General features: G+C 34.0%; 1 protein-coding gene across 1 annotated transcript; it reads right to left on the bottom strand.

Moving 5' to 3' along the window:
* Nucleotides 1-24,059: 24,059 nt before the first annotated feature.
* On the bottom strand, nucleotides 24,060-32,814 carry LOC143589302 (F-box/LRR-repeat protein 15-like). Its single transcript, XM_077070111.1, has 16 exons — nucleotides 32,101-32,814; nucleotides 31,742-31,934; nucleotides 31,530-31,662; nucleotides 27,795-27,894; nucleotides 27,519-27,716; nucleotides 27,161-27,431; nucleotides 26,968-27,066; nucleotides 26,792-26,880; nucleotides 26,595-26,694; nucleotides 26,334-26,504; nucleotides 26,091-26,243; nucleotides 25,757-25,917; nucleotides 25,046-25,666; nucleotides 24,884-24,947; nucleotides 24,436-24,522; nucleotides 24,060-24,345 (listed from the first exon to the last, which is right to left on the bottom strand). Exons 1-16 carry the CDS (start codon nucleotides 32,424-32,426, stop codon nucleotides 24,280-24,282), a joined length of 2,832 nt encoding a protein of 943 aa, XP_076926226.1. The 5' UTR covers nucleotides 32,427-32,814; the 3' UTR covers nucleotides 24,060-24,279.
* Nucleotides 32,815-72,089: the final 39,275 nt, after the last annotated feature.

Below are 72,089 nucleotides of genomic sequence, written 5' to 3'. Positions count from 1 at the left end.
CGAGAACTACGTTGTTTGAAGCTCCAGGATGGAATTGGTGGTTTTAACATAATTGATCACTATGTTCAAAACTACCAAAACCTCAGGGAGAATCCACACAAGTGGGACTCAACGCTCCTGACTTGCGAGGAGGTTACAGACCTACCCGCATCATACCCAAAGATCAAGCAGGAAACTCGGGAATTTCTGCAAGTGACAAGGACTTCCGCGGGAAGAATCCCAATGGAAAACCTTAAAAAAACCCTTTTCAAAACCCTTTGCTTAAGTCCAAAAGTTCACCTCACTTTATTAAACACTCATGAGAAGAACATTGGACTGGGGGGACTTGAAGAGGTAGGTCCCAGCAGAGCCCAGTTGGACCCGCAAGACTCACCTTGAAGAGGGACGTCTGCGCAGAAACCAACTGGATCCGCAGGACCCACCATGCTCAGAGACGTGACGTCCTTAAGCGCAGTACGCAAGCTGTTCCCGCAGGAAATGCCTCCCAATGGTGAAGGACTCCGCCTGTTCCCGCAGCTTCGGATACAAGCCATCAGGGAAGGCCACCCGCGCAGCAAGGCTACACGCACAAGGCACTTAGCTCTCAATCACTCAGTGTCACCTGAAGGAATGAGCAAAGCCGGGGACAATCCCGCACAAAGGCGGGATGGGGAATACTCCCGCCCATAAGCCAGTCCGTACGATACGGGAAGATCTGTACTGTACCTGACGATGTATGGGCAAAAGATCTGACTAAAGATACGACAGCTTATTGACAACAGTATGGCGAGCAGCATGCTCCTGTATTGTATGTCACTATTAGCCGCTGCCTACTCACCAACTCCTGTCATACCACGTGCATAGCCGGCAGTTGGTGGAAAAGGAATAGTACACAGCAGGCCTGGTCACTATCAGCCGCTGCCTACCCACCAACTTCCAGCAGGGCACGTGCGTAGGCCACTGTTGGTGGAACAGGAATACTATTCAGCAGGCCACACCTCCTTGGAAACCTACATTCGGCTATAAATACCACAAATGGTATGACCATCTCATCTTATCATATCCTATCACATTATCATCATATTATACCTGATATCTGCTCTAGCAATCTCTTAATATACATTTATATTTAAAGAGCAATCTAGTCTGATTCTCACGCCGGAGGGTGGTCACAAGGAGGAACCCCCCCCCTTCTCAGTGACAAGCTCACGGTGTCTGTTTTGCAGGTTATCAGAAGAACCATCTTTGCCGGGTCTAACCCCTCGTGGGAAACATCTATCTAACCCCCAGGTTACCCGTAATCTGCCCGGGGTCCGGTTAGTGTTTCTTCAGTTATGAATACGTTTTTTTAATATCGAAGTACACTTTTTTTTGGAACAACCATTTAAAATGGTAGACATGGTAATAGTATAACTCCAAGATCAGTTAAAGCATTCTTAGTCCATTCTATATAAATATGTGAGGAGATTTTGTAAATTGTATGGCATGGTTATAAGTGGTTGTGAGTAGACGAGAGAATAAATGTTACGTGAGAAAGTTACCGTATAATTTTTTAACATTTTCTGAAAGTCTGGATGTGAGTGGAGGAGATGGAAAAAAAGAAAAAGTTGGAATGTTATTTAATTAAATAAAAGAGAGAGAGAGAGAAAATAATGATTTTTAATGTAACAATATGACTGAGAATGCTCTAACGTCGTAGGTTGTTGTCAAAAAAAAAATATAAATTTTATATTTTAATAAAAATGTTATATAATAAAAAAAAGGATATTTTCCATTTATATATGAAGGGGAGAGAAAGAAGGATGGAGTGACATACATTTAAGTCCTATCTTTAGTCGCTATCAAGTTTTGGTTTTTATGAGATGTTTGTAGAGAGAGGCCTCTGTCTTTTATTCAGACTCATCACTCACTTAGGTGTTGTTTGTTTTTTCAGAGGTAAAACATCTGTAGTCTGCGGACCATATCTGCAGCAGAAGAGGTGGACCAAACATCTGCAGACTGTAAGAAGAAGACTGTTTGTTTTTTAACTAAATGAGCAATTTTTTGTTCATTTGTTAAATAAACGAATATCCTAACAAAAGTTTCATCAAATATTCGGTTCATATACAGGCCTACTTAAGTTGATTCTGGGATTAAATTGCCTGGTCTGTTTTCTACTACTACTACTAGAAGCTTGTGTTCATGAACCAAATATGTGTCTGCAATGAACATATTTAAAATCAATGATATATAAAAAGTGAGAGATTGATTGATACCATCAGCAACAGCCATCTCGATATCTTCCATGGTTATAAGCCCCTTTTCCATAGCTTCCTTCTGGTCCTGTTCAGTAGATTATTCAGTTCAACAAGCTAATTTAAACATGGTAATAATGAATTAATAATACATAAATAGTGAATGAAAGAATAATACCCGGCGCCATTTCTTCATGAGCTTACGCTTACGCTTGCCGGAAATAGTGGTGTTTTGGGGCTTATGTTTCAGCTTTCCGGTAAGAGGGTCACCGTGCGTGCGCCGCTCGCTTACGGTCGGCGATGGCGGCTCTCCGCCGCTTCTGTACCACGTTGAAGACGGCCATCCTGATATCTGCTTCTCGGTGACTAGGGTTTCAATTGGGCGTCCATGGTTCCTTATTTGTATTGTCGATGGAATAAGTTACATAATTTCCCCCTCATGTATTACGAGTGAAGTGTCTGATGATGAAGGAACAGAGAAGAAGAAGTGGAGAAGAGGTGAGAAGTCACATGTACAAGACTTCTGGGAGAAGAGGGCGCGCAGACGTTTTTTGATGAAACGTCTTCGGAAAAACAAACGCACTGCAGAGCCCAACGTCTGTGCGCCCTCTTCTCAGTGCAGACAAAAGTGGTCAGGAAGAGCTTTTGAGGAAAAACAAACAACACCTTGTTTGTGGGTTTGGGGTAGGGGTCTGTCTGTCTGTCTCTGGTGGGTAAAGTTTTGAATAATAATCTTTGTTTGGGTTTGATAATGACAATGCTTGTGAGAGAAGATGGATGTGAGTAATTGAGTGATGATATAAAAGAGTAGTAGAGCAGGCAAGGGACACTTTATTCGGAATTGAAGAAATCATCCATTTAACCTACAAACATTTTATACATCTCCATTGTCATCTTCACTCTAAATTTTATTCAAAAACATCACGCCTTAGTGGAGCTTTAACTAGTTCGCCTATTAATTAGGACGTTGCCGGTTAACTAGCTTCAAATAGTTAGTTATGATGGTGGGATAAATAAAGAAAAAGTTAAAAGTTTGATTGGTTGTTAGTGGTTGGACCCACCGTATATCTGTTACCATGTTGTTGCCTCCTCCACAACGTTGCCCCCTTAACGCCGTAGCACCGTGTAGCCAATGCTAAGGTGTGACCACATTACTCTTAACGTTGTCATAACGACTCCACAACGAAAAGGCTAATTGATTATGATGTAGAAGTATGTCCTTTAATAGCATTTATCTTCAAAGTATTTATTTTCATCTTTATAATTTAATTAAAAACATATTTCTTTTTAATTTTGTGTATTTTCAAAAACCTCACATAATAACATTATATTTTACTTACTTATTTTATTATTTTCTATATTTATAGACCCACAACAAAAATAGACAACATGAGGCTAGGGATGAGCAAAATGGTACCGATTTGGTACCGTCGGTACCGAATCGGTACCAAAGTTTTAAGTTTCGGGATCGGTACGGTAGCGGTATTTCTCGATTTTTTACCTTCGGTACCGGTATAATCCCTATTCGATTAGAAAATATGCTTACAACTTATAAAATCACTAGTACATATTTTTCATGATTATGAAGAAATTGCGTGAAAATACACCATGTATTCGTATGAATATTCCGTTAGAAAATATAATTTGAACTTATAAAACCATTTAATTTGATAAAATATATATTTTTTTATTTTAATCACTTATTTATATAGTTTAATTGTATTTCTTTTAATCATCTCGTGCATCGTAGTATCTAAAGCTAGTAGCTTTATAAAGTAATACATGTACCCATTAAATGGGTTTTATATAAACATAGAAAGATAACAATTGTTTTAATATAATATATTAAAAGGAGAAGAAAATATATAGCATGGCATATAATGTTGTTTGTATGAGCTAACTAATATGAAAAGAAATGTGAAATAGGAGGACCCGGGATCACGTGTGTGGCGTGTCGATGATCTTCTAGTTCTACGGTCCCAACGGCCATATCTCCCTGCCAACTTGTCGTATGTAACCTTTACAAACTAAACAACTCTCTTTTTTAACTAGAATGGTTCAATTAAGAAATAACCCGTATTATCATTTTTTTTCACGCATACTTAAAATACTGATGACCTGTTTAATGTATTTATTTAAATGGGTCGGTGTTAAACGATTAACATATAGTAATCAAGATGTAGTAGACTTGTTATATAGGTGGGGGGTTGTAAAAATCGCATTAACGGATCGACCTATTTAATTAAATATGTTAACCAAGTTAAGTTGGACACAACCCATTTAATAAACAAGTCAAGGTGAAGACTACCTATTTATTAAGCAGGCTTGATAAGATGGCCTGAAACTTGTTTTTTTTTGTATCGTGTTGGTATTAATGATGCAGGTTTCGTATTTCCGAATGTATACGAATGGCTTAATAAATCGTGTATTGGCTCATTATTGGATTAAGGCAAAAATTTGGAACGGGGAGAATGCATTTTCTTTGTAAACAATTGTATGTTTTTTTTTGTTTAAGTAGACGGTAGACCAAATATTTCCCCTTTATAGGTAGAGAACCATAAGAACCATTAGGTTCGAATGTAAAAACTCTTCAACAATTATTTACATGCAGTGTTTCATTACTCATGCAAATCCGAGTCAAAATTCCATTAATTATCAAACCAAGTATACGAAGCAACTTCCAATGGTTCTCTCCTCGAACCTCCATCAAATAGGCACTACGTCGTTGAATACCCGGAGTTCGTTAGTCTAAATATACAATAGTTTGTACTCTTCGTCTCCTCTAAACTGTATTGATGCATGTAAGATTAAACATATAATTATATATATTTATATATGGCCATTGTAATCATTTATATTATAATAGATCAAAATATCAAATATACCTTATTATATATTAGTTTGGTAATTGTTGATGGGCCATATTATCTATAATTAACTAATAAAGGGTTTCCCCTTGGGTGTATATAGAGAGAGATAAATATTAACATCATAACCTAATCACACACACATAACAATTTTGTGTGCCTCCTCTCTCATAAAACCGGGTTCCTCTCAAGAACCATAACACCATCCTTAACTATACATCCTAAAGGGGAACTCGACCAAGATGACAAACATGTCGACTATCTCATACTCTGTTGCGGTTACTACTCTCCCTTCTGTAACAGGTTCAAAGGTTTAATATTTTTCTTGTTTTATATTACTTACATGAAGAACTAATCAACATGTGGCATCAGAGTGATGTTGATTAATCAGTTCTTCATGTTTTCCCTAAATCTGGAATTGAATCAGAAGATATAGACTAAAACTTGATAAACCCTAATTTTTTCGGTTTCTTTTTCATGTTCTATTACGAAAACAATATATGAAACTGTTTAAAATCGCTAAAATTCATATTTAATAAACCCTAATATTTTCGAAATCTGGTAAAATCATGTTTAAAGATTTCGATTCCAGTTTTGTATATGTTTAATAATTAAACTTTTCAACGATGTTCTTCGTGTTCATTATAATTTTTTGAAAATTATAACATATTTTGGTTCAAATCTGGATTAAAATCTGTTAAAGTTAATGTAGGGATATAATTCTTTCAAATCTTGAATTAATTAAAAGTTTTGGTATTTTCTTAAAAGATTTGAATCCCATTAAAATAGGGAATAGATATAATTTTTAATCCTTAAAAGATTTGAACCAAATCTTATTATTATCCTTTTAGTTTTCGAAATCTGTTTAGGGATCAACTAGTTTACGGAATTATTTGTATGGGTATTTTTTTTGTGATTTCAGTTTAATTAGGATAATATTAATTTTTGGATTTTAGAGTTCTCGGATTTTAAATTATATTGCCTTATACGGGTTTTTTAATGGTTTTCCAATCTTCTTCCCGCAAACACGCTAATTTTCCAAAAACTCATTACTTTACCCAAAAACCCATAATACTCGAAAACATATTAACCAAGAACCCATGTCATCCGAAAACTATAATTTACTCGAAAACGTTATTTCTCGAAATCCTTAATTTTACCCAGAAAGTTTTTATATTAACTCATTAAAATGTTTTGTAGATACTTAAATATTATAAAATTTTACAAAACATAAAGGCTTAACTTGAATGAACTTTTGATGTATCACTTCTGCCCAAAGGTGATGAGTTACATTTACCATATCATTCAAGTCTTACTGAAAGCGTTTGTTAGTTTTTGCCTAACATAATATAAGTGTCTCACTTCTGCCCAAAGGTGATGTGTTACATTTTTATTCAGCAAAACTAGCATGTGCATAATTAAAATAATTGTCTCACTTCTGCCCAAAGGTGATGTGTTATAATTATTTTTCACACACACTTAAGTAAAATTTAATTCTGCTCAAAGGTGATTAATTTTTTGTTTAAGTAGAACTTTTAATTATAGTCTATTAGTTTGATGTTAATAATAGACATATCACATCTTCAATAAAATATAATGATCCTCACATTAACGATCATTCATTAATCTAATGATCATAAATTTTAATATGTATTATTTTAATATCACATAACATTACTCACTATAATTTTCTTCTATAAATAGCTATCTCATCCAAATCATCCACTTTAATTTCAAAACACAATTGAATTTTGTCTCATAAAGAGTTTTAATAACATTTAGCTCTTCTTAATTTTAATTATCCATTAAGACATGATATGACTATCCTACTGCTCTTTCTAATAACAATTATTCCATTAAAAACTAGAGCCTAACAAATGGAATGAGTCAATCATAATGTCTATTAAGATAATGATAATCAAGAACTTATATAAATAAACGCTATCACTAGAGTTATTATAGATTTAGTTTTTTCTAAGACTAATCAAAATAACTCACAAGATTCATGCACTCCTTAAAAATTCTAACTATAAGTTTAGATGGTATTATTGAATATATCATAATGTACAATCATGACCCATAAAATTAAGGGCTCACACATGATATTAAGTACAATATTCTAGTACATTGCATACTCAAATTTTCAATAGTACAATTTGGTGCCTTAAAAATCAACTATAATACTCAAAAGTACCAAAGGAAAATGAGTGTGTTGATCAGCAACATATGTACAATAAAAGAAGCATCCAGTACTGGAAAATAAGATGTTATTCAACTCACTACCACTAAAACCTAAAAGAGGATTATTCTAAGGTTCATAGACAAAATACAAGTATTACTTCCAGCTTTAAGTTCTCTAAGGAGAAGTCTCATTGCAAAAATATGCCATTAGATTAGGCATATGCATTACAAGATTATCCATAATTCAAAAGAACAACTAGCTAAAATTGATAGTTATATATTAATGATAATTAAGTCTGCCTAACCTAATATTCTCATTAACACATGATTGGTTGAGTCTAGTTCTATATATTTACCCAAAAATCAACAAATAACTAACATGAGGGTTAGTGACAAATTTAAATGTTAAGGTTATCAGTACCATGATAAACTGTCTTCAAATTACGCTTTATGATACCTTAGATATTCTGGAGATTAATCAGAATTTAGTATCAATACTTAAGCTACATTAAGACAGTTATAAGGTTTGCATAGCCAACATAAAGTCACTATTACCTTAAACTCTCATATGATTTGTTATCAATATTTGGATTGAAACATTTATAAGATACAACTAGATGATACTATATATTTTCACAACTTTTGTTATCATGCAATTAAAAATGTAACAAAAGACAAATGTGACATGTAAAATTCATCCATTAAAACCAAATTTCATGAGAAATCATGACATGGTTAACGAGGGTGATTTTTCATATAATCTCATTCTCAGTGATTTTAAATCATGTGTTAGATGTCCTAAATATTGTTTGGCTTAAGAAATAAGTATGGGTCCACCGGAAGTTATATTTCACTTACGTTAGTGGAACTTATTCATACAGAAGATTCAGCCATAATTATTTTATCATTTAAAATGCTATTTACTTTTATCTAGTCTGTCTTCTATCATTCATGGTCTTAAAGAGACCCATTCATATATAGTTAATATGATTTCTTCTAAATATGTCCCTAAGTTTCTTATGACACATAAAGGAAATCAAATTAAGTCTAATGTATGTATGACAAATTCCCACATCATTTACATCATTGAAACTTCTCATGTAGTTTTTCCTGAGATATCGAATATTAGTGGGAGCCTTAAGTGTCTCAATCATAACTTACAAGATTTGCAAGAGGTGGGGGAGTGAAAACTTGATATATCTCAATTGCACCTCTTGTACAAGACACTGCTCCATCACAACACTATTTTATCAAAACTTATCTCTTTATAATTTACTACTACTACTACTCTTACAAAAGTTTCATTGTTGCTTAACGTGGGCATATTCAGATTTTTTAATAAACTAATCCTCACCAAGAGAAACTACAATTTATATTATTAACTTGTTTCTCTATTTGAATATATTGGTCTTTAAATATTGGCCATAAGCATGTAAATTTCCTGAAGGTTTCTAAGGTCAGTGGGAGCAGTAAAAGTCTTTACAATGATTTGTTAGAAGTACAAGAGGCGAGGGGGAAGAGAGTTATTAAATTTTACTCCAAATTTAACTCCAATTACACCTCTTGTACACCATACTGCACCAACTCTTACACACTTAGAATCCTGAAAATGATAGCAACCTAACCAAGAGATAATCCATAAAACCGAGACTTTTAAAATCACCCAATAATCAACTCAGGAGGCCATCTAGGTTTAAAACCTACTAACATTGATGATTATGTAACCTCCCTAACTAAAGTTGAAATGGATTGGAAAGTTTAATGATTCTACCCCTTCTAATTAAACCATTAAATCAATCAATCTTCTGAATGAAAGCTATTATTAGCAAAATTGACTCCATAAGTCAGAATAATATTTGAGATTTGGTTGAATCACCTAAGAGTGTTCATAACTAAACTAAATCCTAACACAAACATTAAGACACTAAGAAGCATGATTGATTATTAAAGGTTATATTCAAGAGGAAATAAATAATTAAAGAATCTTCTTTCCAATTTTACAAAAGATTTTTTTAAGGATCATTATTGTTCTAGTAGCTTACAATAGTTAAGAGCTACATTAGATGAACATTAAAACAACTTTCCCTAACAATCGGCTTACATATTTATATGTTCATAAAACAACCTAAAAGTTATAAACTGAAGGTCAAAGAACATTTAGTTTATAAGTCATTAAAATCCATATATGGGTTAATGCAAACATCAAAATATGATGAAATATTTATACAATTATTTTCATCAAAAACAAGTGGATTAATGTACCTACCTCAAGATGAGTGGGAGCAACTAAAAACAAACTTGTCCGTATATAGATGACATTCTTCTGACAAGTATATGTTATATGAGTCAAAGCATTTTCACACATACTTTGATATTATAGATCTCATAGATATTCCTTACAATGTAACAAACAGTATTACTCTACTTTAGAGGATAATAGGAACACATAGATTATTTCCTTATGCTTCATTAAGTATAAGCCTTATATAAGTTCAAGTCTATACTCGTTTAGATATTACTCAAAATTGCAACACACTAGATATGTCTAGATTAATGTGAAGCATCTAAAAGAGTACTAAGATATCTTTAAAAGAAACGAAAGACTTAATTTAAAAGAAGAAGTGAGAATTCAAACCGGTATATTACTCTAAACTTTGTCATATTCAAAGATAAGAAAATGTAATTTTCGGGATATATTCTTATGTCAGTAGACAAATCTATCTCATGGAGGAGTCATAATGAACTGATAACAACAATCTAAGTCATAACAACATAATATGTTGATTAATTACAACGTTGTTGTCAATAAATGTTGTTGAACATTTATTAGTGGACTCATAAGTTTTTATTAAACTCCATATAAATTATATATTGAAGACTTATTGTGATAAAGTCAACTACCATGTTTTCTCAAACAGTAACAGTTTGAGAGGTGCTGCATTAAATTTTGATATGAAATTAATTATTCGTTTATGAACGAATTGAGGAATCTAAATTTTCATATCGAATACATTCATGATATGCTTAAGGATCCGATAAATAAAAATCTCACCCATAAATATTATGAAAGCGCTTATAATAATGATGGGTTATTGATGACTATGCGCAACTGCATATCATACTATGAATGATTAATTATTAAATTTCCTCATCAGTTTTGATTTGTATGTCTCTTAATATGTTCTGCATGCATAATGACATATAGACAAATTATTATACAAATCAAACGTTTGAAGGGCTTACTTGAAAATTTTGATCATAACTACTTAGGTTTTAAATAAGGACTGCAGTATGATTAATGGGGGTCTTGAGCTGATGTTCAATTCAATGACTGTATTTCTCTGCTCCAGTTCAAGTTTAAAGCTAAAATGAGTGTTAACTCCTGATCAGGCTTATCTAATACTCATAATAAATGATTACTCGGCCAAGTGGGAGAATGTAAGATTAAATATATAATTATATATATTTATATATGGCCATTATAATCATTTATATTATAATAGATCAAAATATTAAATATACCTTATTATATATTAGTTTGGTAATTGTTGATGGGTCATATCACCTATAATTAACTAATAAAGGGTTTCCCCTTGGGTGTATATATAGAGAGATAAATATTAACATCATAACAAAATCACACACACATAACAATTTTGTGTGCCTTCTCTCTCATAAAACTGGGTTCCTCTCAAGAACCCTAACACCATCCTTAACTATACATCCTTAAGGGGAACTCGACCAAGATGACAAACATGTCGACTATCCCATACTCTGCTGCGGTTACTACTCTCACTGCTGTAACAAGTTCATAGGTTTAATATTTTTCATGTTTTATATTACTTACATGAAGAACTGATCAACAATGCATGCTATAATTTTACTTCGATTTTAAGTAAACCAAATTACAGTAACATAACATTGATGATGCAAAATACAAATATCCCCAAGAAATTAACAAGTGTTAGTTGTATTTACTAAGAACGATATAATGGCACATGCTAGCATTTAAAGGAAAGTACATGCTTTATATAGACGTATTGAACTCTTTAAAATATATACAGTTGCAAACGAAAGTATGTGAGGTTAGTGTCGTTGGCTAAAACTCTTTTTTGTTAGTGTAGTGTTATCATGTTTTGATTTCTAATTATCAACTTCAGAAAAATTACAAGTCAGGTCAGGTCAGATTTTGGGCCATTAGATTATTGAAATTCTAATAATAATGTATACTTTAGTATTAAGAAAATACACATAATAAAAATCTATATATATATTAAAGCAATAGGCTTTATCTCAACTTCCCCTCTCCCTATTGGTTGTTGCCTAGACTTTCCATGTATATCTACCATCTCTCTAATTTTCATGTTAATAAAATAAATTAAAAATAAACTAAAATAAGATACAATTAATTCTATTTAATGATTCTCTTTAAATCTTTAAATTATTCTCTTTAAATTTAATTATGTTTAATAATCGTTTTTGTTATAATTGTTATTATTTATCAATTCACGATATAATTGTTATTATTTATCAATCAACGAGTTTTATTACTTATGTTATTTTTATTATTCTGTATACTATAATATAATTTAACCTAACCCCTCAAATCAATTTTCCTCTTTAACTCCTCCATTTTCATGGATGGTTCCTTCCTGTTCCACATATGACTACCTTCAGTTCATTTATATGTGAAATTTACGTTCCACCATCGATGAAGATGTTCACAATCAACGTTACCTCCGGTCAGTTTAATCATCACGCTTCCTACCAGGTTTAATTTAATTTAAATAATTAATTGATATTTCATCCTTAATCAAAATTCAACCATATGGAGTAAAAATTCAGATCCGTAATCAATAATTGTAAATATCTGCAAATTAGGGATAGATGAATAAAATTTATTAACGAAAATTTTAATTACGGAATTTCTATATTTTAATATGTTATTATATATTATATATCATTTGATTAAGGTTTTGATTAAGCATCCATAAGGGTTACTATAAATACGGATTTTGACCCATTTACTAATTCGTAATTAGTCAATCAAGGATTTTAATATATGAGGGTCATTCTAATTTTAAGTATATGTTAATTTATAATTATAATTATAATTTATAATATTACCACTTACCATATGTTATATCAATTAATGAGTTGTTACATTGTTGTTTAATGTTGTTTAATTATATTATAGATACCGATTTTGAACCCATTGGGTAATTCAAAATTAGTCAATCGGATTTTGACCGATTCACTAATTATTTCGGGAGATATTTTAATATGTTACTATTATATATATATATATATATATATATATATATATATATATATATATATATATATATATATATATTATTTGATTAAAGTTTTGATTAAGCATCCTTAAGGGTTACTATAAATACGGATTTTGACACATTTACTAATTTATAATTAGTCAATCAAGGATTTTAATATATGAGGGTCATTCTAATTTTAAGTATATGTTAATTTATAATTTATAATATTATCACTTACCATATGTTATATCAATTAGTGAGTTGTTAAATTGTTGTTTAATGCTGTTTTGTTATATAGATACCGATTTTGAACCCATTGGGTAAATTAAAATTAGTCAATCAAGGATTCAAAATTAGTCAATTGGATTTTTACCGATTCACTAATTATTTTGGAAAGATTTGATAATCAATTCAAGATATACGGTAATTATTTAAGGGATTAAATTGATGATTAATTATATTAATGTAAATAAATAAATTAGTAACTTATTTTCTTAATAAATTTATTCCTTATGTTTAAATATAGTCTAGATTTAAATTTTTAAATATTTAAACATATGAATTGAATTATTTTGTATTTATTTGTATTTATAATATACTTTAATAACATTACATTTTATTAATTCAAAATTTTAAAATCCGTTAATGCTCATCCCATATTTTTAGCCCATGATTTGAAAGCTAATTCAAATTCCCTAAATTTATGTTTTTAATTAATTCCGTATATACATTCCTTTTTTATTTAATTTTTTCAAAATTTAATCCTTTACACTATCACACTCCATGACTTATATAAATATCTCACTTTCACACCCCATGACTTACACTATCACACCAAATATAGCTTAAAGACTTATTTTTTATCTCAAAGGTTTATATTTCTGTTGTTTATATCACTCATTTTGTTTTTTAGTTTTTTTGTTAAAAGTATTATTGTTCATCAACAAATGTTTTATTTATTTTTATATTTTTACCACCAGAAAGATGGAGCCAACAAACATCACCATATTAAACCAATTTGATGTTCTTAACAATGATACTTCAAAGCCCGGAGAAGATTGGTATTCTCAAGCTTCATATTCTGAAACTTTGGCGTCTCAAGGATACTTCAAAGCCCGGAGAAGATTGGTCCATTGAATGATCGTGCAAGATGAAATGGTAGTGTTACACATTCATTAATTTTACTATATTTTTCATACAATTTTCTATTAATGTTAATAATAATGTTTCAGGGTAATAGAATGCAAGCATATGTAAGGAAGCCATGCATCTCGAAACATGATGCATGGCTTCGTAAGAATTGATATTTGATTGTGAAGAAGGCTTCTCTTGGAGCCAATATGTCGACTTACAAATACATTGACATTAACAACTCGGCTTTCAAGTTAATATTTTATATTAAATACCTAATCCGTTTCGACATTCGGGTTAATTCTTAACGCGTTTATCAATAATATTTTTCATTATTTAATATTATATAAACTTTCAAATAGTGGCAAAAATACCCCAAACTAAAACTTTTACCTCTATATGCTTCCACCTTATTATTACAAGGACTAAATTTCAAATTTGATATTAATATGGTTATAACCCGTTTACCCGCAAACCCAAACCCAAACCTATAATCAATACCAAACCCGTATCCAAATCATCACCCTTAACCCGATAATTAACTTGGACCTCAATCTTTGTGATTTTATTTCGAAATTTGATCATAATACTTATTAACCTTACCTTTTTTCGGCCTAACCGACACCCTAAATATGTTAACTCAATCATTATCTAGCTGTCATTCCTTATTATCATGACCGACACCCTATTGAACTTGTGGAACACGAAAACGATCGTTATATTTCAATTAAACGCGTCTGCACCTACACACCACCGTCGCCAACAATAACCCAAACATTAATTGAATTATAATGCTCGTTTATACTCTGTTTGTTATCCACTTTTGGCCGACCTTTGACGAATCTGTTTAACCCCCTACGCGTCATCCTTAAAGGTAATCAATTATATGGTTTAAATCTTCGTTTATCCCTCTTCATTAACCCTATCATTAATCGGCCAATCCGTGAACGATTTGGCCGATTGATTCCTAGGGTTCTTGTTATGAACCTGGATCTTATGGTCTGTCTGTTTAATTATCTTCGCGATCAGGTTTAGATCAACAAATCAACCTAGCCCAGATGGCTAGGGTTAAGCGTTTAAGACTCGGGGAGGCTGAGGGGCGCAGGTTCGTGCCACCCCCAGCCCGTTTTGCTATTTATTTTTCTTCTTTTTCAGCCTTATGCTATATAATATGTATAAAATAAACATAATAATTAACTAGTATTTTATAAAAACCGACATATTAGCCGACTACTTTTTTCGAACCTTGTTGAAATTTATATGAACGGATATATATATAACAAGTAAAGGTTTTAATAAATGTTAGAGATTAAAAAAAGGGGTTTTATTTATTTAAAATACATAATTAAAATATATATTAAACCTTATAATTTTACATAACTATTAAATTTTTTTTATGAAAGATCATGTTTTATGTAAATATCACTAGTTATTAATTGTTATCTATTATTTACAATATTAGTATAAAGGAAAGATTTATTATTAATAAAGAAAACGTGTTATTAGTTCAAAATAAACATTTAGAACGAATCTCTTTGTATAAACTATGAAAGCTTTATAAATACGTAATTAAGTATCTTTATGTGTTTTATATAATCAACACCATATTATAAGCTTGGAAAATAAAAGTTGTATTTCAAAATAATAAAATTAATAATAAATAGCTTTTGTATGATTATACTCGATCATTAAATTTCCGAATCCTTATCTAGTCACCCATTTATATTCGTTTCCACAATTATTCGTTACTAGGACATCTCGTCGGTATTTCTCGAAGAACTTGATCCATCCTCCACCATATTTTATTTATCCCGTTTGCTCGTCTGTTATGGTGAGTACCACATTCCCCTATTTTACTCGTTTTCTCACGTTTTGGGGACATATGCGTAAATATACTTTTCATATATACTTATACTCAAAACTGCAACTATTGTCTTATGTGTTAACAACTTATACCTTACTTGTTTATGTGCTTATTTGCTTTGTATGCTTTCGCATTCGGAGATGTCCAACATAATCTCAGTCTAGTATGATCATACGCCAGTCGTTAGCCTTTGTGCTTCTCGACATCTCAGTTACACTTGCTCATTTGGTTAATTTGTTATTCTCATATGACTTGTTGCAACTACATATTTTTTTTGTTATATACTATATGTACATTTAAACTGGTGTGTTGTGTCACACCCCGAAAATCTTAACTTAACACAGCGAAAGTCTTAAATTAAACCGTTTGGGTTATGCCAGATGCCGATAGCCAACAATAACAGACAATTAATAATAAAATCATCATCTTTTATTATAGGAAAATATTTTACAAAATCAGAGTTTATTACATGTGCTAATGCACGGTTTACAATACTTAACTTTTGTTCAAACACCTCACACTCTCATTTCAATGCCACCTCGAAATCTTCACTTACCTGAAAAGCATATTAAAATATCGATCAACACACTGTATTGATGAGTTTCCCTTTATATCAAAAATAGTCCATATATATATATATATATATATATATATATATGAATCGAAAACATAATCCAAATAATTAACAAATCCGATATCAATTCGTGTGTAATCGTTACTACACCCCGAATTATATCCAAAATATCCGTGTATAATGGCTTACTACCATTATAACACCAAAGCGTGTGTAATGATCTACCGTCATTACATCACAAAACAATAGGCATTTCATTTCTTAAACAAATTGAGCTGTTGTAGACTAGCTAAGAATACAACATTACGTATGACATCTCAGTTGATAACTCGAAACATACCATACTCAAAATATACCCACTTTTAACCCAACGCGAATGGAAGTGGGGGGCGTCACCCCGATAGATCTATCCATATACCTGTGCCCTTACTAATTCGGTTAACAGTTGTTATTTAGCCAACTAAACTCATCCCGCATTATACACCAATTCCTGAAATAAAATGCCTTTATAAAACAACAACGAAATCAATATGTAATAAAGAATATGCTTTTCCCCAAAACACAATTAAATATCGTTTTGAAAACATTTCCAGTTAAAAATCGAGGGGGGGTTCGATAGAGAAACTCACTGTCTTGTAGCTTTTCCGAAAATCCCGTGTCCTATATTACAACAAGTTTTGTTAATAAAAACTTGATTTTAGTTTTTATATAAAACTCCATTTTATTTTATAAGTCTTATTCTAGTATTCACATAATCACATAAACACATAAGCGAATACACATAGTTCGGTTTTTCGTTAGTTATTATTTAATTGCTTAAATTAATTAATTAATTAATTAATAAGATATTTTTAAGTTTTAGTTGCTGAAATTTTTAAGAAAATATTAATCCTTTTATTTTTCACAAAACTTGTCGGTTTTGGCCGGTTTTGTCGGTCTTATGTTTAAAATGCGTTAATTCGGTTTTTCGTTTAAAATGTAAATTATAAATTATGAAAATACTTGTTACATAAATATTAATCAAGTTTTACAAGTTTACTTGTGAAAATATATTATTTTTTATTTTAGTTAATATTTTTTTAAAATAGCAACTTTTTAACGTTTTCGTGTCGGTTTTCGGGACACGAACCGTTTAGGACTAAGTTTTGTCATCTTGTCCTTTTCTCATGTATTAACTTATGTTATACATGGGTATTTTAACACTTTAGGGTCTGTTCTAAAACAGTCCCTAATAGTTGTGTCGGTTTTGCTTAAAAAGCCGATTTTTCGACCGTTTAAGTTACCGACGAGTCAAATAAATTACACAAGTCTATATTAATCATCCTATGAACTAAACACACATATACTAACATATAATTTATCATAAATCTCCGTTTTGACCATGCATGTTCATAAGACACGTTAATCGAGTTTTTCAGTTCCTAGTTCGTCTTTTAATTTACCTTAACAATGTTCTAGTTAAACTTGTTATTTATGTATATATGATTATGTTTAAATATTATAAAAGTTCAGATTTTAATTTATTTTATAAGTTTCTAATAATCCAAAATGTCACTTTTAAATTGAAGGTTTTTATTCTCTTTTTAAAAGAATCTAATCTTCATATTTTTGAACATTATCTTTTTCAACAAAATCAAGTATGATTCTTTTAGATGATTCCATTCCTTTACAACTAATCACTTTTAGATTATTCTCATCTTTATCAAACTTTAATCAATCTTTCAAATCAAATAATCATGGATTTTATAAGTTTCCTAAGTGTTGTTCTTAACAAAGTTTCCTATTTTAGTAACTTTATTACTCGATAATTATAATAAATCTCATTATTCCACTTTGATTAATTACAATTTTATGTTTAATTTATTCATTTAAGTTGTTAGGTTTCATACATCCTTGATAATCTATTACATTTTATTCTTTTAAATTCGCTATTCAACAAAGTTTCTATTATAAGCTAGTCATTGTTTATTTTAACAATGTTTTTAACTAATCCAAGTTTCAAACTACACATTCTATCTTGTTTAGGTTGTTATTTGTTCTTTCCATCTATTACAAGTATTTATATCAAAATCACATCTTCATCTTTTCTTAAATTAAAGTTTCTTTATTTAGTAATTTCAACAATTTTCAAGCTTCAACTATTAAATCTAACATGCAACCTATCTTATCTATGTTTAAGTTATCCTACAACATCTTTTAATTCAAAAATCCATTCAAAACCTCCTAATTTAACTTTATATTAAAATCCCCAATTTTCACCATTATGAACATATTCATGTTTTACTCATTTCTAGCAACAATCTTTAACAATCTAGACCCATACTAACAAGTTAAAGATCAATAATCCATTCCAATCTTTAATCTAATATAAACCCTAGAATCAACTCTTTCAAATTTACCAAAAGCTCAAGAGATTATTAACTCATTCATCAAATTTACCAATCAATATAGAGTCTTTAGGGTGTATGCATGTATGTATTATTGATTTTTGATCCTCTCATACATATATACATACACTCACGGCACACATACATACACATATACCACACATATTAACAATCTTTCAATCTTCCAATCAACTCAAGAACATACAAATCAATACTCAATTAATAATAATATGTTACTTACTTGGTTATGGAGATTTTGAAAGATGAAAAATAATGAATAATAGTGTGTGTTCCCTAGCTTTACTTCTTCCTAATGACTCCTTGGTAGCTTAATCCTTCCTATTATCTTGATCTAGACCTCCATGTTGTTGATTATGTGCATGTGTGTGTTGATTATTGATTTGAATTTGGTTTGGGGTGTTCAAGGGGTGTTTGGGTCGTGAGTTTTAAAGGGAGAAGAAGAGAGAGAGGTGTAGGGTGGTGTGTTGGCAAATTAGAGTGGTGAGTTGGTTATTAGGGTGGGAGGTGGAGTGCCTAGGGAAGATACATGTGTATTGTTTCTAGAAACTAATCATTAGGGGTTATTTGGGAGAGTTTCATTGGGACATGTGTGGGTTGATGTGTCCAAGAAGAAAGGTGGGGGCGGCCTAGGGGTGGGGGGTGGGGGTATTTTATGGGTTTTAATCAATAATTAGGTGAATTTCGGTTATTCGTTTAACGTATTTCGTGTTTTAAATATTCAAACGAACTCCGTTTTCAATAATTTTTGTCAGACTTTGAACGAAATCAAATTCCTGACAGTATGGACCATGAAACTTATTTTTTTGAAAATAATTTATGTGGGGCCCTTTTCGGGTCTTGTACTGGCTCGGGTTTACTTATTTTTCCAAATTTTGTGATTTGAGACTTCCTAAATTATATTTTTTAAGTTGTCTCAATGTTTTCATATATATTTGAATTTTTGAGATTGTTTAATCAATCTAATGATTTATTTACTTTCTGGCTCGTTACCAGAGGTATTTACACGTTTTTCTTGTTTCATGCCGAAATTTGGACTTTTTGTTGATTTTACAAGACAATGAATCTTAGTAAAGAGAGATTTTATTAATAAAACGATATTAGGATGGATAATCATGATTACATTAGTGAAAATTTTTGCCAGGTGTTACATGTTGCTCACTCAACCTTGTGTTGACAAACTATATTATTTTCAACGCATATGTAGGTTATCGTGTGAAGTGATTATCAAGATTGTTTGAAGCAACTTAGGATGCATGTTAGAGAAAAGATACAAGAACTTAATTTTGGATGTTTAATGTATTGTTTATTTATAAAATTGTTGTACATGAATATTTGTTTTATTTGAATTTATTAATTAGATATTGAAACTTATATTTTGCATGATAGTTAACTTGAGAGCTGTGACAATCAGTTCGCGCCCCGACATTTCCGCCGTAGGTTGGGGTGTGACATTGACTGTCCACACAAGCTTTGTTTCACAGCCGAAACCCATCTGTCAAATTCCTACGAATTTGAAGGTCACTTGTATGGATTGAAGTTTGTTAGTTTTGATGACATAAAATCCAAAAACATTTCCCATAATGGAACTATTGGTTAGTTGTGGCTTGAGTCAATATGTGGAGTTTGTGACTGAGTTACTATCGCATTATTATTTATAGTTTTGTAATTAGGTCTTATAGAATTTATTATATTTTAGTTTTTTTTTGAATGGCTAACAATTATATTGTAGCTTTTAAACTTTCAATCAATTATTCAAAGTATTACCATAATTATATAGTTATTTATCGATATATAGATGTATAATTAATATAACTATGACAAACATTTAATAGTTGATTTGACTAACAATAATGATTTCCTTAATTACATATCAATATCAATATTTGAATAATTGTATTTTAATACGTTTATAAACTTCTTATATAATATTATTGTTACGAGATTTTAATACTTTCAGACAAATTAAACTTAATCAAATTACTAAGTCATTTTAAGATTTCTCAAATTTTGACACATATATATTTTTTATTTCTAATTTTATTTTTTACTTTGTGATTGATTTTTTCTTTTTATGGTAATGGTGTCAACAAGTGGATTCATAAACATTCAATTGAGTATCTTTATATTATTTTATGCGATTGTATTTAAATGTGAAAGGCTAAAACAAGAAGAGTTTAAGGATCATAACAATACTTGCATTCTTATTTGATCATTCTCAAAGAAAGTTTAGTGAGTAGTTAAGTAAATGAAATAGTTTCATAAGATTATAATTATCAGGTATGGCTTTTACACATTCCATTTTTGGATACATTTCAAAAACATAACATTTATATAAAATTATGCGTTCATATAAATTCAAAATTTACAATATATTAACATATATTTATAATTGATGTTTTTTTATATAATTTTCTCTTGTTTAGTACACGGGTCACTAACCTATAACCTATTAAAGCATATATTTTCAAACGTTTTTCTTAATTTTACAAGGTTTTTGGGCATGTAACATATGAATTAAATAGATTTTGCATCTTTTTTTCTTAATGTATTATTTTGGTTCATGGTTTAAATTAAAAAGATGATTGAACTTGTAATTTTACTCTTATAAATACCTTATAATTCATATAGAGTTATATTTTTTCTTAGAAATACAACTTTTTACAATTCATTATAGTGTATAACATATGCATATATATGACATATTATATATTTTCCACCTGTGTGGTAAACGGTTTTTTGATTTACTAATCTGTGTTGAACATTTCTATTTTTATTTTAAGATAATTTATTTTTTACAACAAAATCTTAGTCTTTGTAAATTTATATATTAAATCCGTGACAATGTTTATTTTCCTAAATATCTTTTTTATACACACAAAATGTAATATAATAATATTGGTATGAATGTTTTATTTTTAAAATAAATCACACCAAATTTTGGTTAGCCACTTTGAATTAATAGTGCATAAATATATAAAACCTTATTAAAAAAGTCACAAATAAACATTATTATATGAAATAACTGGATTTGCATATTATATATCATAATTGTCATGACTCAAGGGGGATCATTAAAACATCATTGATTATTTCTAATATTTTTTTATGAACAATCTAAATTATGAGTAATTTAATTAAATTATATTTAACACATAACCATTTTCTTACGCAACGACACAAAAATAAGTTCGGAAATGTTTGATAAAGAAATAATGAATTACTTGAAGACAATGTTGGATTCTTAAAATCCTTTGGTTCAAGGATACTGGATGGTAAGTGATTGTTTTAAAAATGATCCCGATATGGATTTAAAGTTGTGCATTATTGGAACAAGGCAAAAAGAGGCAAGGACTTACAACCTGCCAAAAACTTCTAAGTTGTAGCGTTAATCGTTGATGATATTGGTGACACAATAAATAAGCGCGATATAATTGTAACAACTCAAAGCAGATCTCTAGCAAAAGTTGGAATATATATGAGAGACCCGTTTTACTTATGGTCAACTATATGTTGCTTTTTCAAGAGTGAAGAGTAGAGATTGTATTAAAATGCATATTTTGGATAAGCAGTGTAAAGTTACAAACAAGACAATAAATACGGTTTATAAGAAAATATTTAGCAGCTTATGAATTTGTAATTTTTAAAGTTTTAAATTATGTTTTCAAACAATGTACTATAAATCTTTTGTTTTAGTAAGTTTATGTTTTTAAGTACTTTGTTTACATAGAAATATGAATTGCAAATATATCAAATAATTCTCCACATAAACATATGAAACAAACTTTTATCATCTTAAATATGTCTTTTGTTGACGATTTCTATATTTCCACCTGTGTACGTCCACCCGTGTCGTACACAGGTCAATAACCTAGTCGGATATAAATTTCATGATCAAGGTAAAAAAAAAAACTAAAATCAGCTTCAGAATCCACTTAGCTTCTTATTTATGTTTATTGTGTCATCTTCCTAAGAATACAAAATTATTTTATGAAAATACGTTTACTTATTCTGGTAATAAAAACTAAATCCAACTCCGTTGGCTGTTTCTAGATGAAGACAATTAGGCCTACTGTACCCCTGTACGGTCCTTTTTTGTTTGTTGATCACTTGATTGTATATTTGTATATAATATCTTGATGATGAAATATAATAATAACATACTTTTCCAATTCTTTTATATAATTTAAAAATGAATGTTTTGTTTTATACAACATAGTTGTAAAAGCAAATGTACCTTTACCACCTTCGTTGCTGTTGACATCACTTGACGCCATAAAGCAAAATAAATTAAGTAAACCCATTTTAGACACCTTTTATCTTTTTAAAACACATTAGTTTTCACGATAAAAACTTTGCTCAAAACTCGTTTTGATCTAAACCAAGTTTATATAATATGCGCAAAGCTTGCCCTTTTTACCCATCTTATTGATAGTTTATAAAAATGACATAGTTAAGAGAGAAACCAAAGATTGAGTCGATTTCAAGAACACGAAATAAACAAACGAGCACACACAATAAGATAAAACTCAGTTTAATTATACCAGAGAAATATAACTAAACACACTACTACAACAACTCTAATAGATAAAACCATACTTGGTTGTAATCTATACGTGGAGAAACCCAAACTTAATAAGCAAGAAAACTATTAAACTCTAATAATCACTTAACAGGCTAAACCACCTCTCCTTAGATAATTAGGCCCGCCCCACATCAGGCTTATGCAGAAATCACGGTCCTTCATATATACAAAACAACATTAAGTCTTATACAAACCTTGAACCTATTTAGGTGGCGATTGCTCGCCACTTGCTAAACTAGTTTCTCTTACTTGTGAACGAAAATTACAAGATGTAAATGCACTACTTCTTGGGTTGTTTGCGCACTTGCAAGACACATGCACAAGGATGTGCATGAAATGGCAGTGGGAAAGTGTGACTGGCCAATAACGATGGGTATTGCTAAGTTTGTACTTGAATGCTCAGATTTACTAGCTAGTCTGGTCTTCATTAGGACGGCCTTAGTGATTAGAAGCGTGAACATGCCTAAATGTATTTGCACATTAAACCATTATTGGTCAAGGGCTGTTGCGACTCCCTTGACGAGTCAAAAGACAAAACGAAACCAATTACCCTCATCATCAATGGGATAAATTGGTTAGCTCTCAAGCAACCGAGGGTGCCACACAGAGCCTACACTTAACTCTAATCAAAATTTTCTACTTAATTGTGCAGTTTAAAATAAATAAATAACAATATGTAAAATGGTTATAGATATTCCCATATAATATAAATAATGATTTTATTATTGTGCATTTAAGAGTGAAAAAACGTATGCAATATATTATTAGCTGGTCCCCTTAAAAATAATAATTCTAGTCCCATGCAACACAATGATGGTGTATGCATTTATTCATAGTTACCTTGTCCAAGCAAGCAAACCGCCGAGTATGACCCTCATTAATATTTTTCCAATCATTGTATTCTATTCTATAATCCATACACAATTTTTATTTCATAAATTTACATTCACATGTAACAAATTATGCAAGTAAAACTAGTAAAAATTGTCATAAAAACTGCAAAATGTTTTATTAAACAGAACATATAGAACAAGAAGATGATGTTCATCACCAGGGTAGTTTACTAGTTTTACATAACAGCAACTCAACACAGACTGTTTATTAAATCCTAAAAAGTATCAATTGAAACAGAAACAGACAACACAAGAAAATAAGGGACATCGATATTAGGGAAATTTCCTTAGCTGAATATGCGTTTCAAGCTCGGGCATGCGGTCCGTAATCTTCCCATGCTCGTCGGGGTTACCTATTTCGATCCCGTATAAAAAAGGTATGAATATATATATAAGCATTTCTATAATATAGTAATATGTTTAAAAAAAACAAACTTAACTACCTTTTGACAAAAGCGGACGTCTAGTGTCTCCAGCATGTTACATTGTGATATGGCGGATTCAACTGCTTCTTCATTAATATTGCACGACTGGAGTGGTGGAGACACGGAAATATGAATAAATATCAGAACAGAAACTGAATCACACATTGTAAGGCTTACTGGTTTGGCCCACAGGTTAAGAGGTTTGGTGTTTTGAGCCAATCATTACTTTTTTAAAGTGTTTTAGTTTATATTAAAATTGTTAGAAAGATAAAGATACTTATATAGTTCATAAATATTATCGATATACATAATTGCATATCCTAAAAAAACTTAATAATAAATGTTAGGCCGGTTAACCGTCAGCCAGATCCTAAAACCGTCAAACCGAACTAAACTGTAAATATTTCAAGCCCGCCAGGTGGTTCGGTCGGTTTCAACAACTTATGAGAACTAACATGATGCATACCTGCAGAAAGAGGCTAGTTAATCTTGGACAGTCGAGCTTCAAGATTTCCAACGAGCTGCAGTTGCTGAGGTGGCAAGAATGTATATATTAGCTTCTTAAGTTATTTGAATTCTGAGCATTACAACAATAAAATATAATACCAGATGAAGAAGATAGTCAAACCTTAGATTGAGAAAGCATAAATTAGAACAAGCCACATCAACCTCTTTCAAATATGCAGATAGTGACATATTTAAGGATGACAAGTTTGAAAACCGAGCAACTGACGAGATGATTACTTTCTTGATATTTGGACAACCGACACAATTGAGATTTTGTAAGTATCCTTCAGGCTGCTCAGAGGCCATAGAGGATGCATACACCCGATCAACACTGAAACTCCAGTTTAAGTCATGCATATTCACACACCCGTTCAAACTGACATGAGTTAAATGAGTACAGCGAGCAAGAAGCTCCTCTATGGAAGCCTGACACAAGCTCCCGTATGACAAGTCTAGTTCCCGAAGAGTCGGGAGAGCCCCGTCTTTGTAAAGTGGTTCAAGTGATGTGTCAGTGAGATACTTGCAAGCTTGCAATTTCAAAACCTTTAACCGCAAACAGGAGTCAAATACAGGTTGCAAGTTGGTTAAAAAAGTGTAGGAAAGATCAAGTGATGTCAAATTTGGAAGCCGACTTAATGATAAGAGTCCTTCAGAACCGACAGATGGGCATGACATTAGAATAAGTGATTCAATGAGGGGGCATGAAGCAGTAGTTGCAGATAAGCAGTTGTCCTTCAGTTGGCTGTATTATGTGGATCATATAATATTAGAATCTTATTATCAGCTGGTTTCAGTAAATGGGTACAGAAAAAAGATGAATGAATTTAATGACCTGCAAAAAGAAGCATCTAGAGATGTTAAGAGTGGGCAATTTATAAATGCTTCTGATATGACACCGCATCCTTTCAGTTCAAGTAATACCATATATGGTGCTTCAATCTTGAGCGCATTTAGTTTGGGACATATACCCAAATTAAGAGATCGAAGACCAACCTGCAAAAAAGCCAAGAAAATTATCAAATATGCAATAGTGATTAAACCATTATAAAAACGATCATGAAAACCCTTCTTTTGACTAGATATTTTAACAATATGATAAAAGTCATAAAACCACTTAATGAGATGCATAACGTTGAAATTGTAATACATATGATTGGTTCACTTACTGGACTCAAGATTGCTTTTTCAAGGTGATCACATCCATCCAAAGACACTTGCTCAAGATAAGGGCAGGTTAGTTCAATAGAAGTAATAGCACGACAACCAGCAAGGGAAAGACTAGTCAATGATTTGCTAGAGAATTCGACAGCCGTCAAGCTCTGAACCAATGAGAAACCAATCAGTATATAAAACTATTTTTTTATAGAAAGTCAGCAAGCGCATCAAAAGAAAGTTAAAATGTTAAATACCTCGCAGTTGTCAAGAATCAATGATTTGAGCATGGGACATCCACTTCCATCACTAAAGACTTCACAGATCGAATTTGTTAAAGATTCACAGTCTGTAAGGTCTACTTCTTGTAAACCCTGACATTGCAGCTCTAATGAAGTTAAGCTTTCCTGTTTTTGCAAAACTAGTTTCTGCAAACATATAACAAAAATTCAACATTGAATATTACATCAGAAACTAAGAATCCAAAAGAACAAGTATAATAACTAACTACACCATACTTGCAGTGACTTTGATACAATGTTGATTCGCTGGAGTGAAGGACAATTAGAGACTTTAATGGATGATAATACCGCACTTCTTAAACTCAAGTCCACAAATCTGCAACCACATTAGCAATAAAAATTAACAATACATTAATACTGACAGGATATGTTCTCTTATAAAGGATTTGTAGTTTGGTTTAGAGTTTTTATACTTGCGACAATGTACAAGTCTGATAGTCTGCAAGCGAGGAAGATCCAAGAAGACTGATGTCAATAAACTGCAATTATAAAGCTCCAAAACCTGTGAGGAAAAAAATAAACGAAACAGTTAAAGTTGAAAAAGTTAACTGCCAGTGTAACTGAAGTCATCAACAGAGAAGATTCTCACCTCTAACATATAGCTATGTGATACGGCAGCCATAGAAGCTGAAGTTATGCCTTCACAGCTATGAAGCTTGAGAACCGTAAGCATTGTCAATCTTACAGACTTCAAGCAAACAATGAAGGGTATATTTTATTAACATTAATGATTCAATTTGGATGATAAAACAAACACTAACAGAGTAACAGACAAAAACTACCTCAAGGGTAATATTTGGACAGTATGATGCATTCAGAACATGAAGATTGGGACAACTTGAAGAGATTTCACGTAATGTTTCATCACTAACACAAGAACAGTTTGACATGTCCAAGGATTCCAAGAGAGGACATGATGTCACCGCTGACCTAATTGCAGCATCTAGAAGCTTATGACAAGATGCTATATCCAGATCATGCAGAAGAGGGCAGTTAAGTACAGCATGTGCCATGCTGCTTCGTTTCAACGACAAAGTCTGAAGTTGAGGACACCTGTCGGAAAGAGACTTATACAAAATTATTTCATGCAGTCATATACAACTCTGCTAGTAGGTATAAATTATGATTTATATTTCTCACCTGACAGAAATACGGACCACACGACATTTCACAATTTGAATGTGTTGCAAACTATCATGGTGTATTGGAATCTCCTGGATGCCATTACCAAGAATGGCATCACTCACAACCAAACTCTTTAATGAAGTGCAATCAGTTAACGCTTGGAAAAATGTCTCCCCTAACTGTCCTTTGCCCAAGGTTAAGAACTCAAGATTCCTGAAATATGTTAATTAAATAACCAGTTAACCAACATTTGATAAAAGAGATAAGTGTTGAATGATGAACAATGATCACCTTAAGAAAGAAATTGCTTGCATCACAAGTGTGTGAATAGCTGGCGACCCATTAATGTTTAATTGAGTGGCATTTGGATACCGGTGACACATATCTTCAACTGCAAAGACAAAATATAAGTACAATTCGGCAATTGACTAGGAACTAAATTATAGCATAGCATTTAAATATTGGTATTATAACTACAATCGGTGTTGCCAGAATTTAACATTATGCGTCTCGTTTATTGATGAGAAATACTGATAAGAATCATATTCTAGTTTTAGTCCTAATTGTCATTTGTCTATTTTGGAAGGGGGTTACGTGTAATTATATTTCTATAAATAGGTATCAATAGCCAATAGGGGGAGGAGAGTATGTTTATGTTGAATATGGCATTGCCATGGCTCCTGCTTATGCAGTGAGATAGGGCTAGGCCCGGAACTTGTAACCTTTACGTTTTCGTTAATACAATCGTTCTTTCTTTTTATCCTTATTATCTTCTCTATATTCAATCTATAACATATCAAACCCTATCATTGGTCCGACCTGCCGGGACCTGCCCTACCTCTGCTCTTTTCAGTTAGATTTCAGTTTATGTTACTCAATGGACACTGTTCTGGATTCACAATTAGATGTTCACGAAGTCAGGATACATATGCTTCAGGTTACACTCGCTGATATCAAAGCATCTCTAAAGGTTGTGAACGAGGCTTGTGCGGAACAACCGGAATTCCAGAAGTCCGTTCTCAATTGGATGCACCATCAAGATTCGAGGTCTAATTCCAGATCGATTTCACATTTTCCACCTTCGTCTTCAGGTTCTATTTCTCCACCTCCATCTCTATTAGCGCAATTGGAAGCGATAGTTGCCAGATCTGACGGACGCTATGAGAAATCGCTGCTGAACAATTGATGTGGCTCCAAATCTAGGTCAGATAATGCTAATTGGGCCTTATCAACTACTGAAAACGTGCTTGTCCATGGCCACTCAACAAGCAAATCAACGTCCGATACAGATCAATTGAAGGCTCTCATATATCGATTTGAAGAAAATTCAGCCGACAATGGCAAGAGCCATTCAGATTCAAGATTTGCAGGCTCTAATTCCACATCGGCAACTTCAATTGCTCAATTTCAGTCTCCACGTGCACAAATTGTTGACCTCCAATCAAAAACGTATGAAATTGGAGGGATATCGGGTGGTTTCCAGAGAAAACTGGGCTTCAGGACTGTGGTGGGCCAAGGTATAGAGCATAAATCAACAGTGGACCTGGATACTCCAGATCTGGGCTCGTTAGGTGGAAGACTTCCTCCAGGCGCTCTGTTTCTATCTTCCTCCTTACCTTCTGTGCACATTCCTACCAAATACATGGAGGTACTATCAGATCTGGAAATCTTTCCTGGTGTTTCGGCCAAAATTGTTGGAAGGAGTTGATTCACATGCTGTTACTGCTCAAGCGAGTCATTTTTCGGCCCCAATTGCGTTGGTCCAAGACGGTAATTCAGGGTATATTGCTAAAGAAGATGTACTCACCAGTGAGGGTTGGGATTATTTAGCTTTTCTAGCTCATGCCATAGCACAACAACAGTGTCCTACTTCTGCATACCTTGCAAAACAATTGTTGGTTGGCTATTTGGATGTTGCGCGATTGCACTTCGTTGCAATAGTGTGGGCAGCTGGGAACACCACTGCTATGACAAAGGCGTGCTCGTTCAAACTTGGAGATCAACGCCTTGGTTGGAAAGGAGGAACAATACCCTTGATCTTTGGTTCAACAGTCTCGCTTCTAAAACCGTATACAGCCATAATTTTTGGGGTCTTCAGGTGGACTTTTTGGCTTTTGATTGCTCCAAGTCAGTTTTGGGTCGTGCATGGGCAAGGCCGTCCACCTGAAAACGCTCTCGGGGAAGCCTCCGCTTGGTTGTCGAGACGGTTGTTCTTCCCAGTCTTGAGGGCAAGACTGTTTTGAAGGGGGGAGTAATGATAAGAATCATATTCTAGTTTTAGTCCTGATTGTCATTTGTCTATTTTGGAAGGGGGTTAAGTGTAATTATATTTCTATAAATTGGTATCAATAGCCAATAGAGGGGGGAGAGTATGTTTATGTTGAATATGGCATTGCCATGGCTCCTTCTTATGCAGTGAGATAGGGCTAGGCCCGGAACTTGTAACCTTTACGTTTTCGTTAATACAATCGTTCTTTCTTTTTATACTTATTATCTTCTCTATATTCAATCTATAACATATCAAACCCTATCAAATATGGTAACTAGCTAATAAAACAAAATCTTGTCTAAACTGTCCTTGTATCAGGAGATCACTTCTTTCAAGCTGACAAAGCATATACTTTACCCTGAGTTCTTAGTTAAAAAAAGGACCAACTTGACTACAATAACGCACCAGAATCATATATACACTCTGAGCACACAAAAAACTATCAAAATGTAATATCAAATGTTCAAATCGATTGGGCTAAGATAGAAGGGTTTCATACTTTCATTACTCAAAAATATGTCTTTACTGTGGATGATTCTCCCTACAAAGTCAAAACATTTCCAAATGAATCCAAGCAATAGTCAATTTTTGTTTAAACGAGGTTCGACGTGATTGTTAGTTTGCTACTCTTATCACAACTCGCAAAGGTTACGCTATAACTTATATAATAAGTGGTCGGGAAGTTCTGATGTGTTTTTCATAGCAAAGTCAAATGAAGATTTAAATAGTACAACCACTGAAAATCTAAACCATCTATAAAAATGCAACATGTTTATAAACACTAAAGATGTGTTGTGTGTCATAATTTTGTGTCACGCGTATATATCATTTAAAAGTATTGGGCCAAAATTGACAAGCACATGAATGTGACCATTTTTTAACAATAAGTTGGAGTTGCAAACTTAGCTCCTCGCATCTTAATGTTGAAACATTTAGCTCCTATTTAATGCTATGTATCACTAATGAGGATATCTCTATTTGTATACCACCTCTTATGTCCTAATCTGGCATGTATGATATTAAGAATACTAATAGAAATATCTTTACTAGTGATAACATATATAAATTAACAAACAAAATGCTTCAACATTAAGTCACTCAGACTTTGGTATAAAAAATAGGTCAGCCTTCCCTACCACCTATCATTTAAATTATACCACAACCTTTGTCAGTTGTGATAGACTAGTATCAATCACATTTATCCTCACATAAGCAAAAAATTACTACTACTTAGAACCATATAAACATGCTTGCAAAGAAAATATCTACACTGACGACGCTTATCTTTTGAGTAATGAAGTCATGACAACACTTCTAGCTTAGCCCGAAAGAGGGAACTATGCCCTTAATTTGATACCGTAAGCTAAGCATTTTCTTAATCATTTAAATTATACCACAACCTTTGTCAGTTGTGATAGACTAGTATCAATCACATCTATCCTCACATAAGCAAAAAATTACTACTACTTAGAACCATATAAACATGCTTGCAAAGAAAATATCTACACTGACGACGCTTATCTTTTGAGTAATGAAGTCATGACAACACTTCTAGCTTAGCCCGAAAGAGGGAACTATGCCCTTAATTTGATACCGTAAGCTAAGCATTTTCTTAATCAAAGTCGACATGTGTTCTGCTAGAGACAAATTCATCTAGTAGCCTCTGGTTTAGGTTATTTCAATCTAAATTTACAAATCTAAGAATTCCAAGCATACATCAATACATAGATAACCAATATAGAATGAAGCTTCCTTACATTGTTGCGGAGATATGTTCTTATTCTCAAAATCTAAAAACCTCCAAAAATCTTCATGTGCACTAGCTGCGCGCCACTGCCTGCAGACCTTAGCTGCTCTACAAAGATTATTTTGGTCCATGAAAGAGAAAACCTAACAAGCCAGAACAATAATCATCAGCTCAAAGTACCAACAAGAATAAAACAAAGAATAAAGAAGATGAATTATATACCGTATGCAACAAGTCATCTGTAAGATCCATTCGAATCTCTTGATCATCATTTTCTTGAGATACATTTTCATCTTCCTCCATCGGACTCCGACCATCATCAGCGTTATCATGCAATTTCTCATCTTCTTTCTCAGTTAGACTAAAAGGCGTACTTTCTTGAAGAAACGCAGCTCGAAGAAAGCTACCACTGTCCCTGTAAATGAATTGCACACAGTTTATCATTAAGAAACCAAAACAAATTTAAGTATACGTGTCGTTAAGCATGTGGCAAGAAACACGCAAGATCAGCCATTTCTGAAAAATTAACATTTAACAATACATTACAAATAACATAACAAATTTAAGAAAGAGGCGCTCACGGTGCGTTAGAATGAACTTTGGGACGTTTACTACAAGAATCCCGATCCGGACCGCCTCGTTCAAGCACCGGCACAGCTGAAGAGCACGAAGGTACTCCCAAACTCAAATTCAAATCAACCTCCCCCGCCGCCGCACTTCTCGAACTGGCCTCCCCTAGGCGCAATAGCAATTCAACACTATCCTCTTCATTCATGTCATAATTCCCTATATCTTCAAACATACCCTCATCAGAATCAGAATCAGAATTCCCCAAAATACCCTCACTGTCCACCATCTTATTAGACTCGTCTTGTTCGCCGAAACATAAACAACACCAAATCCTCATACACAACCAAAAAGCCCCAAATTTGGACGCTTTATTTATAAAACATCAAAACCCTAGGTTAAGATCTCGCATACAATTCCACAAATTCCAAATTCATTACATAGTAACAAATTCAAACACAACAAGAAGAGATCAATTCGCATTGCAGAGAGTAATAACAAAATTGACTCATACGATCCAACGTAACAAATTGTAACAGAAATGGATGAATTGAAGGTGGGTTTCGGGTAGGGATCAGATCGAATTGGATCGGATCTTCATCGGGTGGTTGATCTTCGTCGGAAAGGTTAATCGGCGGGTTGAATCGGTCGGATGGATATTATTATTTGGGGGTTGTTGTTGCTATGAAAGAGTGATGGAATCCAAATGAGAATACCCCCGAATATTATTATTACAGTTATTAAAATGGATGTATTACTTTCTAAAATATCTGTACTTATACTTCAACGATGTAGTTATGTACGTTACGTTTTTTTTCTTATTTAGTAACTTTTATTATTTCTAGCATAACAGTAAATATTACATTTATTCCTACTTCCTCCTGATTTGCTGCAAATTTAGTAAGTTTTTTATTTTGCAAATATGATGAATTAAAAGAAGAAATAAAATTGTTATTGTTATGTTACATAAATAGGAGAGTTTTTGTAAAAGATAAGAAAAATAAAAGTAATATTTGTTGTTATTGTGTGACAATCGTCAATTTCAGGTTAACTCCGTTAACTCAACTCCGTCAATTCAAACTTAAGATCATTGAATCTATAATGCACACCTCATTACATTTAAACTAGGGTTTAAATGACGTTTAACACTTACTACATGTGTAGTCTTTCGGGAATTGCACCGAAATGCAAACGAGTTGACGCAAACAATTGGTGAATAAAAGAAAAATGTCAAAACAATAATTATGTGATAATTATGTGTTAGACTTATGTGTTATGTGATAACATTGTTATAAACGTTAACTCAATGTGCTAGAACTAGTTAATTAAGCTAGAAAAGTAACATTTGGAAGTGGAGGGACCTAGATGTAACATTATTATTATTAATAATATTATAAAACCCTAAACTCTCTTCTCTCTTTCTCTCCCAAACCCGACGGCAGCCTCTAACCCCCCCCCCCTTGCGATCGGCCTTCATACACACACATACAATCAAGATTGTTCAAGTTTGATTGAAGATTAAGGTGCTAGGAAGGTATAAACGACTATCCTATGCATCCTTTATACTTAATTTCGATTTTTAATGGGTTAATTACAAACCCTAGATTCCGAAAATTTCATATATTGTGTTCATATGATTTTTGTTTGATTTGATGATGTATTGATGATGATTTGATAACTAGAATTGATATTGTTACATGTTAATTGTTGTGTCTTTGATTTTGAGATCAAATAAAACCCTAACCATGCATGTATGGTGTAATTGATATGCATGGATAGTGGTTATGGTGTCTAGAATGTTATATGAATGAATTGTGGTCTATAGATGGTTAATATGTTGAGTTTTGTTGCAAACAGTTTCTGGACAGATTGTGTTGTTGATGTTCAATTGACTGTAACGGGGTGTAAAGGTGAAAATTAATTGAGAATATTGATACTACAGTAAACTAGGTTGAGTCTAGTTTCTAAAGAATATAAATTTGCAATTTTTGGACGTGTAAAAGTTAACCTTTATGATTTTACAAAAACGTTGTGCAAAGCTGAGTTGTTAGACCTGCTGTTAGGTTGTTTTGTAAATGTTATATCTCATGAACTACGAGACCAATTGGGTTGGTTCCACTTCTAGAAGTTGACTTGTTGAGTTAGGAACCTAACCCAAGTGGTCTTGCATTTATTGGATTTTTCATTTAACGGGAATTTCAAATAACATTCTGTTGCGCATGAATTTGACTGTTATGAGTTTGCTGTAATGTTTTGATCATTGTGAGAAACCTATGTGGAATAAAAATAAAATAAAATATGTTCTGGAAATCTAATACATGTATGCTTTTGTGATGATTTTTGATGAATTAATTGAGATGCTATGATCGGTGGAATAGTATAATCTTTCAAGTAGAATTCTGTCTCAGTAAAGTTAACTGCCGAACTTTGTGAAAATGCATGAAAAGTGCTAGTTGCTAGTTAATTATTATGTTTTGACCAAATTGCCCCTGCGGGGAATGCTTGCTAAATAAGTGTGGTATTTTGACCAAATTGCCCCTGCGGGGAATAGTTGCTAGTGATATACATTATTAATACATGACACGTAAATAATTGTTCACACATGTATCGTATCACAAATGTACTTGTTAAGTCACACACGATTCACAAACGAAACACGAAACGTAATTTGTGCATAGGTGTTATGTGCCGAGTCTAGAGACTCGATAATAGTTCCAACACTTAGAAAATCTCTTTGTTGTTTTAGAACGCTAGAGAGAGTTTTCTGTGACGCGCATCACTTGGTGATTTATTTTTGGGAATTCTTCGCAAACAGTGAGTTCACTTACCCCTCTAAACTATTTTTAAACGCTTTTCACTTGGGGAGATAACATACTCCGAAAACGCATTTAAGATTTTGTTAATATAAATTATATATCACTTGTAAAGACTAAGTGGCAAACGCAATAACTAAAGTCCTTCATTCACATCGAACCGTTTAGTATTGGATAATAGCGAGTCATTGTTGAGTAGTACTACTGGGTTTGACAAACCCCACCCAACGCTAAACTCGACTGGAGGTCGAGTGGGTGTAATCTTGGCTAAACACATACCATGGTCGGGATAGACCTGGTGGCAAGACAAATGATAAACAGTCAGCTTCGGTGTCGAACACTTAGTAATACTTGTTTTATAGGCTAGCTACCTATAGATATATAATTGATATAACACTATCTGGTAACGCAAAACGCTGAACGCAGAACGCTGAACGCAAAACGCTGAACGCAAACGCTAAACGCTTTATTTTATATAAACTTGTGAACTCACCAACCTCGTGTTGACACTTTTAGTATGTTATTCTCAGGTAGCCGAGGCGGGCGCGCGGTATAGAATCATGCATTGTTTGAAACGCTTTTATTTATGCAACCTGATTTTAAACTGTTATTATGGGGTTTTGAGTCGTCCTTCGTGACGCAACTTTTATATTTTGGTTTTTACGCTTCCGCACTTATTTTTATTTAAACGTTTTTATGGTTTGATTATAACTAATGACTCCGATCCTGTTAGTTCACACCCTCTGACGGTAAAACTCCGTTAGTGGATTTTGAGGGTGTGACATATTGCATGTAATTACACTATTTAATTCTTACCGTTAGTAGTTAGTTTTATTTGTATGTTAATATTCCCCGTTCATGTTTGTGTGTTAAGTTTTTATTGGAAAAACAAACGATTCATGAACACATAACCGAACGTAATTTCTTGTATGTGATCGTTCAATAATAAAATGAACTTGTTCTTGAACGGTTCACGTACTGAAATGAACACAAACATTGTTTTATTTGATTTGCCTAACTGATAATGATCGGTGTTAATAGTTTGGTCTGGCTATCAAGTTTTTCTTTGTTTCTTTTAAACATTTGTGTGTGTGTGTGTTTACATATATAGTAATTACATAATACTTGTGTATTTGTTATTTTATAGTTAATAATTTTCCTTGAATTTAAATGGTAATATTGTAAAAGTCATTAATAAATATAAAAAAAATACTTTAGTCAACAAACATTAACGAACATAAATGGAAGTAAACGAATACATAATCAAACATATACACAATCAAACGAACATAGGCTCTATAGCATTCGTTATTTTCAAACCTGAAACCCGAACCGTTTTGAAATTCTTATATAATTCGGATCCGCGTTTATTTATGAAAACATTAATTATATTTCACTTATATTTCATGTTTATAATTTTTTTATGATTTATATTTTCAACCACTTCATCAATTTTGGTCAAAATATTTAATTCCTCATTTCTCTTACTTAATACTAGGCTAAATACTTGCTTGTCCGTTTGCATTGTTAGTAGCGAATTTCTTAATTATAAATACATGCAATAACCTCTACTCATTCTTTGTCACAACTCATTTCACTCTCAAAATTTATCTAGCTATGTCACACCCCATCTTAGGGCCTAGAAGTGTGACCAACAATTGTCACATGTTTTATAAATATATTAGAGTTATGAGTTTATTTTAGCGGAAAACTTTGTTTATAATAAAATATTATATTATTTCGAAAACTTTTCGGATAATAAACACCAAATGTTTGATTTACAGTTCTTGTTTGATTTATATACAATATTAAAAACTGAGTTATCTTCATATAACGAACATCTAACTCCAAGAGTGACTATAATTCCTTGCAATCTGTGCTAAATATGTTTCCCTAAAATGGGGAAGACTTTGTTTAGAATAAAATATTAATTTATTTCGAAAAATTTTCGGATAATAAATACTCAAATGTTTGATTCACAATTCTTGTTTGATTTGTATTTTATTTTAGCGAACGACTTTGTTTATAATAAAATATTAATTTATTTCAAAAACTTGTCGAATAATAAATACCCAAATGTTTGATTTACAATTCTTGTTTGATTTGTATTTTATTTTAGCGGTAGACTTTGTTTATAATAAAATATTAATTTTATTTCGAAAACTTTTCGGATAACAAATACTCAAATAAACTTGTTATGACTGACTTTGTTTGCGTGCCTGCTTAGTCAGTTATATTTGGATCCAGACACATGTTTAATCGGTTTGAGTTGCTTTTATTTTCTATTTTGTATTGTAACGGTTTTAGAGATTACGTAGTCTCATGCAAATGTTTATCTGACTCTTTGTAATAAACAACTTGTTCACTACAAGAGTAAAAATGTAAGTCTGTAAAGGTTTAGCGTATTCACCTGTGATTGTCTGTTCTGAATGATGTGATGATATCGTTTGAAACCTTATGAATGAAAGATGCTTAACCTATAATAATATTGGTTTACATAAATATTCAGATCGTCTCTTGATCCGGATACAGACCTTTAGTCTGGTTTTGAAAGCTTTAAGCATTGACATGTCATTTGTTTGAATAAAATGTTTACACATGTAGTCTTTCTATTTATTTACCACTCATGTTTTGAGTTTCTTTTTCATGAAGAAACATCAATGATAGGTTTATTCTTCAAGAAGAAATCTCAACTGAATAACCTTTGTATGTAAAATCTTACGTTTCTTAGTCATGAAGAAACATTAATTTTAACTATATCATTCGCATATAAAACGTTATGGTTCATAACCGTGAAGAAACTATATTTGACTATATCTTCTTTTATGTAAAAGCTTATGCTTTTTAGTCATGAAAAAAAAAAATTAGCTATAACCTTTGTCTATATATAAATATTATAAAATATGATCAAGGTTTGGGTTATACCGCCGACTAGGATCTAAGTCATACAATATAATAATAAAATAATAACTTAAGCGAAACCCCTACCTTACACGGGTATTTGGAGTTTACACACCTAAGCTTAAACGAGCAACACTTCTACTATATATCGTGAAGTGGGGCTTAAACCGTCGGAACTTCGGAGCTTGGCACGTACTACGAGAACCAGCATGCAAAACAAGGCTATGTGTGCGTGAAATTGTGTTTGGTATTACTTCCATTTTCCAAAAATACTAAAGGCGGTTGTGGCGATACGAGCTGGCGAAAGTGCGCCATCAAAGCGTCACATTGCGCCCTTCACCCGTGCACATGCGCATCGGTTGCGAAAGCATCCTCGCTAAGACCAGTGTGTATGTCTTGCCAGATAAGAATATTATCATATGAAGTTATCTCCTTACAAGGAGATCACAAGTTTTGTAATTTATCAATGTGAGAGGAATTTCTCTTTCATATTTATACCATGTGGAATGACTCCAATTTCTTTCCTCTTTTCATGTGGGATGAACCTATTTTTCCCATTCCTTCAATATGGGATGCTTCCTCCTTCATATTTATATTTTTCACTTCTTATTTTGAAAAAAATATTATTGGTCATTTATCTTTCTTAAGTTGTCAAATTTAGACCGAAATTTTGGGGATGTTACAAGCTATCATTTTGGTGTGTTTTGCTTTAGTTTGACTTCAAAAGTCAAATCGTTCAAGATTCAAGTTTTCTTCTTTTTATTCTAGTTCTTTCCTCGGGTAATTATTTTATTTTTCTTCTATTTGTTATAATCGTTTAGAACACGATGTTATGTTTAAAATTATTTTAACCATAGTGTCGGTTCATCAAAGCGAACTTGGCTCATTTATACGACCCCTTAGGTTAAAGTTTGAAATATTTCATCTTTAAACATCTAAAATTTACTTTTTCTTATTCAAACTCAAAAATAATGTTTGTGTGACATCGGAACCAAATCCGACCAAAGTCAAGTTTGTGTCAGACAAAACACGAACTACTTGCTTAAAAGTCGATTTTCTATATTTAGACCCGTTTCGGATTTTTCTCAAAACGTCCACCTTCTTTAACATAGTTATTCATTCACAAAATTTATATAATACATTAAACTAACATATCTAAAAGCTACAAACTAATTATAGGAAAATATATATTTTACTTTAAAGTATTTCAAACTCCAAACTTTGAACCAAATCCATATTTTACTCATTCTTCAATTTTTCATGAACATTATTTTTATCTTAGAGCTATTTTCTAGGATCCCGTTTAGAACCTAACTCGCCGGATTCAGTTTTCTTGTTTACTTAGTTCGTCTTTCTCTCGCTTAACTTTATCAAATGAATTTTAATAACCTCTTTTTCCATGCTTTATAAATATTTGGTTTGTAGCACATTACAATGTTTCCTAGTTATTGCATGCTCTTTATTTATAAACCGATTCGCAAGTACGTCATGCATGTTAATTAGGGGTGTTCAAAAGAATCCAAATCTGTATCCGAAGTATCCGACTATCCGTATCCGAAGTATCCGAAAATTTGGATATCCGAATTCCCATATATCTGAAAATTCGAATTTGGATTCGGATAGTATTGTTGAGATTTTTCAGATAGTTCGGATATACAAAATATTAAAATTAATATTTTTAATTTTATTTTATATATCAGAATATGAGATAAAAATATAAAACCCAAACTTTGTAAACATCAAAGAATAACACGTCCCCATTCTTTACTCTTTATTGTTTCTAACATATCTAAATTAGATCTACATCTACTCTATAATCTACTCCATCTTTGCTCTCTCATTCTTTCTAAAGATATGCATCTACTCTGTAATCTAGCTTTACATTTTTGCTACCTCTTTCAATCTTTTCAGACTCCACCGGCCACCACGAGACGCCGCCGCTGAGTCGCCAACCACCATGAGACATTGTCGTTTGTGCCACCTCCTCGTCTAATGAGACTGTCGTCCATCACCATAAGTTGTTTTTAATTCTCAAGATGTTTGTTTAAGAAGAATGTTTAGTTTGAAACAATGGATTGTGTCTATTTTGAACAATAGATTGTGTGTTATTGTTTGTTTGTATTTTGAACAATTTGTGGTTAGTTTGTTGGATTGGAAACTTGGATTCTTGTGATAACATAAGCTTATTTTTTAAACAGTTTTTTTCATATTTTTAGATATCCGACTAACTATCCGATCAGATATCCGAAGTTTTGGATTTGGATAGTGAAATCCACTATCCGAAAGGTCTGGATATCCGAAGTTTAGATATCCGGTTTTGAACACCCCTAATGTTAATAATATTTCTTTCATATTGTTTATGATGACTATACGTGAATAATATGCAATGTGTTTATTGATTTATGGTTGATACATCAAACATCGAAACAGGAGGGTCCGACAAGACGTACCAACACCACATATTCTTAAACTTCGGTTGGAATGGATAGTGGTATCAATCCCTTAGTACTTCAACTTCGGTGGGGGGGGGGGGGGGGACAAGGCGATTTTAGTTGCTTTCCATTTACTTATATAATTAAATGTATTACACCATAACATATGAATCGCTAGGTAGTTCTTGTAATATCGATATATTAAAATTATTAAATCTCACCAACATTCGCATTGACAATATATTATTTTAGCGTGTTACCGATTGATGAAGTGCTAAAGGACAAAGATAAAGAGATTGGACCTTTAGGATTATTTAAATAATAGTTTTCTTTATATCCCGGGGTATTGTTATTTGATTTACACCAATATGTATTTGCTTCATTACGAAATAAAATAAATATATTTTTTATTCTCACTTTAATAGTGTTACAAGCTTATGAACAATTTGTAATTGCCGCCTAGCGTATTCCACCCAAGGTCGGGGTGTTACAGGCTATACTAGTGTTCATTCATTTAGTTAATCGAATGAAATTCTTTGATCAGTTTGATTCATTTTTTAAATGAACAAATGATATATTGCTAAATACACATGTTTTCCCTTGTATAGTGTGTATCGTATTTTATTAGTTTTCATTAGTTTTTCGTCTAGAATTTGTATATTACTAACTTATTTATGCCTTATAGGTTTCGATCGATAAACACGGTTGAAAAGAACAAGAAACGAGAAGAAACAAGCTAAAATCGAGAACAGGAACGAACCGGGATTGAACCGGACCAAATGGAGCAAGCCACGCCACGCGACTAGCTCTTATAGGCTGACCAAGCGACGCAGCGTGTCTCTTGTCACACCCGGCTCCATGGGCCTAGGCGTGTGACCATAGTTGGTACCTGTTTTGAAAATACATCAAAGTATGTGTTGCATAGCGGAAGTCTTTTCTTGATTAAAATATTCATTTATAGAAAACTCAGGAATTAAATACCCGGCCTGGTCTTACAAAACATTAAAAGTGACAGAACGTTAATTTACATCTTTTACATAATTGAAACCAAACTGAGCCATTAGATGCGTCGGCTATATCCTCCATCTTCTACTACACCTTTCTACTGACTACCTATAAAATAGTTTTATAATACGTCCTGTTGAACACGCCGACACTAAATCATTTTATATAAACCTTTAGCTTCACTTGTAACAACTCAGCGGCCCTATAGATCGGCGTACCAAATATATCACATAGTCAAGCCCTAACAACCCTATATACCGGCTCAATGAGCAGGGATATATGCTAAGCATGGCGGGGTATGCCTACCCTCTGACCACATATGTATGGATCCATACACACGTATATCTAGCCTGAGAGCCAGTGACAACTAAAGTTTTAGGGATCTATAATCCCACGTAAACTTTTTGACTCGTTGAAATGACTCGATTAAATACTATAAAATAGTTGGGGGGCGTATTCACTGATTTGATGAGTTGCTCAATTAACAACTTCTTTGTATTTGATGAACGATTACCTCGGACATATAGTTCGAGAATAATAGTTTAATAATTTATCTAGATCAAATGATCTAGCTTCAGACATTTATTTTTGTTAAATAGATTTAAACCTTGATTGAATATTTTATTATTAAAATATTACTTTAAATCTTTAGTCTATAAAACCCTATTTTAATATTGACGATTTTTCCTGTAGAAGAAATCATCTAAATTATACGTTTCTTCCTCTAGAAGAAATCGTGTTTATAAAACTTTTATGTTTCCTCATTTAGAAGAAACATTATTTATTCAGAATGATTACTTAAAACCTTTTAGTTAATATGACGTTTGATGTAGCATGCTTTGACCTAATAGGTTCGAACACTCTCATCAAGCTCTCCAAGAATGTAAACGGGTCCCGCGGTTAATTGAGATTTTTACGAATTGTTTTCCTTAGACAAGAGACTCGACTACCGGTATTGTCACCCTATCAGTTACTACATGCACGTCATGTTTTTCTGATTAATTATTTACAATTATCTTTTATATGAAAAAATTAACGTTTATTCCTTTAGAAGAATGTCAATTGACAATAACATTTATATGCAAAACTTTATGTTTCTTAATAATAAAGAAACGTCTATTTTTGTAAACTTTATATATAAAAAGCTTAAATATATCTATAAACTTTCCAAGGTTTAGACTATACCATCTACTAGGATCTAAGCTATGAGTTGAAATATATTAAACATAACTCTTATCTAAAAATGGGTATAACACTTAAGGACGAACGAGCAAACTTTGACTATACGTAGGGTGTCGGGGTATGGAGCGTCGAAACTCTAGAGTGGCATCGGGACTCCAACTTGGTGGAACTAACTTTGAGAAAGTGGAAGTGATTAGGTGTTCGGGATGCCACAAATGAGCAACCCATGACCAATATTTATAGTTAAAACTCACACCCTCGGTCGAACCGTCGCTCGCCACCATTCATTCTTGTATGACATGTGTCCTTTCATGTTGACATGTGGCGACACATGTCATTCCATATGATTAGTCATTGGGCACATGTCCATTTCATGCGATTAGTCATCGGACATGTGTCGCTTCATGAGAGTTTACATATATTTATTTTAGCTAAATGACTAATTGGTCCCTCAACTTCTTAAATTGTCAAAATTGGTTTGGAAATTTGTAGGGTGTTACACCCCTAGAGGTGGCTGGTTGGTTTTTCACACAAGGTGTCACGCGAGCTGACCTTATTTGCTCTTCGCGCGATGCGGAGAGCCTTATTTTCTAGAAAGTTTTGTCCGTTTGAATGGTTTTGAGCCTCTAATCACTATATAAGCATCATTAACCTTAACCATAACATATATTACGAACTGGAGCCGCCAGAGACGAAAATTGGAGTCAGTATTTGAAGGCTTTAGAGGCTAGGAATCATATGCTGAAGTGCTAGTCAAGCGGGATCAAAGATACTCGGGTTTTATCGCCCTTATTCTTTCGTATTCTATTTTATTATGATTTTCACCATGAATTCAGTTTTTGTTTTATTTGATTTAATCATGCTAGGCTAAACATTCTAGAACGCCTAGGCTTTTGATGAACTATTGTTGACATTTGATTTTGGTTTGTATTGCTTTGCTTATGGATTTATGATTAAGTAAAAGGTTTCTTGTTATTCATTGGATGCATATGTGTGCTTAGGATTGTTTGATGAGTTTTATTGTTTCACGGAGTATTTGGTGATTGTTTAATATAATCGGATTCTGTTACGTCATCTACAACGTTTTTTTGACTAGTTTGTGGTTGATATGCATTAAAACCATAGAAGTAATAATAATTAATCAAGTAGACTTAAGTGTGCTGCTAATCTAAATAGCCATGAGGTGATAGATTATGTGATAGGTCTTGGTTGATAAATTGGTAGATTTAGTTTCTCGTAAGAAGTCTGACTAGATTTGGTTTATTTGCCCGGTCTATCTAGTCAAGTGAATTAATTAAACCACCTTTGATTTCCGCGCTGTAATGTAGGATTTCTTATAGAGGTACTTGTCATTAAATAAATTAGCCCGTGAGAGTCTAATTAAACCGGTAATTTTAATAGTTTATTAGGGTTCCATATGTGTCTCCATGAGAAGGGTCGAGGGTCATGTTCGCTTTCCAATTAAGTGAATACTTTAAGATCTCGGTTCCATAACATAACATTGTCCAAATATTAGATAATTGATACATTAGGAATTCTAGCCTAGGTGGTTACTTGTCATTAATTGAATTAAATTCGAGTCCTAAGTCAAGTCGTGTCTAGTTAGTTTTAATTAGTTTAAATTTAGCTTATTAGTAAACCCCCACTGAAAATAGTATAAAACAAATAGTGTGTCAGTCAGTTGAGTATAATTAGCTAGTTTACATAATTTAAAGCATCTGTGGGTTCAATATCCGAACTTACTTAGTTGTACTATAGTCAGCCGATACACTTTCTGGTTAGTAGTTTAAGAGTATAGAATTATTACTTTGTGACAAGATTAGTATATTTTAGTTAATAAATTAATAGACTACTTTTAGCACATCAAGTTTTTGGCGCCGTTGCTGGGGAAAGATTTTGGAATCACTCCCAAGCTTTGTAGTATGGCTCGTCTGGCTCCATATGGAAAGAGCGGATCTGATCACAGTGACATGATGCTTTTGCAGGCGGAACACATTTTTTAAGAAATGCGGATTGAAGCGCCTCCCAAGTAGTGAATGTGTAGGTCGGTTGCGAGTCGAGCCAAGTAGCGTCCCGTCTTAACCATCAGAAATTCACTAGAGAATACAAACACTTCCTCGACATGTTCAGGAAACTTAATATTAACCTTTCTTTTATCAAGGCCTTCTACTATATGCCGAAATATGCCAAGTTGTGGCATTTCTTAATAAGCTACCAGAAAAATTACCCGGTCCCGACATTTTCACTATTCCATGTCTTTTTGGTAGGAACACCATGAGTCAAGCATTAGCAGACTAGGAGCTAGCATAAACCTCATGTCTTATTCTTTATATGAGAAGCTATGCATAGGAGAGCTTACATCAACTTGCATGTCATTATCTCTAGCCGATCGTTTCATTAAGTATCCTAGGGGAATCATAGAAAATTTTCTCGTTAAAGTCAATAATTTGGTTTTACCCGTAGATTTTGTTTTTGTTGATATGGAGGCCGGCGGGAGAGTTTCTATCATTTTAGGTTCTTCGTTCTTACGCACCTCTAGGGCACTCATTGACGTTTTTGAATGGAAGATCAATCTTAGAGCCAACGCCGATAGTGTCACTTATATTTCTAAATCCATGAGGCATCCTAGCGGTCAAAACGGTTTTGTTAATCCATGTCACCCCATTTCTCAGTAGACTCATTTTTCTCGGGCATGGATCCACGTCTTGATCACTTCCGTTCTTTCAGAGTTAGTGTTGAGGATGAAGAGCAGCTAGCGACTAATAATTCAGCTAAACCACTTTATCCTGATAGACATATAATAGTAGTTAAAGACTTGAGATATGAATTCTCTTTCTTATCCATCTCCACAAGTTCTCATGTATGATTTGGGGTAAAAATAAGGCAACTGTTATGTTTTAGGTAGCTAAAAAATCATATATATAGATGCATTTATCCAATATCATAACAAATTGAAAGTGTTCTACAGGTAGATGCCTATATAAGAGAGATTATTTGTAAAAGTGTGTTGCTTTTGAGGGCACTAAAGATTTATTTGCCAAGAAAACTCACTACACTTACGATAAGTGTTTTGGTAGCAAGTCTTTTAAATTACTAAGGGGATGCCTATTGGCACTTACAATTCTTCATCGCATTGTGATGCTACATGAATAACCTATTTGGTCATGCCATACGATTAAAGTATATTTGGCTAAGAACTTCTAGTTACTTATCATATTTGATGTTATATGATTTATTCGGTATAATATATTCTAGTTGATAAACCATTTGTTTTATAATATGATCTTCTGGTCATATTAGCTATATGTAATTCGAATATGTTTAGTATATTATCGGTCACGGTTTTAGTGTGCTGACCGTTTATTCGAAACTTAATAAGTTTTTTCAAGATTTACTAGAATATAAAACATAATTTATAATAGGTTTAGTACTCGTGGGTAAGATGAAGATGCTCTTATGAAAATGTATTTATGATATATAACTTGTGTTGATGTATACAAAACATTTGTCTATCATATGTATGATAGTTCAATTGGAATTTCTAGACATGCATAGGCATGTTGTATATGTAAGAATAAATATATTTTATATATTTATTTATATGGCCATCATTATCATTTATATAATAATAGATCAAAATAATTAATTATACCTTATTATATATTAACTTGGTAATTGTTGATGGGCCATATTACTATTAATAGCTAATAAAGGGTTTCCCCTTGGGTGTATATATAGAGATAATAAATTAACATCATAACCTAATCTCACACACATAAGTAAATCATGTGTCTCCTCTCTCCTCTAAACCGGGTTCCTCTCAAGAACCCCAACCATCCTTAACTATACATCCTAAAGGGGAACTCGATCAAGATGACAAGCATGTCGACTACATCATACCCTGCTGCGGTTACTACTCTTCATGCTGTAACAGGCTTATAGGTTTAATATTTATCATGTTTTATATTACTTACATGAAGAACTGATCAACATGTGGCATCAGAGTGATGTTGATTAATCAGTTCTTCATGTTTTCCGTAAATCTGGAATTGAATCAGAAGACATGGACTAAAACTTGATAAACCCTAATTTTTTAGGTTTCTTTTTTTTCATGTTCTATTACGAAAACAATACAAGAAACTGTTTAAAATTGCTAAATTCATATTTAGTAAACTCTAATATTTTCGAAATCTGTTAATTTCATGTTTAAAGATTTCGATTCCAAGTTTTTTATTTTCGATGATGTTCTTCGTGTTCATCATCATTATCGAAAATTATACATATGTTTGTTCAAAATCTAGATTAAAATTTGTTAATGATTATATAGGGAAATATTTTTTCAAATCTTGGATAACTTAGAAGTTTTAATATTTTCTTAAAAGATTTGAATCCCCTTAAAATAGGAAACAAATATAATTGTTAATCATTAAAAAGGTTTGAACCAAACCTTATCATTATTAATTTAGTTAATAAAGATCATGGGTTAAGGGCTTAAACCAGTTTACGGGTTCACAGGCTATTTAAAAATCATGTATTATGGGCTTAAAATAGCTCATGTGTTCTAAGAGTTTATGAGTTTCACAATTGGTTTGGGGTCATAACCCATAAACCCGAAAACTCACTAATACCAGAATTAACATTTTCCATAAAACTCCATTAAATCATGTAAACACCCAAATACTGAAAAATCCACTAAAAGCCGGAAACTGGCAATTCTCGGGAACCCAAAATTTCTGAGAACTAATTCCGCAAAATAAGGTCCTACCGGAAACTTAAAAATCCTTACTCTAAACATATTCCGCTATTAACTAATTAAATGTTTTGTAAACCTTAAATATTATAAAATTTTACAAAACATAAAGGCTTAACTTGAATGAACTTTTGATGTAACACTTCTGCCCAAAGGTGATGAGTTACATTTACCCTATCATTCAAGTATAACTGAAAAGCTTTTGTTAGTTTTACCTAATATGATACAAATGTCTCACTTCTGCCCAAAGGTGATTTGTTGCATTTTTATTTAGCAAAACTAGCCCGTGCATAATTAAAATAATTGTCTCACTTCTGCCCAAAAGTGATGTGTTACAATTATTTTGCACATATACTTAAATAAATTTTAATTCTGCCCAAAAGTGATTTATTTTTTGTTTAAGTAGAAATATTAGTTATAGTCTATTAGTTTGATGTTAATAATAGACATATCACATCTTCAATAAAATATAGTGATCCTCATATTAATGATCCTTCATTAATCTAATGATCATAAACTTTAATCTATTTTATTTTAATATCCCATAATATTACTCACTATATTTTCTTCCATAAATAACAATCTCATCCAAATCATCCACTCTAATCTTCAAATACAATTGAATTTTGTCTCATAAAGAGTTTTAATAACATTTAGCTATTCTCAATTTTAATTATTCATTAAGACATGATATGGCTATCCTACTGCTCTTTCTAATAACAATCATTATATTAAAAACTAGAGCATAACAAATGGGATGCGTCAATCATAATGTCTCTTATAATAATGATAATCAACAATTTATTTAAATAAATGTTATCACTAGAGTTATTCTTGATTTAGTTTTTCCTAAGACTAATCAAAATAACTCATAAGATGCATGCATTCTTTCTTGAAAATTCTAACTATAAGGTTAAATGGCATTACCGAATACATCATAATGTAAAATACCATGACCCATAAAATTAAGGGCTTACACTTGGAAATAAATACATTTTTTTAGTACGTTACGTACTAAAATTTTCAGCTGTACAATTTGGTGCCTTACGAATCAACTATAACACTCAGAAGTACCAAATGAAAATGAGTGTGTTGATCATCAACATATGTACATGAAAAGAAATGTCTGGTGCTAGAAATAAGATGTTATTCAACTCACTACCACTAAAACCTAAAAGAGGATAAATCTAAGGTTCATAGACAAAATACAAGTATTACTTTCAGCTTTAGGTTTCTTAAGGAGAAGTCCCATTGCAAAAATATGCCATTAGATTAGGCATAGACATTACAAGACTATCCATAATTCAAAAGAACAACTGGCTAAAATTGATAGTTGTATAATAATGATATATAAGTCTGTGAATCCTAATATTCCCATTAACACACGATTTGTTGAGTCTAGTTCAATTTGTTTACCCGAAATCAACAAATAACTAACATGAGTGTTAGTGACAAATTTAAATGTTAAGGTTATTAGAACCATGATAAACTGTCTTTTAATTACACTTTATGATACCTAAAATATTCTGAAGATTAATCAGAATTTAGTATCAATACCTAAGTTACATTATGACAGTTATAAGGTTTGCATAGCCAACATAAAGTCACTCTTACCTTAAACTCTTATATTATTTGTTATCAATATATGGATTGAAACATCTATAAAATAGAACTAGATGATAATGTATACTTTCACAACTTTTGTTATAATGCAAATAAAAATTTAACGAAAGACAAATGAGACGTATAATATTCATCTATTAAAACCAAGTTTCATGAGAAATCATGACATGGTTGATAAGGGTGATTTTTCATATATCTCACTCTTAGTGATTTTAAATCATGTGTTAAATGCCCTAAGCATTACTTGGCTTAAGGAATAAGTATGGGTCCACCATAAGTTATATTTTACTGACATTCGTGAAACTTATTCAAACGAAATATTCAGACACAATTCTTTTATCATTTAAAATGCTATTTACTTGTATCTAATCAGTATTCTATGGTCCGCGGTCTTAAAGAGATCCGTTCATATATACTTAATACGATTTCTTCTAAATATGTCCTTTAAGTTTATTATGACATCTGGACGTTAATGGAATCAAATCAAGTCTAACATATATATGACAGATTCCCACGTCATGTACATCATTGAAACTTCTCTTGTATTTTTCCTAGAGATATTAAAGATCAGTGGGAGCCTTAAGTGTCCCAATCATAACTTACAAGATTTGCAAGAGGTGGGGGAGTGAAAACTTGATATTATCTCAAATACACCTCTTGTATAAGACACTGCTCCATCAAAACTTATCTCTTAAGAATTTACTACTACTCTTACAAAAGTTTCATTGTTGCTTAAACATGGACAAATTCAGATTTCTTACTAAATTAATCCTCACTAAGAGAAAATGCAACAACTTATATTATTAACTTGTTTCTTTGTTAGAATCTATTGGACTTTAAATACTGACCCAAAGTATGCTAATTTCCTAAAGGTTTCTAAGGTCAGTGGGAGCAGTAAAAGTCTTTATAATGACTTGTTAGAAGTACAAGAGGCGGGGGGGGGGGGGAGATATTAAATTTTATTCCAATTACACCTCTTGTACACCATACTGCGCCAAATCTAACACACTTAGAATCCTGAAAATGATAGTAACCTAACTAAGAGCTAATCCATAAAACTGAGACTTTTAAAATTACCCAATAATCAACTTAGGAGGCCATCTAGGTTTTAAAACATACTAAATTTGATGCTTATGTAACCTCCCTAACTAAAGTTGAATTGGATGTTGAAAAGTTTAGTGATCATACCCCGTATATTTAAACCATTATCATCAATCATAATTGACTCCATAAGTCGCTAACGTTTTGAGATTTGGTTGAATCACCTAAAGGTGTTCATAACTATACTAAATCCTAACACAAACCTTAAGACACTAAGAAGCATAATTGATTATTAAAGGTTAGATTCAAAAGGGAATAAATAATCAAAGAATCTTATAACCTATATTATAAAACATTTCTTTGAGGATCATCACTGTTCAAGTAGCTTATAATAGTTAAAGAGCTACGTTAGAAGAACATTAAAACAACTTTCCCTAATAACTGACTTACATATCTACATGCTCATAAAACAACCTAAATGTTATAAACTGAAGGTTGTTGGTGCATGATGCCAGTAGTTCAGTATCTCGTGTTTATTTGTGTCTGTAATAGTTTAAATTGTTCTTGTTTGAACTGGTTTTGTTTAAGTGTTTTAGCGAACTTGTTTGGTGAGCGAAGTTAGGACAACTTCGCCTAGACTGTTAGGCGAAGTTGTCAAGCTATATAATATCTAACTTCGACTCATTCTTAAGTGGTTGGACGGATGGTTTTGTGACACTACGGTGTTACGTGTTTGGTTTATTGTTCATTACCTTGGAGATATAACAAGTATTCTCTTATATACTTGTGTGTTTGCTTGTCATTAACGTGTTCATCGTCTTAGCACTCGTATCGTATACGTAGGGGATTTCGCACCCTCGTGTTACGAGATACTCCTGTGTAGATCCGGCTGGGAACCTACAATTGGTATCAGAGCATTTTGCTCGTGATTGTGTGGTTCAGGATTATCACACGAGTGTTAAAATTGCTTCGTTCGACTATTCACGGAACTGTGTTACGTTGAAATATCGCTTCTTTGTCAGTTTCTCTACAATACTCATCAAATACACCTTCCCATCACTCTCGAAACCTTCAAAATCAGCTGTGTCAAACCTGCAAAACATCGTTGTTCCTCTAGCGAAGTTGTCGACACCCAAGCTAGGGTTTTAGCGAACATATAGGGTTTAGGCGAAGTTGACCAGGCGAAGTTGTTGACCAGGCGAAGTTAGTAACTTGCGAAGTTAGTAACCTGCGAAGTTAGTAACCTGCAAAGTTATATTGTAGGCTATTAACCAGCGAAGTTGCAGGCTAGCGAAGTTGTATTAACTTCGCTGCTCACTATTCACAGAATTTTGTTATTGAGTTCTAAGTCTCGTCTAGTTCAAGTATGACTTCGATAAACATCACAGAACTGGTAAAGATGGAGGTTGAAGCTGGTTCAGCAACTAAAGCTCCAAAACTGCTTAAAGGTACTGATTTTGTTGCATGTAAAGATAGATTTGAACAGTATGTGAAGTATCAAGATGCAAAGATGTGGGTCTGCATTCAAGATGGGTACATTCCACCAACTACTGAGTTCGAAGTTCGTGAACAAATTAAGAAATACAGTAAGATGGAGGATGATGAAAAGAAAATGTATGAAGCAAAAAGTAAAGCACATGCAGCCATAACAATGGCACTTCCTCAAGAGATTCTCCATACTTTCATGAAGTATAAAACTGCTCGAGAATTGTGGGAAGCACTTGAGAATCGCTATGACGGAAATGTTGGGATTCGTACCTCTAAGACGAAGCTGCTAAAAACTCAATTCTCGGTATTCAAGTATCTGAAAAATGAATCACTTGATGATATCATCACACGATATTATCACCTGATGACCGAGTTGAATAATTACTCCATTGAATACAAGGAGGAGGAGATAGTGGAAAAGCTTCTTGATGATCTCCCACCAAAATGGGAGATGTACACAGTTCTGATGAGAGAAGATAAAGATTTTGAGAACTTTGATTTGGAGAAGGTGGTTAATAAGTTATGTAATTTTGAACTTAATAAGGCTCGAAAGGAGACTCCTACTAATCAGGTTCAGGATCCGGGAATGTATGGTGCTAAAGGCTCTCCAAACTCAAGTTCGAAAATAGAATCGACTGCCTACTACTCGGGGGGAGAACCAAACTCCGCTCAAGATGGTCATGTGGTACTCAATATGGATGGTGACGTATGTTTTGTAGCAGGTGGAAGTAGTTCCTCAAAGTCTCAATCCTCAGCAGGTAATTTCTCAACCAGTGCTTCTAGCAAGAATTACTCACAGATGCCTATGAGCGTGAAATCAGCTGAACAACAGTTTGCTCTATATGCTTCATTAATTGCCTCTTATGAGAACTACATAAAAGGAAAAATTGTTGACCCTGCAATCTTAGATGAGGACTATGATCAGATAGACGCTGATGACATGGAAGAAATGGATCTGCAGTGGCAGATGGCTATGATAGTGATAAGGGTGAAGAGGTTTATGAAGAAAACTGGTAGAAAGTTTGTTGGTGAAAGACCGGGGTTCGACAAGTCGAAGGTTCGTTGTTATAACTGTCAACAAAATGGTCACTTTGCTAAAGAGTGTACAAATGAGAGAGTTGAACGAAGTCAGAACAGACGTACTCAACAGTATGGAAGTGGAAATGAAGTCAAGGCTATGGTATCTCAGCAGAACGGTGGGTATAACTGGAATATACAAGTTGAGGAGGTGATCGAACAGGCAAATCTGGTGAATATCAAAACTGGAAGATGCGACAAAGAGACGGTGGAGGATTAAGCATACATGGCAGAAGTGAACGATCAGCTCTCAGAGGTATGTTTTGAATCTCATTGTGAACAATGTGAAAAACTGTCTGATCAATTGAAAGCATTAACTGATCAGTTTGTTAGTTTGGACATTGAATTAAAAAAATTAAAAGAAGAACATCACTATTCTAAAACTAAAGAAAATAGCTACTCGGTAAAAATAAAAGCTAGTGAAAAAGACATCAGAAGTCTTAAAGCCACCCTAGCTGAAAAAATACAAGTAATTGATCTCAGGTATGAAGTGTTAGAAGAAAATACCAAACTAATAGCTGAAAAGGATAAACAGATAGCTGATTACCAAGTAAAAGTGGTGGAACTGAACAGAAAAATTGAACAATTTAGAAATTCTTCTGCGATGCTAGACCATATTCTAAGTGTTCAACGTTCCCCGGTTAACAAAGGGGGAATTGGTTTCACAGAAGTTCCACCACCATATAATAATAACTATACTTATAACCCTAGTAATCAGCAATCCATTAGTGTTGAAACTAGTCAGACAGTTCCAATCAAAGTCTCTACTAAAGATGCTAATGTTAATGAGAGTGAAGTGAGTCATACAAGTTCTAATGTCACAAGTTCTGTCTCATCAAATTCGGACAAATCGTCTGAACCAGGTGAAATAAAAGAAGAGGTCGTGTTACTAGAACGAGGGGAGGACTATAAGTTTGATGAAAAGAAATATTTCTTAAATCCGTTTGTTCCACCGTATGTGAGGCAAACTAATAGTAACACAACCTCGTCATCTACAACAACTTTTGAGACAAATGTTCAAAAGAACACAAATAGTTCGAACAGAAGTTGTTTTAGATGCAACAGGATAGGACACTTTGTCAATGACTGTCCTCTGAAACAGAGGAAGTCCAGAAATGTGAGGCCAACTGAAACTGAGAATAAAACGAATACTAAATATGATGCTGGTAAGAATGCTAACACATCAAATTTCAATCATTGGACTAATCCAAGATTTCAAAGAAACCAGTCTCGTTTTTTCCTAGTGAACCATCGAACCAACAATTATTATTCCTCAAATGCTAGAAATTCAAGAAGGTTTGTATGACCTCATAGGCAGTCATCTAGAAATTTTTCTTTCAGATCTTATAGAAACTCTCCTCAAAAGAACATTGTGCAACCAAGGTACTGGATGCCGGATAACAGGTTTAATCAACCTAAGACCAGAAGGTCTTGGGTCCCCAGATTTTAATCTCTATCTTTAATTGTGCAGGAACAGTCGAGCAGGGCTGTAAACTATATGTGGGTTGTTGACAGTGGCTGTTCCCGGCACATGACTGGTAACAAGAAATTGTTATGTGATTGGAAGACTGTTCAAGGAGGAAGGGTTAGTTTTGTAGGAGAAAGTGGTGGAAGAATTACTGGTATTGGTACTGTGACAAATGGGAGACAAAGTTGGAAAAAGTAAATTTTGTGGAAGAGTTAAAGCACAACCTTTTGAGTGTCTCTCAGATCTGTGATAAAGAATACACCATTCATTTTACTAAAGATGAGGCACTCGTGCTTTATCCTGGTTTCAAGATACCAGAAACTTGGATCGTGATGAAGGCTCCAAGAGAAAAGAACACATATGTAATGGATATGCGGTCAACTGACATAGTGACGGAAGAATCGTGTCTTCTGTTAAAAGCAACAGCATCCGAGTCAGAATTGTGGCACCGACGAATGGGCCATATTCACCTTCGTAAGATGAACTACATTGTTAAGAATGGGATGGGTTCCATTGAAGAACTTCAATTTTGAAGACCAATGTGTGTCATGCAAGAATGGAAAACAGCACAAGAAGCCACATCACTCCAAGAAGGTTAACTCAATTGTCAGCACTTTGGATTTGCTTCACATGGATCTCTTTGGTCCCGTGAATGTTAAAAGTCTAGGAGGAACGTCGTACTGTTTGGTGGTGACTGATGATTACTCGGGGTACTCCTGGGTCTATTTTCTGAAGGCAAAAGATGAAACAGTTCAGCTGGTAATTAACTTGATTACCAAGGTGGAAAATATCGTTGGGAGAAAGGTTAAGTTCATCAAAAGTGATAATGGTACAGAGTTCAAGAACTATCAGATGGAGATGTTTTGTTTGCAGAAAGGGATAGAACATCAGTACAGTGCCCCATATACCCCGCAACAAAATGGAGTAGCTGAAAGGAAGAATAGAACTCTAATTGAAGGCGCCAGGACCATGCTGGCAGATGCTAAATTTCCCGTGGTGTTCTGGGCTGAGGCTGTTGCTACAGCCTGCTATATCCTTAATCGTGTTTTAACTGTTAAAATATTAAATAAGACCTGTTATGAACTAATGCATGGTAGAAAACCAAATTTGAAAGGTCTTGAACCTTTCGGGTCCCCATGTTCGATATTAAAGACTAACTCTAAATTTGGTGAGAAAGCTGACGAAGGTATCTTAGTTGGCTATGTTGTTGGGACACCCAACAGAAGAGTCTTTAATCTATCAAACAGCAAGGTTGAGGTGGTCTGTAACACTGACATTACTAGTTACAAATCACCTAGGCCTAGCATGGGACCAGCAGAGGCTTTCGACTATGATAAGCTATTCAAATCTTTTAATGTGCCTTACTTGGATTTTGCAGACATAGATGAGAAAATGGCCACACAGATGCTGTTTGACGAAGAGGAGGCCATTGTACAACGTCCCCGTTATAATGAAAATCAACCAACCTCGTCAAGTGCGGTTGAAACTCCAGCTGTCTCAAATGAAGATGAATTCTACAATCCATTTCACACTCAGCATCACTCTGATGAACTCACTCCCAATCTTGAGAATGATCTGGAAGTTGGTCCGGTACAAACTACCAAAATTCACAAGAATCATCCTTTAGAAATGTGATCGGTAATCCTTCTGACGGTGTACGTACTAGAAGAAGTTTGGATGAAAACACATGTGTGTATGCAAGCATTAAAGACACTGGTATTATAAATAAATGCTTGTACGCCTACTTCATCAGTCAGATAGAACCAAAGAATTATCAAATGGCATTGAAGGATAGCACATGGGTTGAAGCCATGCAGGAAGAACTGGCTCAGTTTGAAAAGATGGAAGTATGGCAGTTAGTCGAAAAACCACAATATGTGAACGCTATCGGTACAAAGTGGGTATTCAAGTGTAAGATATATGAGAAGGGAGTAATCATTCGCAACAAGGCAAGATTGGTAGTCAAAGGGTTTAATCAACAGGAAGGAATCGATTACAACGAAGTGTTTGCTCTGGTGGCAAGATTGGAGGCAATTCGACTGTTTCTGGCATTTGCTGCACACAAAGAGATGAAAGTGTTCCGGTTGGATGTGAAGAGTGCGTTTCTTAATGGAAAAGTCGATGGGGTGGTATATGTCGAACAACCTCCGGGCTTCCCTGACCCAGATTTTCCTGATCATGTGTACAAACTGAGCAAAGCATTATATGGCCTACATCAGGCACCTCGAGCCTGGTATGCAACTTTGTCAGATTACTTGCTAGAGAATGGGTTTGAGAGAGGGAAGATCGACAGTAATTTGTTTATACAAAGGAAAGGGGGTGATTTTCTTCTCGTCCAGGTCTATGTGGACGATATTATCTTTGCTGCCTCACGAGTCTCTATGTGTCAGGAGTTTGAAGCAGTCATGAAGAAAAGGTTTGAGATGAGCGCCATGGGCGAATTAACTTTCTTTTTGGGATTACAGGTAGATCAGAAGAAAGATGGCATGTTCATTCATCAAACTAAGTATGTCCATTATGTACTTAAGAGCTTTAAGATGGATGATAGTACCCCGTTTGACACTCCAATCTGCGTCAACCACAAACTGGGTGTTGATTCCGACAGTGATGAAAATGTGGATCCCACTCAATATCGGGCAATCATAGGTTCTTTAATGTATCTAACTGCGTCTAGACCTGACATTATGTTTGCAGTTTGTCTTTGTGCTCGTTTTCAGGCCAACCCGAAGGAATCACACATGAAGGGAGTGAAGAGGATCTTGCGATATCTTAAAGGAAAGCCCAAGTTGGGACTCTGGTACTCGAAATGAGGAGAAGTGGATTTGGTAGCATACACCGACTCTGACTATGGAGGTTGCAATCAGAACAGAAAGTCAACAACCGGAGGATGTCAGTTTCTCGGAGGAAGATTGGTGTCGTGGCAGTGCAAGAAGCAGACCTCTGTAGCCATATCCACCTGTGAAGCAGAATACATGGCAGCATCGAACTGCTGCTCCCAGGTTTTATGGATACAACAACAAATGCGTGATTATGATATGAATTTCACTCAAACTCCTATTTGCATTGATAACACTGATGCTATCTCAGTAATTAACAATCCCGTTAAACATAGTAAAACTAAACATATTGACATTCGTCATCATTTTATACGGGATTGTGCTGAGAAGAAATTAATTGTGCTTGAAAAGGTTGACTCACTGGATAATTTTGCCGATCTTTTTACAAAAGCGTTTGACCAATCTCGTTTTCAAAACCTTGTTGAGCTTAATGGGATGGTCAATCCCGAGTAACCTTGTTTTTCTTTTACTCTTAAAAAAATCATCACTATCGCTTAAAATTATGTCGGTTGCTCAAGTTTAAAGGAAATATTCCATGAATATGTTTGTCCTTACATCTACGTGTAGACTATAAGGATAGCCATTAGCCAGATGACTGAAAGCGACTAGGGCGATTTATGATGGGTTTTTATTCTTTAGCTTAAAATTAGTTGTTCATACTTAGTCAGAGGGACACATATTCGTATGTGGTCAGTCCGGCTGATCCACTGGATCTTCAGGATAGACTTTGACTTGATTGGGGCGCCTGAATTTAAAATTTTTTTTAGAGAAATGATATAATTTTTCAGTCTATAACTTCGCAAGAAGTTTCAATATTCGTGTTAAAATGAAAATTGATCCAACCTTGGAAAGTGATAGATAAATTGATTTTGTGTGCCTAACCGGTGAAGTAATTAGGCCTAAAAGACTCTATAACAGTCATTGTATGTTATGGTAGCTTTCTATGGTGCGTAAAAGTAGAAGTGATACAAACTAAATCTACTCGATTTACTGTGGAGAGTCATTTTGAGCTGTGCATGTCTCCACATACATCTTTCCGAATGATTGGCAGAAAAGTGATTACCTAGTCATACACGAGCCCGTGAGTGTTCTGATTCCCGCGAAGATAATGTTATGTTTCTGCAGTGATCCAGATTCGGGACTTGCAGTTGTATTATTGTTAAAAAAAACATTACTTATTATTACCGTTAAGCCTTATGAAGATTATCTGCTTACAAATATCAAGAAAGAGGCAAGAAAGCATAATTCAAAGTATAAGAGAGTTCGGGAAGACGAATTGGAAAGTCAACATGTGTATATTGATTGATCAGACACTACGGATCGAAGTCAACTCGGGGTGATCTGGGGAAAGCCAAATACGCCTTGAGAATAGATAAGAGGCATCACAATCTCTCATGTGATGTCCATCTAAATTTTGAGCTTAATTGAACCTAATCCGTATCACAGAATCAATGAAAACCATACTAAGTTTTATACCTGCCTACAACCTGTTTCTCTATGTCATAATACCGCTGAACATGGATCTTTGTGACAGCCTCTTAATCAGATCTTTTCTAAAAACACGCTGGGTTTCTGCAAGACTGAAATTTGATCCCGTCCTTTTTCTTCAAATTTTGTTATGTATTTTGACTTATGGTTTTACCTCATTCAACACTTGGTTACTTGTTTTCGATCGTTCATTCTTAATTTTATTTAACGTGTCTATGGGCGAAGTTGACTTTTGGCTTGACTATGGGCGAAGTTGACTATGGGTGAAGTTGACTTTGGGCGAAGTTGACTGATGGGCGAAGTTAACCTAACTTCCCCGCTGGGGTTTTCCAAAACTATTTAAGAGGGAACGGTGGTCAAAATTGGTCAAAATCTTATACTCTAAACCCTCATCCTACTTATCACTTGAATCAAACCTTCTTTTATTACTCTGTTCGTTATCAATCGAGGTTCGTTGGACTTTATTGGGTCATAATTCATCTTGTTTCGTTGTGATTCTGATCCACACTGTCATGTTTTGATCCATTCTATTAACGTACCCTAAAGTCTCGATTACAAAGTGCTTACGTATTAGGTTGAGGATAAAAGACTGTTCGTAGACTAAATCGCACTGTCCTTTACATGCGATCGTTGTCTGATTGTCCTTATATTCAATTATCAGGGCTTGGAATTAATCTATTGAGCTGCGAAGTTAATCCTGGCAAAGTTAACCCTAACTTCGCCCTTCTAACAATTTCGCTGCTATGCATCCTGTGATTATTTGCAGAGATTTTCCTTGGTTACCTGCATATTATGTTGTTATTGCAGATGTGCGAAGATATGTTCAACTAAGAATAGCATACTTCACTTGTGTCACAACTTCGCCATCAGCGAAGTCGTAACCTGCTCCCATACTAGTCTGATTTCATTCGTTTATTTTGCAGATATGGCTGGTGCTGGTGGCACTGGTGGTGATGAGGGAGGAGGTGATAAGAGACAGTTCTTTCCGGGTCACAACATGTATATCACATTGGATCCGGATGGTCGTGGAACTAATGACTTCCGTGAGATCATTACGTTTCTCATTCGCTCACGTATTTTTCATGCCATTACTACTACTCTTCCGATTTCATGCCAAATATTGAAGACTTTTGGAGAACCGTTGAATATGACTGTAGGGTTGAACCTCCAGTTATGCGTGCGACTGTCAATAACAAAGTGGTACAGTTCTCGGCGAATCAGATCAGGGAAGTGTTACAGTTCAGAAATGGTGCGTTTCTTCGCATTGGATATTCGGGTCCGTTAGGGGACTCTCAGAGGAGAAAGGGGTTTTTGTTAGATCAATGGCGGTTCTTTATGCACGTGATGATTGTGTTCATGTCCGGTCGCAAAGCTGGTACAGATCTGCGATGACTGCGTTGACTTACAACAAGCCTTGTAGTTTCAGTCAAATGATATTCTATGAGATCGATCGTCAGCGATGCGCAGTGGCACAGGAAAGGTTCTTGATGTACCCGAGATTCTTACAGATGATTCTCAATCATGTAGATCCCAATCTGCCACAACGACGTCCTATTTCTCATGTGGAGAGTGTTTCTTAGAGAATTTTTGCTCAATGTCGATCATCGAGTGCACGTAGCAGGGAAGAGCTACGTCTAAGGCACAAGGCATTGTTTGGGTATTTAGTGAATCCTGATTATGTTGCTCCTCCAGAAGATGAATTTAATGATCCCGCACCACAACAGGCTGATATCCCTCAACCACCTCCTGTGGTTCAACCACCACCCGTGGTACAAAAAGCACCTCCTGCTGATCCTGTTGCAGCTCCTGAAGAACAAGTTGATCTTGAGATTGCCTTTGGAGTTCTTTGATATGGAAGAATTGATCCAGCAGCTGAAGTTCAAGCCTCGGTGGGTGAGGCTTCTATTATGCCTGCTTCCACAGTTGGTCCATCCGTGGGACCGTCCATTGCCTCCGTGGAGGATTCAGAGGAAACCTTATCTGATTCTTCCACCGATGACGCTGTGGAAGCACACCGTGTTCTGGTTGCCCAAGAGAGAATTCATGGAAAACGAAAGAAGGACTCTGATGATAGTGAGTCAGATTATAAGGATGAGCAGTATCGTGTTGCTCGTAGATCAAAGCGGGCCAGGGCTGGAGAAAGCTCAAGTGTTGTCCGTTTTACTCCACCATCGCTATCCGGTATGTCTATGTTACATGCTTCTTCAGCAGTTCCTTTACCAGTCTCCTCGAGTGTACCTTTGGTGACCATATCGTCATCATTTGGTATCCCTCTAACTATATTCCATTTTTCAGCACCGGAGATTGTTTCTTTACCACCTCCTACCCTTACTCCATCAGAGGTGGTTGCTAGATTTGGTGAATCCACGCTGGTAGAGACTGCTGGGAGACAATCTCTATACCACCCACGGTTATTATTCAGCCTACATCTGACATTCCAGCAAGTTTGGGAATTCCACTGCCTTATGCTCAAGATATATCTCACATGCGGTTTGACTTTGATGCTACCCTGTCTGACCCTGAGCGGATTGTGGCTCTTGCACGGGTTGTTGCTGAACGTCATGGATTAATCTCATTAAGACACAAGCTATTCAGTGGCTTGTGGCTGTGAATCAGATTCAATCATCACTTCTCATTGAACACGGTAAACTCTTTGATGCTCTTAAACAGTTCTTAGCATCTCAGGGGGGAGACGAGTTGCAAAGGTGATGAGCTGAGGACAAAGAAGAGACAAGACAGAGACGATGATTCCAATGCATCAAAAGATGCAGGTGGTGAGTTGCCAAGAACTGAACAAAATTTTGGGACTTCCACATCTCAGGGGGAGTTTGCTGGTCCATCAGGCAGTACAGGTGGTGAGACTGTGGTGGTTGTAGACGATGAGGATGAGTTGGGTAATGATGAGAATGAGTTAGTTGATGATGTGTTGACGGCTAATGAGATTGAAAAATCAGGGAACAGATAGAGATTGAAAGTGAGTTAGAGGAAGAAGAGATGGTTGATGATGATGTTGAGCATGATATTCCAACTGTTGATGAAGTGAAGATGGGTCAAGATGAAAATGTGACTGGTGATTCGTAATGGGAAGATCAGCCAAGATGGAAAGAAGGCTGTGCTCAATGGTTCTTCAAGACAAAGAAACCAGTGGTACCCACAATGTTCAAAAAGAGTTACAATATCAAGGGTTATGCTGAAGCAAAGAAAGGTATTATCTGTTGGTTATATGATGAACAGTTGAAGTTGTTTGTGATAAAGCGATATGATGGGGTTCAGTATTTTAATAAAGCATTGAGATCGCTCAACACCTTGCCTGAGTGTGAGGTAAAATATTTAGCCCGGTTGAGATTGATAAACAAAAGTGATGATAATTTTGCAAGGTGGGTAGGGAAGATTGTGTGGAAGGAAACTATTAAGGAGAAAAAGTTTGAGTTGTTGAAGCCTCAGAAAGGGAAGTTAGTGGAAGATAAAGAACGTGGTATGCGGGCTGATGGTAAGCCCTGGATGGTGATGAAATATAAGCCAATCCGGTGTTTGAAAGAAGTTCCGATGAAGCTAATGCCCAAGGATGTGTTGAAGGATCTCAAGTGGTGGTTTGTTGACTGCCAGACTGCTGAAGCCGTGATAGAAGATGAAGATGAACAGGAGATCCTGAGAGTGTATGATCCAATGCACTTAGTTAACTTGTTTCCAGCTGATTTGCAGGTACTAAATGATAAGAAGATTTTCTATATTCCTGCGTGGAAAGACGAAGCAAAGAAGTACCAGAGGGTGGTCTCTGTTTGTGTAAAACAGGGAGTTCATGCTTGAAGACAGAACGTGCATGCTTTTTGGGTTACAAGACACGTGAAAGATGATAGAGATATGAAGCTACTACCAAGGGGGAGTCTGTTGGTGCATGATGCCAGTAGTTCAGTATCTCGTGTTTATTTGTGTCTGTAATCGTTTAAATTGTTCTTGTTTGAATTGGTTTTGTTTAAGTGTTTTAGCGAACTTGTTTGGTGAGCGAAGTTAGGACAACTTCGCCTAGTCTGTTAGGCGAAGTTGTCAAGCTATATAATATCTAACTTCGTCTCATTCTTAAGTGGTTGGATGGATGGTTTTGTGACACTACGGTGTTACGTGTTTGGTTTATAGTTCATTACCTTGGAAATATAACAAGTATTCTCTTATATACCCGTGTGTTTGCTTGTCATTAACGTGTTCATCGTCTTAGCACTCGTATCGTAAACGTAGGGGATTCTGCACCCTTGTGTTATGAGATACTCCTGTGTAGATCCGGCCGGGAACCTACAAAGGTTAATGAACATTTAGTCTATAAGTCAATAAAATCCATATATATGTTAATGCAAACATCAAAATTTGATGAAATATTTATACAATTATTTTCATCAAAAACCAAGTGGATTAATGTACCTACCTCAAGATGAGTGGGAGCAACTAAAAACAAACTTGTCATTATATAGATGACATTCTTCTGACAAGTATATGTTACATAAGTCAAAGCGTTGTTCGCACACTTTGATATGAAATATCTCAAAGATATCCCTTACATAATAGATATCATAACATTCTGAGATAGACCCAAAGGGACATTAGTTTTGTTCTATAAGTTTTATCTTAAATGGGTCCTTACACATGTAACAAACAATATTGCTCTATTTAGAGGATAATAGGATCATTGAGATTATTACCTTATGCTTCATTAAGTAGAAGCCTTATGTAGGTTCAAGTCTATACTCGTTCAGATATTACTCAATATTGTAACACACTAGATATGCCTAGATTAATGTGAAACATCTAAAAGAATATTAAAATATCTTTAAAAGAAACGAAAGACTATAATTTAAAAGAGGAAGTGAGAATTCAAACCGGTATATTACTCTAAACTTTGTCATATTCGGAGATAAAAAATGTAATTTTCGGGATATATTATTATGTCAGTAGATAAATCTATCTCATGGAGGAGTCATAATGAACTGATAACAACAACCTAAGTTATAACAACATAATATGTTGATTAATTACAACGATGTTGTCAATAAATGTTGTTGAATATTTATTAGTGGACTCATAAGTTTTATTAAACTCCAAATAACTTATATATTGAACACTAATTGTGATAATGTTAGCTACCATGTTTTCTCAAACAGTAACAGTTTGATAGGTGCTGCATTAAATTTTGATATGAAATTAATTATTCGTTTATGAACGAATTGAGGAATCTAAATTTTCATATCGAATACATTCATGGTATGCTTAAGGATCCGATAAATAAAAGTCTCACCCATAAATATTATGAAAGCGCTTATAATAATGATGGGTTATTGATGACTATGCGCAACTGCATATCATACTATGAATGATTAATTATTAAATTTCCTCATCAGTTTTGATTTGTATGTCTCTTAATATGTTCTGCATGCATAATGACATATAGACAAATTATTATACAAATCAAACGTTTGAAGGGCTTACTTGAAAATTTTGATCATAACTACTTAGGTTTTAAATAAGGACCGCAGTTTGATTAATGGGGGTCTTGAGCTGATGTTCAATTCAATGACTGTATTTCTCTGCTCCAGTTCAAGTTTAAAGCTAAAATGAGTGTTAACTCCTGATCAGGCTTATCTAATACTCATAATAAATGATTACTCGGCCAAGTGGGAGAATGTAAGAATAAATATATTTTATATATTTATTTGTATGGCCATCATTATCATTTATATAATAATAGATCAAAATAATTAATTATACCTTATTATATATTAACTTGGTAATTGTTGATGGACCATATTACTCTTAATAGCTAATAAAGGGTATCCTCTTGGGTGAATATATAGAGAGAATAAATTAACATCATAACCTAATCTCACACACATAAGTAAATCATGTGTCTCCTCTCTCATCTAAATCGGGTTCCTCTCAAGAACCCTAACCATCCTTAACTATAAATCCTAAAGGGGAACTCGATCAAGATGACAAGCATGTCAACTACATCATACCCTGCCGCGGTTACTACTCTTCATGCTGTAACAGGTTCATAGGTTTAATATTTATCATGTTTTATATTACTTACATGAAGAACTGATCAACAGTATACATTTATTTAATTTTTATATCATATTAGTTCAATAATGTTTTCTCAATCCACACTTTAGCATATTTTTCTTGTATCTTTTTCGGACTTCTCTGGAGTGGCTGGCTTATTCAATGTCGGTTTAAACCACTGAGTTATGTGTAACATCATGAATATTTCGAGTTCAAAATGTCAAAAAGATGAAGTATAGGGACTAAACTTGTCAAATTCCAAACCTTAGTGTTAAAAATAAAAATCTATTTTCTTGTCCTATCGCGATACGCGACGGGACAAAAGACAAGCCCATCGCGTATCGCGAAGGGGCTTGGTCAAAGCTTCTGGAAGGGTCAAAAGCGATACGCGATCGCTGGTTGATCCTACGTCATCGCGTACCGCGATGACGTGGCCTGACACATCTGGCACCAGTTTCGCCACGTGTCCCGAAACGTGGCCACACGTGGCACGTCGTCCGCCACGTGTCAACACATGGCGACACGTGGCAGACCTACGTTGTGACTGGCCAGGGCTACGTCGCGGTACGCGACGGGTGCCTTGGAGGCCGTCGCGTACCGCGATGGGATCCCAAATTTTGTCTATAAATAGCAGGTCCGGGATCTCACTTGATGCATTCCAAACTCAGCCTACTTCTCTCTCTCTCTCTAACATCTCTCAAGAATATCCCAACCATATTATCTATACACCTCGAAGTTCGTGCTATAATCCCTCGATAGGCGTGTCCCGATTCATCGTTTTTCGTGCCGACGTTTCCTCAAAGTTCGTGCCACCCTCCACCCACTTACGACCAAGAAGGTGTTTGTTCTCGAAGGGCGTGCCGTAAATTGTTGAAGATTGGTATTAGCGTTAGCGTGCCAAGAAAGGTGTACCAAAGTTGATCAAGAAAGTGAAGCGGCGTGGGAGTGCTGCTCGAGTTCCTAGGGTTTCCAAAACTCCAACAAGGTAGGCGTAACGATAATCGAGTATAATATAAATATTATTATAAAGGCTAAAACCTTAAGTCGAGGTTATACTCGATACCTCGATAAAAGAAAAGAAAACATAACAAAGAAAGAAACAAAAAGATAAGAATATGAAAAGTTGATAATATATATGTGTGTAAGTATATATTATTCTTTGTTATGAAAATATTATTTAAGCAATAATAGTTATTCTTAAATAATAAAAGAAAAGAATACATTCCTTGGAGAAGAAGAAACGTCGGGTTTTACAAATAAAGTAAAGGTTTATAATTACTTTTAAACTAAAGGTTTTCAAGTAAAAGAGATTTATGAACTAAAGGTTTATCGAGGTAAAGTTTATAAAATAAGACTAAAGTTCTTAAGCCGGATTGTATATCCGACTAACAAATGGTTATACTCTTACTATAGGTGCGAGATAGCAAGGGAAAGACCCTCGGACGGTGTTGAAGCCGATCCGAAAGCGAAAAGGTGAATACGCCCCCAAACTTTTATAAACTTGTTTTCAAATGAGTCAAATATGTTATATGAAAATTATTTACAAGGAACTATGTGTTCCTAAAACCATTATAAATAAGATTATAAGCCTAGCCCTCAGGCTGTAGTATATGTTTGTCTGGATCCTTACATATGTGGTAGTACGCGGTGGGCACATCGCACCACGCTTGGTCGTAGGACGCTTTCCTATAGGAAGCACGACCATGTGTATACTTACGGGTACTTAACTAAGTTGAACGCTGCGGTGTTTGCTGAGGTGACCTAGTGTAGAGGCTCGAATTTATAATTGTGTTGTTTGACTTTGTTATTCCTAAGCCACGATGGGCCGAGGCAGGCGTAGTCTCGAGGGGTAATAAAGTAAAAAAAATTATTTTAGCGTCAGCGTACGTATTTTATTACATTTTGCAGGTGAACAAGGATAGCGCTTGGAGCGACGAAGTGCTATGAATATCCGATGGCTCGGATTTGTTTTGTAATAACTTAAGTTATTAAAATGGTGGTTTTGTAAAACAAGTAATCTTTTAAACACTAAACAAGAAACTTTTATATCCCGTCTTTTGTATGTAAATATTATAAATTTAATCCACATGTTTACAAGTCTTCCGCTAAATGAACGTAACTCTGATATATTTACAAATGTGGTACCAACATAGTCGTCACACTCCTAGGCCGTGTTTTGGGGTGTGACATTATGCCCTCCACTAGGGTCACAACCTCTTTATTTACTTCATCTCCCACGTATCGCATTCGATTCAGGAATGGCTAACACCGATTGGTCACTTCTTGTGACTTTTAAATAGGCGTTACGTTATTTTGCTCCGCAACAAGACATTATTTGATTTTCGAGTATTTTGTGAAGCTACATTATCAATACTGCTACGATAAGGGTAGGTTATGAGTACAATATGGGAGAACCTTATATGTATGTCATTACTCGTGATGTTCTATGCGTATAATAATTTAATTAAGAGGTAATGAATGTTAGATTGAGGTTGTGGTCGCTAACCGTCTTAAAATCTGAGTATTATATATGGGAGAATTTGTAGTGAGCTTTTGATAGGAAGACCAACATTTGGTGGTCAAAAACGTCTCAAGACTATATTTGTGGTTTCTCCGCATGTAAAGACTGTCAACACAGAGAATAAAGATCATGTTTTCGCATTAGATTTTAGTTTAATATCACTCACGTCAAGGATTTTGACATCTAAAGTCAAAGGAATGTATTAATTAACGACTAGCTAGAGCCCTCACATTTTATAGGTACATGGAAAAGTTCAAATCTTTAAAAGGTCCACTATACTTTGACTTGAAAAGAAACAAGCACTATAACATATGACGACACACACACATATATATAAGGGCTCAAATAAAAATAAAGAGTTTAGAATTTTGACATGTGACATTAAAATCTATGGTGAAAGAACAATTCTAGGAAACTATGTCGGTTACAATGGTGAAAGAGTAATTTTAGGAAACTATGACGGTTTTTGGAAATTTTAAAATCTTAACCATTAATTAACATGATCCAATGGCTATGATTTATTTCTAGTCTTCTTAGAAAACTACTTATTTTTATGATACCCCCCACCCCCCCCCCCCTTTTTAGGAAACTATGACGGTTTTTGGAAATTTTAAAATCTTAACCATTAATTAACATGATCCAATGGCTATGATTTATTTCTAGTCTTCTTAGAAAACTACTTATTTCATATAACATATTCAAATGAGTCAAATATGTTATATGAAAATTATTTACAAGGAACTATGTGTTCCTAAAACCATTATAAATAAGATTATAAGCCTAGCCCTCAGGCTGTAGTATATGTTTGTCTGGATCCTTACATATGTGGTAGTACGCGGTGGGCACATCGCACCACGCTTGGTCGTAGGACGCTTTCCTATAGGAAGCACGACCATGTGTATACTTACGGGTACTTAACTAAGTTGAACGCTGCGGTGTTTGCTGAGGTGACCTAGTGTAGAGGCTCGAATTTATAATTGTGTTGTTTGACTTTGTTATTCCTAAGCCACGATGGGCCGAGGCAGGCGTAGTCTCGAGGGGTAATAAAGTAAAAAAAATTATTTTAGCATCAGCGTACGTATTTTATTACATTTTGCAGGTGAACAAGGATAGCGCTTGGAGCGACGAAGTGCTATGAATATCCGATGGCTCGGATTTGTTTTGTAATAACTTAAGTTATTAAAATGGTGGTTTTGTAAAACAAGTAATCTTTTAAACACTAAACAAGAAACTTTTATATCCCGTCTTTTGTATGTAAATATTATAAATTTAATCCACATGTTTACAAGTCTTCCGCTAAATGAACGTAACTCTGATATATTTACAAATGTGGTACCAACATAGTCGTCACACTCCTAGGCCGTGTTTTGGGGTGTGACATTATGCCCTCCACTAGGGTCACAACCTCTTTATTTACTTCATCTCCCACGTATCGCATTCGATTCAGGAATGGCTAACACCGATTGGTCACTTCTTGTGACTTTTAAATAGGCGTTACGTTATTTTGCTCCGCAACAAGACATTATTTGATTTTCGAGTATTTTGTGAAGCTACATTATCAATACTGCTACGATAAGGGTAGGTTATGAGTACAATATGGGAGAACCTTATATGTATGTCATTACTCGTGATGTTCTATGCGTATAATAATTTAATTAAGAGGTAATGAATGTTAGATTGAGGTTGTGGTCGCTAACCGTCTTAAAATCTGAGTATTATATATGGGAGAATTTGTAGTGAGCTTTTGATAGGAAGACCAACATTTGGTGGTCAAAAACGTCTCAAGACTATATTTGTGGTTTCTCCGCATGTAAAGACTGTCAACACAGAGAATAAAGATCATGTTTTCGCATTAGATTTTAGTTTAATATCACTCACGTCAAGGATTTTGACATCTAAAGTCAAAGGAATGTATTAATTAACGACTAGCTAGAGCCCTCACATTTTATAGGTACATGGAAAAGTTCAAATCTTTAAAAGGTCCACTATACTTTGACTTGAAAAGAAACAAGCACTATAACATATGACGACACACACACATATATATAAGGGCTCAAATAAAAATAAAGAGTTTAGAATTTTGACATGTGACATTAAAATCTATGGTGAAAGAACAATTCTAGGAAACTATGTCGGTTACAATGGTGAAAGAGTAATTTTAGGAAACTATGACGGTTTTTGGAAATTTTAAAATCTTAACCATTAATTAACATGATCCAATGGCTATGATTTATTTCTAGTCTTCTTAGAAAACTACTTATTTTTATGATACCCCCCACCCCCCCCCCCCCCCCCTTTTTAGGTTGTGACGACTAAATGTCATCATGATTGGTGAAGGCGCTAATAACATTATAAATGATAGTTTCATAACTTGTAACTAGGTGTGTTGACGACTCTATAGGTTCCAATGTATAACTTTATAGATCGACCTATGCCGACAACTGATGTTGTCGCTACAGAACTCATTGGGAGACACTCAAATTTTACAGTGAAGCACAACTCATATAATATATAGTTACACAATCATATACCAAATGCAAACATAAAGCATGTAGGCAATCAAAGAAAAAATTATACTAATTTCATCGTACTTAAATGAACGTCTAGTTGTATTAGGTTCTTGTTTTTATTTATTTTGCAATTCTATTTCTAACCCATATCTTGAATCCAGCTTGAGAGCCTCTAGACCTGCATAAGAATAGATAATGATATGAGAATGAATAAGTGGAGGAAACAAATTTGATATGTTTAATTGTAAATAAGTTAATTTGGGTTATCATTTATTTCAAATGGGTTGAGAACGCCAACCAAACAAAATTATTTAATAATGATAGCGTAAAGTGTATTTTTAGCGCATACAGTATCTGAAATCACTTTCTTAATATATGTGAATCTTAATTTTAATTGCATTTAAAGAATTACCTATTTATTTAGAAGTTAAAAAGGGACTTTGTAAAAATTTTTGGGGTCAATCAGACCCGATTTATACTATAAGATGCCTCTTTTTGACGCCTTAGTCAAAGCATGAAAAAAAACTCACCCCTTTTTGAAGTTTGTCCTTAATGGTAGCTGCATCAAGAAATATTAAATCATTCTCAATTTAATTTGTCACTTAGATCTCGTGCTGTTGTTATTGAGTTTTTGTCTTATGTAAATTTCTCATTAAATTCTCCATACTCTTTCTCATTGAGTTTAGGATATGCAAGTAATTAAGTCCTCAATCATGCATCAGCATATTCATGCACATGGTCTCTTGTCTTCTTTTCTAATGGCCGCCTTTTTAGAAGACTTTCAAACATAAACACTAAACATATAAGATACATTAACAAGTATTTAAAGGGTGTTTGAAATTGTGTTTTGAAACTAACCTATTGTCATGTTTACAAAGAAAAAGTAGCTTTCCTTTCCTTAACGGAAAGATCAAACCTTTCAAAATGTTGCTTAGGTTTAGGATCAAACTCCCTGACAGAAACACTTGTTTGTGTCCTTTTGTAAAATTCGAAATCATGCTCTCTAGCTGTAATTACTAAAGCTGACTCATCAGGCGACTCGACTTCATATGTCACCCAGCCTGTTTCCTCACCTTCTGTGTCATAACGTATTGGTATTAGCTTACTACGCAGAACTATACAAATTATAAGTCAAGTAAATATCCTTTGTAAGAAGCTACAAAAATCTAGAGTAAATAGACATTAAAACCACTAAATATATTTGTTCCCCCAATCACATTTCAAGTGAATAGGTCAACATTAGATGAATGTATATAAGAATTCAATATTAAGGTAATTCAACATTATATGTAAATGGTATTAAAGCTGTGATAAATAAAAGCGACTTGACAATTAAGTAATTTGTCAAATCACATGCTGACCCGAACCATTATAAGCCGAACCGAAAATATCTTATATGTAAATGATATTTAAAGTTGTGAAAAAAAATGTGGCTCGAAAATTAAGTGATTTGTCAAAACATATTCGGACCCGAACCAAGATATCCATTGCAGTCTTCAAAGTTGGCCCGCAACTAAAATAGAAACTAGCTCGATTCATATTTGTACAATACCTGACCGAAACTTCTTCAAACTGTTACTGTTACCCTGGTACCAAATGTTTTTAATCTTGCATAGAATGCCCTTTACGTTAAAACCTGCACTTTGACCTGGAATTTCAATTATCTAGTCATGCATTGTTCCTTTGTAGTTGTCTGCAGGGTTTGGTCAAATCTATAATCAAGAAGTTTTCTTATGGTCTAATTAGGTTCAACTTATGCTTTCTTCTCCGAAGTCTGCCACAATGAAAATAATTTGAAGTTAAAAAAAAGAAGCCACAAAAAGAACAAATATAAATTACCTTCATTGAAAGTATCATGAACAGTTTTTTCATGCATATGCCAATGAGCCTCCAAATAAGACTGCAAAATAATGTAGTCAAACAGTCAAACATCACAACGATATTCCTGTGAACATCTATAGCAGAACTCAGGAATTTTTGTAAGGATATAGACCCGGAACCCAAACCTGTTTCAAAATTCATAACAAACTAACACTTCAAGAAAAGTATAAATGTTACATACCCGAACCCAAACCCGTCAATTTCTGACCCGTAACCCGTTTGAAACGAAACATATAGTTCAAAACAAGTTGAGAAATGCATAGTTGGAGTGCCCATGGGTTCCATGGATTTTTCACCCGACTGACCATTTTAAAAAAAAAATAACACGATAATCAGAATTACCGAATTTAGCCACGAACCACCGTGAATTCGGTTTGTAAATAAGGAATACAACCGTTAATTCGGTTACTTTTGCCCACTTAAGGTGTCAGCCGTATGAAATCATGTTCCGCTTTGGCTTATAAGATCGAGGACGGTGGTCAAGTTATCATCCGGGTAAGGAATAGCGTCTTACCTTGGGTTCCCGGAACCGTTTTGCCAAGGCCCGACTCACAGTCCTCTCCCCATTCCAGTTACTACAGGAACTTGTCATACTAGCTAGCCTTAAGGTGAAAGAGTAGAAACAAAACTAGGGATTCTTAAGGATTTTTCGAACAATAAAAAAACAATTTACTAATTTAAATGAATAAAAAAATATTTTGAGGGTGAGGCATGGCCTAAGAGTTTGTGTGTGTGCATGATAACATATATAAATAAGTAAATAAATTAGTTAATTAATAGTTAAATAAGTAAGTTGTAAACACGTAAAATAGAACACATTAGGTTGTCAAATAAGCACATATGGGGTCCTAAGCATATTACTAGGGCACCGCTAAAGACCTATCTTAAACCTTCGGCTCTAATACCAATCTGTCACACCCCAACCTAAGACGGAAACG

Source organism: Bidens hawaiensis, unplaced genomic scaffold, assembly GCF_021521415.1.
Source record: "Bidens hawaiensis isolate Kalapana, Puna unplaced genomic scaffold, B.hawaiensis_p1.1 tig00037337_1, whole genome shotgun sequence".
NCBI lineage: Eukaryota > Viridiplantae > Streptophyta > Magnoliopsida > Asterales > Asteraceae > Bidens > Bidens hawaiensis.
This window is presented reverse-complemented; position numbering and strand designations above follow the sequence as displayed.

What these genes read in the sequence shown, in the direction of transcription:
- LOC143589302 (XM_077070111.1), bottom strand. Translation starts at nt 32,426, where the DNA reads ATGAGGATTTGGTGTTGTTTATGTTTCGGCGAACAAGACGAGTCTAAT. An exon ending in TAACTAGCCTCTTTCTGCAG is followed by an intron (nt 24,523 to 24,883) that starts GTATGCATCATG and finishes CCACCACTCCAG; the next exon opens with TCGTGCAATATTAATGAAGA. An exon ending in ACGTCCGCTTTTGTCAAAAG is followed by an intron (nt 24,346 to 24,435) that starts GTAGTTAAGTTT and finishes GGATCGAAATAG; the next exon opens with GTAACCCCGACGAGCATGGG.